Source organism: Gossypium arboreum, chromosome 7 (assembly GCF_025698485.1).
Source record: "Gossypium arboreum isolate Shixiya-1 chromosome 7, ASM2569848v2, whole genome shotgun sequence".
In the NCBI taxonomy this organism is placed as follows: domain Eukaryota; kingdom Viridiplantae; phylum Streptophyta; class Magnoliopsida; order Malvales; family Malvaceae; genus Gossypium; species Gossypium arboreum.
The window spans coordinates 50601396-50673484 of NC_069076.1; the positions used below are offsets into that span (position 1 = coordinate 50601396).

The following is a 72089-nucleotide window of genomic DNA, read 5'->3' on the forward strand; positions in this document are numbered from 1 at the left end:
TTTGTTTAAAGAAGAAGATGTTGAAGAATAATTGTGAAATTGTAAGCACATTCGGCCTAGCACACATATGAGTGCTTGATGCTATATTGTAAGTTTTGAGCTACAATATGCAAAGCATTAACTAGTAAAATGCATGCTGTTTTGTGTGGTATTAAGTGCATAATTGGCCTCAACATGGACAAGTATATTCAGCCTTGGGTAGCCTATTGAAGGCCTTAGCTTTTCCTTGATGCTCGAATAAATTGTATTGAATTGCTTGATGTAGTATAAAATGTGCATGACCATTGTGTATTCAAGCTAAAGGGTGGCCATATGACCATTTAAATTCCTTGTCATATTCGCCATAAGCTAGCACAATGAGGTTTTGATAAATTGAATTTGTTTGAATTAGCTCAAGAGCTAAGAGGGCCACAATTGGACAAGGGAAGGAAAAGTAATCGAATAGCCGTAAAAGCCGTTCGACAACATCCGAGGTAAGTCCTCAAGAAGTGACCTTACTTGAATTATGTGGAATGAAATATGGATGTATTGATTATTGATTTATGTGTGTATGAGTATTCGAATGATACCGGGCTAAGTCCGAAGGCGATTATGTTAGTGATTATAATTGTGTTTGAGCCTTTGTAACGAAAATAAATATGTATGTCCAATGATTATTGATGTATGTGTGCATGAGAAATTGAATGATATCCGGGCTAAGCCCAAGACAATTATGCTGGAAATTATAACCGGTTAAGACCGAAGGCAATTGTGCTAGTGGCTACATCCGGCTAAGACCCGAAGGCATTCGTGCAAGTCATTCTATCCGGGCTAAGACCCGAAGGCATTTGTGCAAATCGTGATATCCGGGTTAAGTCCCGTAGGCCTTGGTGCGGGTTACCATAACCGGGCTATGTCCCGAAGGCGATTGATCGAGTAGCGACATCCGGTTAAACTCCGAAGGTATGTGATTTGAAAATTATAAGCTTGCTGGAAAATTTCAGCTAATGCACTTGTGAAATTTCCCAATGACAAGGTAAGTGCGGTGTGTGCTTTATGGCGCTAGGAGTAAGAGCGTGTGAATATCCGCTCCTATGATGGAACGAGTTATCGGCCTTAATGAAGCCGTTATTTGTGTATGAACATAAGAGTTGGGATGGTGAAGTAAGTATGATTATGTGAATGTGCATTAATGAAATGATGCATTTAACTATGTGAATGTATTGCTGTAATTAGAGTTGATTATATTCCTTGAGACTTACTAAGCATAAAAATGCTTACTCATTGCTTTGGCTCTCGGTTTTCTAGATTTCGCTCGATAGCAATCGGATTCGGGATCGTTGAAGTCGAAGTCATCCACACTATCAAGCCCCCATTTTGGTATAAATTCTTGGTTGAACTTGAAATGGCATGTATAGGACTACCCTTGTTGGTTTAAATATGTTATGATGTATATGTGTACGGCCATGCGAAAATGGCTCGTAATAGTGAAGTATCAACTTAAACTATTTGCGGTTTGTATATATATATATGGTGTCATGATGTGACTATGAATTGGAAATGGGAATGTTGGTCACATGATCAGCCATTGGCATGGTTAAAATGATCATATGTGGACCTATGTAAGGCAAGACTAGTTGGTTCATGGAGACTACAAAATAGGTAAGACCTACCTTAAAACAGATGCTGCCAGCTGCAGTAACGTGAATGTGAAAAATCACCAAAATTTGTAGGAATGGTATTAAATAGTTAATCAGCTATGTAAATGAACATTGATGAGTCTATTTTCATATGGAAGAAACGAAATGGTCATAGGAGTTACATGTTAAGAGATATTAAAGCTATTGTGAGACAGGGCCAGAACGGTTTCTGGGTTCCTGTCGCAACTTTAAAATTTACTATAAATTATCCAGAAATAATTAGGAGACATACCTTATATGTAAAGATTCCATTTTGAGTCTATTTTCATTAGAAAGAAACGGCACCAGCATTAAAGCCCTGTACAGAGAGATATTCAAGTTATACCGCACGAAGGTCAGAGCAGTCGATCCCTGTAACATGGGTGACTTTAACTAATAAACTGTACCAATTGGCCCGACCAAAAATTCTAGAAATAAATCCATGGATGGATATATGAGTATAAATTCAGGGAAAATTTACGAAACCAGTTTCTGAGTTTTGAAACTCGAGATATGATTTTTAAGGCGACAGTGACGCAGTTTTTCCAGCCTGACTGGAAATGTCCAATGGATGGGCAAAACAAGTGAACTTGGCTTGCTAACCCCTCGTGTCCGACACCGGCGATGGTCTCGGGTTCGGGGTGTTACATGAACCTTCAAAAAGATTGGATGATACAGATAGTATGTAGCTAGGTCATATGTATGGTGCTGAGTGCACATCATGTGTACAAGAGAGCTACAAGACATTATGATGTAGCTAGGTCGTATGGGTGATACTATGTGTACACCATATAGACAAGAGAGCTACAAGATATATGTAGCTGGGTCGCATGCGTGGTTCCAGTGAAGGACAGCATGTAGACAAGAAAGCTATGAGATAAATTGGCTAGGTCACATGGGTGGTACTGAGTGTTCACCATGTGTACAAGAGAGCCGAACTATATGATGGGTGGAGCTATGTGCTGAAACCACCAAGTATCGAGGATTGATCCGAAGTGCTCAACAGGAGACTCTCTATGTATTGCTTTGTGAGTTTTGTGATGAATAAGTGCAGGAACTTGGTTATGTGAATGATGTGTTCATTAAGTGACCCGGATGTGGTAAGGTTATAAACAAGTAAGTTATACATGAGGATAATTTTATAGTGACCTTGTGATCATGGGCCTATACTTGTGATGTATGAAATATGGTGAAAATGATTTGTGATATGTATGTTAAAATGAGGTTAATATAAAGAAAGTGTGAAAGAGTGAATTAGCAATAAAACTGTTCTGGACAGTAGCAGTGACGTGATTTTGAAAAATCCCCAAAAATAGTAGAAAATGAATCAGAGACTGAATAACATATAAAATTAAAGCTTAATGAGTCTATCTTCATATAAAAGAAACAGAGAAAGAAACGGAGTTCTATATTTTGAGATATTTATGTTTTTCTGAGACTAGTTCAGAATGATTACGTGATACCCTATTCTAACTTTGGAAAATCACAAAAATTTGGATAAAAATAGTTAGAGGCTTAAACTTAAATTTTTAAAATCCCTAATGAGTCTATTTTCAAGATAAATCAACAAGAACATTATCCGAGTTCTGTACTGTGAGATAATTAATATTTAGTGAAGAGAGGTCAGAACTGTCAGAAAGTGAAATAGGGGAAATTTTAATGAATAAACTGTGCTAATTGGCTAAACCAAAAATTATGAAAATTTTATGGTGGAAAGATATGTGAGTCTAGTTTCAGGATAAATTTACGGATCTTAATTTGGATCTCTTTAGCTCGAATTATAAATAAGTAAGTGACTATGACTTGTGTAGACAGTTTGATGTGAGCATTTATTAGTAAATTGTGAAATCGTACTTACAAGAATGCTATATACATTAAGGATGTGGAATGGAGAGGAGGAGGAGGAAAATAAATATATGCGGAATACATGGAAACTATGGTGTATGAAATATTGATATAATGAAATAAATGATATGTGCTTATAAGAAAATAGAAAGAGAACGATATGTATCATGACATGTATATATATATATATGACTAGTCTCAATGTAATGCTTGTTGGGTATGGAGTTGACTTGAAATGTTTCAGGAAAACATGTTATTTTGCGCATTTGAATTGTGATATTTTATAAAGATATGATCTAATTTTAAATATGAATGCTTGATGATTAACCTGAAGATATTTGGTAAGATGATAATCTTGGTATAAATGTAAAAGTGGTACTATAATAAACAAGGTAAAATGAGTATGAGAGACACATGTATGATGACATACAAATGCTATGTTTGTGGTTTAATTGAGAATATTTAATCATTAAATGAATACCATGTTATATGCTTTTGATTTTGTATAAGTGTGTAAGAGATTAAGGTTGACCAAAGCTTGGAAAATAGCCTAGGTATATTCCACACAGGCAGAGACATGACCATGTGTCTCAGCTGTATATGGAACACGACTTTGCGACACAGGCGTGTGGAGCCTTAAAGCATGAAATTTCCAAGATTTTCGTAAGTTCTCAGTTTAGTCCCGAACCCTTTTGTAAAGTATGTTTTGGGCTTCGTAGACTCAAATAAGGGACTATGTGTAAGTGAATGAACGTTTTGAAATATGAATGAAATTTTATGGCTTGTATTTTAGTTTAATGTTTGTATGTTTGTCCGGTAACGCCTCGTACCTTATCCCGGCCTCGGGTACGGGTAAGGGGTGTTATAGCAGTTCTTTAAATGGTAATTAGACCATTGGTTAATTTGTTGGACAAAAATGGACATGAAATGATGAAATAGAATATTTTTAAGTTAGGGGCATTTTGGTTATTTAGTAATTAAAATGAATTAAAAACAAAATTAAAAGCCAATTTTTGTCCAACTTCAATCGCTTGGCTGAAACTTGCATGGAGAAACCATGGCTAGGGTTTTTCAAGCTTCCAAGCTCGATTGTAAGTCCATTCTAGCTACATTTTTAATCATTTTTACGTTTTTGAAATCCTCGTAACAAGATTTATCTATTTCTACCACTAATTTGAGATATGGTTAAAGTATAAGGTTTTGACCCATGATGAATATGTGTGTATTTGGATGTTTAATGGTAGATTATGCATGTTTACGGTTGAAGAAATGACTTTTACTAGGTAGTTTTCGGTGAAAATGCTAAAAAGGACTAGTTTGTAAAAGTTATAAAATTTGTCATAAAAGTGCGATTTAGTTGAAATTGTGGGCTGCTATAGTTATTAAAATGATTCGACTAGACTTGTATGTTGAAGAAATTGAATAAAAATCATTTTATGAGCCTAAGGGAAAAAGTGTAAATATGACAAAGTTTAGGGGAAAAAAGTAATTTTTCCATAATATGATTTTTGGATCACAATGAATAATTTGACTAATAAATAAGCTAAATGTGATATTTTAGTTCAAAGAAAACAAGATTCGGGCCTAGAACGAGGGAAAATGAGTAATTGACGGTTAGGTCCTTCTTTGCCATTTTGGTGTCGAGGTAAGTTCATGTGTAATAATGCAAAATTGTATCATGTTTTAATGCTTTATTAATGTATGGATTTCTATGTTTGATTTTTATAATGAGCGTATGAACGATATTATGGTCAATGAGAATGACATTATGAACGAGTTCGACGAACATGTGATATCGAGAAAAATCCCGTTTGAACCTTAGGAATAATTTAGGATACAATGTGACATGTCACTAGGAACTATGTGATTATGAGCTCATGAGATTATGCGTATATGTGACAATGTGAATCCGGGTGCTAGTCATGTTCGTCCTATTGGTGGCTGGGTAGCCCGGCATGTGTTGCGGGTACCTGTCAGCTTGTGTGAGTAGGCCCATAATTAGCTCGAGAGTGAGAAATGTGTGATATGTGATATGAGGTAGCATGTGGCTACGTGTGAAGCACCATGTGCAAGCTTTCCATGTATCCGATAGTATTTCACGTGGTTCAACGGGTAAATCAAAGATGAGTATGAGAATGAAATTACTACGGGTGAACAGGCATGTACGTAAGCCTATAGTTGTAAATTCATGATTATTGTGGAAATAATTGTTTATTATCCATTGTGATTGATAGTGTACATACTTGTGATGTTGGATATATGATCAATATAAATGATGATTACGTGTTTAGCTTTTGGGCCGAATTGAAATGTGATCTAATATGTTTATATGCTTAAATTATATTTCAACGGGTATGTTAAGAACGAGAAAGTATGCGACTATATTGCGAGCGGTACAAGTATGTACACAAAACTCATGTGAAGTGAATTTTGTAAATGATGAATATGTTGTAAGAATGCATTCGAGAAAGTTATGCTGTGAAATATTGATAACCTTGTGGCTAAAGATCTAAATTTATGATGAATGGATGTATGATAAGAATTGAAAAATAATCATGTGTTGGGCTTATGAGCCTAATTTAATTGTGATATTGTAACACCCCAAACCCGTGACCGTCACCGGATTTGAACACGTGGTGTTACCGGGCTTACTTCCCTTATTTCTCTCTTTGTAATATCTGATTGCTGTTTCAGGCAGGCTAGCTAACTGCGTCACTGTCGCCTTAAAAATCATATCTCGAGTTTCAAAACTCAGAAACTGATTCCGTAAATTTTCCATGAATTTAGACTCATATATATATCCATGGATTTATTTCTAGAATTTTTGGTCAGGTCAATTGGTACAGCTTATTAGTTAAAGTCACCCATGTTACAGGAGTTGACTACACTGACCTTCGCATGTTACAACTTGAATATCTCTCTGTACAGAGCTTTAATACTGGTTCCGTTTGTTTCTAATGAAACTAGACTCAAAATGGAATCTGAAAATATAAGGCATGACTTCTAATTCTTTCTGGATAATTTATAGTAAATTTTCAAAGTCGCGATAGGGGACCCAGAAACCGTTCTGGCCCTGTCTCACGAGAACTTTAATACCTCTCAGTATACTGCTCATATGGTCGTTTCGTTTCGTCCATATTAAAATAGATTCATCAAGGTTCAATTTCATAATTTATTCACTATTTAATTCTACTTCTAATATTTTTAGTGAATTTTTCAATCTCATCTCACTGCTGCTGTCCGCAATAGTTATTCTGCAGAGACTATGCCAATTTCATGAATCTTTCCTTGGCCTTACTAATCATCCATCATACATGACACAAATTATGGCCACCTTATCAAAATAAAAGTTTCTAAGACTCGTGGCTATAGGTTCTAGCATCCCACTCGACGACCACATAGGCCATTTTCACATGGCTTAAAGTTTACAACCCACAATTCAACAAAACATAATAGCCTATACATGCCAAATGTTCTCCTAGTTCAACTACGAAGACAATACCAAAAGGTTTCCAGCCGGTGTGATGACTTCAACGACGGTTCCGAGCACGCAACAATACGAGTCCAAGAGACCTAAAATGGGTGACAAGAAAACACCGGGTGAGTTTATAACTCAGAAGTCATAAGCATTCATCAACCATCCATTAGTAAAATTTTCACAACATGAAACGAAGAACGAGGCTAGGTACTTCATCCATATCGGAACTATACCATAATTCCTCGGACCTTTCGGTTCAATCTCATTCCAAGTCATACATCCAAATTTCATATTCTATACAATAAGATAATTGAGGCATTTTTACACACCAACTCATTCACACCACAATCATACAATTGCAATCATCACATAGATTTAAAGCTTACCACGCTCAAACCCGAGCAAGAACGTATTGCCTATTCGTCATGAGCTCAAGGTACTTACCCGATCCGCTGTCCATACTCAACTCGATGGAGACACACCCTCCATATAATTGTTCGATCGGAGATATATATATATATAGAGTACGCACACACAGTGCTTAATACTCGATTTCGCACACTTAGTGCCATGCGATTTAAGCAAGCACACACAGTGCCATACCCTTCGAGCTCGCACACTTAGTGCCATATATTTCCAGCATGCACAATCAGTGCCATATTTTTCCAGCATGCACACTTAGTGCCATATATTTCCAGCATGCACACTTAGTGCCAATCTCGTCACCGTACACTCGTATTGCCCGCACACTTAGTGCCGAAAGCAACTTTCTACACATTTCACTATTTCTTTTACATTCAACAAATGTCATCATTCCATACACATACATTTTCATTTGTAAATATATATATCATCCCATTAAACACAATTGCATAAATTTTACAATCATTTAAGCAATATCAAATACGTGCTTAATGACTTACCTTGTTTGGGGTAGAACGGTTCCAAATCGGCTACTCGTTTGCTTTCTCCTTTCCTTTGTCCAATTTAGTTCCCTTTGCTCTTGAGCTAAATCAAACAATTTACCTCTCCATCAAACACAAACATACGGCATTCACATGCATTATTATGATTATTGCGAATACTTAACACAACTAAGCTGAAAATTTACTCAATCTCATCTTAATTTATTGCTACTTATTTATCAAAATTTCCAATACAAGGTATTTAACACCTATGCCCATTTATACCCCATATGGTCGAATGCTTCATTCATTACCCAATTAACCATTCAACAATTTTCAACCTCATTACCACCCTTTTTATGTCTAATTGTTTAAATACCCTCAAGCTCATTCACAAGTACTATTATACATCTCATTAAGCATTAATCATTTTGCAACATAAATTCTATAGCATGGCGAATACTCATGCACACACACACATAACAACAAGAACTCAATGGAACAAAATTTCCTTTTGTTAAACATTCGAACTCACTCATCTCCATGCTTTCATCACAACAACATCAAAACACTCACCAAGGGAGACAACATTCATGGCGAAATTTAACTCACCTAACAACCTAGTTTCGATTCAAGATTCAAGGAAAATTTTGAACCAATCCTCCAAATCATGCATGCATTTTCAAGAGTGGCATAAAACATACCTTCTCGTATCAAAACACCTTAGTCTAGTAAGCTCCCATGGCTGATTTTCTCAAGCTTTTCTCCCTTTCTTCTTAGTATATTCGCCAAGCAAGAAAAAGATGAGAGGATGGACACTTTTTTTCTCTTTTGTTTTCATCATATCCCTTTTTTTTCAATTTCATTTCTTTATTCTTTCAAGCATAATCCATTAACTAAACATGTTTGAAACATGTTTTCCCTTGCCCATCACTCTTGACATGGCCGGCCACTAACCTTAGGAATGGGCTATTTGACATGCAAGTCCATTTATTTTACTTCATCCTTTTATTAATCTCTTAAAATTAGCCACATATATTTAAATTCTTTCACATGAGTCCTTTTTCCTTCAATTCACAATCAAATTAACTAAATCAAAGAATTCAAAATTCACACATGCATTTTCACATATTCTAGACAATAAATATTACGTTTGAACATGTCGGTGACTCGGTTTAGCGGTCCCGAAACCACTTCCCGACTATGGTCAATTTTGGGATGTCACAGATATAGTACGATGTATATACTTAAGCTGTGATTCAATAGATATGTGAAAGATTGTTAAGCTATATGTGAAAATTATGATTACTCGTAAATGATGTGCATGTTGTTAAGTGAGTTGAAATAACTTGCTAATAATGTGAGATGCTATAATGGGGAGATTATGGTTGCTAGTCTAATGCCATGACATACAATTAGTGTTTGTAAGATAAAAGAGTAAGCATTATGATTGAGTAAGTGATAATCATGGAATTTAATGCAAATTGTAATAATAGTATCCTTATGGATGGATAAAGTAAATGAATGTTAATAGTTGTATATTATTTGCATATAAACTTACTAAGCTATATTATATAGCTTACCCCCTTTCTTTTCCACCTCTTGTAGGTTTATTCAGCTAGCTCGGGTTGGAGATCGTCAGAGATTTTATAACACTATCAAGCTATCATTTGGTTATAAGTGAATGTAAGTATGTTTAGTCTATGGCATGTATAGGGACTTAGTCATTTTGTGTATGTGTCATTATGATATGGCCAAATGTATTGGCTTGTAATGAATAAGAATTTGATTTGGTATGTAGCCATATAAATTGGCTTATATTGGCTAATGGGTTGCAAATATATTAATTACTCATATGCCTAATTTCATTGTGTGATGTGGTTTATAATGGTATGTTAATGAAAGTTAGTACAAGGGAATCATGAAAGAGTAAAATTAGCATTAAAACAGTTTTGGACAACAGCAGTAGTACAACATTGAAAAATCAACAAAAATTGTGGAAATCAAATTAGAGGTTGAATAAATATGAAATTAAATCCTATTGAGGGCCAGTTCTGCATTGCTTTTCAAAAGCACTTCTGGCTCCAAAAGCACTTCTGGAAGAAAAGCTATGCAGAACAAGCTGCTTTTGACTAAAAGTTTTAGCTTTTCCTCTCCCGAAAGCAGTTTTAGTGCTTAATTACTTTTTCGCCCTTCCAATAACATAGTACTTTCTCTCTTTTTTCTTGATACTTAATTACAAATGTGTTAAAATCATTAATTAAAAATAAAAATATTTTTAAAATACTAATTACAAATATTTAATAGTTATATTTAAATATTTAAAACATAGTTTATATATTCTAATTAAATTTTATAAATAATTAATATTTATTGCTTAAAATATTTAAAATTTATATTTTATATATTAAAATATTAACAAGAATTTATAATAATTTTTTATATTCTTACTAAAATATAATAATATTAACTAATTTAAATATTATTTAAATGCATATTTGTTACTTGATAATAACATATCTAAAATGAATATTTTATTTCTCGAAAGCACTTTTTGACAGCAATGCTAAACACTCAAATTTTAAACTAAACTTTTCAAAAGACTTTTTCACAGCACTTTTCAAAAGCACTTTTCAAAAGCATTTCCAAACTAGCCCTGAGTCTAGTTTTACATAGAAGAAACGGTGTAAACAAAAGAATTTCATTTTATGAGATATTTTAATTTTTGAGAGACAAGGTCAGAAGGATTTCGGGTTCCCCTGTTCTGACTTTGGAAAATCATTAAAAATTGTATAAAATAATTGGAGGCTTTAATTTATATTTTTAATTTTTTAATGAGTCTAATTTCAATAGAAACAAATGGGAACATCATCCGAATCCCGTATTAAGAGATAACTAATTTTTAGTGAACGAAGGTCGAAACTGTCAAATAGCAGAACAGGGTGAACTTGAAGAATTAACTGTACTTATTAGCTGAACCATAAATTCTGAAAATTTTATGGTAGGAAGATATTTGAGTCTAGTTTCAGAAAAATCAAGTGGATCTTAATTTAGAGTTTTGTAGCTCAAGATATAAATAATTTAGTGACTATGACTCAAGTGGACAGTTTTGTTATAAACAATAAATAATTGTTTTGATATGTTTAAGCCTTGATTATGGTTGTATTGGTAGCTTAATTGTGCCATGTCAAGTTCCATTGAAAATGTATGTGAGTGTGCAAATGAGGGTGGCAAATGGCTTGGTAAATAGCCATTTTCTTGGCTACACGGGCAGAGACACAGGCGTGTGTCTCAGCCGTGTGAAGGACACGGCCTAAGCACACAGGCATTTGACTTGGCCGTGTGACTTCAAATTGATGATGACATCATAAACAGAGAGTTACACAGATTAGGGACACGGGCGTGTGAGACCACGCGACCTACCCACACGAGTGTGTCCCGAGCCACACAAGCCTGTGACCCCTGTTTTGGTAAAAAAAAATTACTAAGCATTGGGAAAGTTTCCAAAGTTCTCGATTTAGTCTCGAACCACCCAAATGTATATTTTGATCTTTGTAGGCTTGTTTAAGGGACGATATGAATGTTTATGAAAATTTTTAAAATTGAGTGGAAATTTATGTCACGATTTTGAATGTTTGATTGAGTTTAAGTCTGGTAATGCCTCATACCCTGTTTCGACGTCGGATATGGGTAAGTGGTGTTATACACACGCCCGTGTGGTGCAAGTGACACACCCGTGTGACCCTGGGACACGCTGTGCTACAGGCCATGTTCAACCTCATGTAACTCTCTGACTTATACACACAACCATGCCACACGCCTTTGTGCTAGTTTGTGTGGTTAATTAATTTAATTCAAAATTAGGTGCAGGTTTCACACAACCAAGACAAACGCTCGTATGAATATAGCATTTACTGGTAGTAATAAAATGTATAATGATCTGAAAAAGACATACTGTTGGCCAGGAATGAAACGAGACATTTTTAAGTTCGTATCTAAGTCTTTGATTTGTCAGCAAGTAAAAGCTGAACATCAGTTGCCTTCTGGACTATTACAGTCGGTTACAATACCAGAATGGAAATGGGAAAGAATTACCATGGACTTTGTAACGGGATTACCCCGTCTCCAAAGAATAAGGATGCCATTTGGGTAATCATTAATTGGTTGACAAAGTCTGCACACTTTATTCTAGTACGTATGGATTATTCCTTGGATAGATTGGCTGAATTATATGTTTCTGAGATTGTCAAATTGCATAGAGTGCTTGTCTCTATTATTTTAGATAGAGATCCTCAGTTTACTTCAAGATTCTAGAGCAAATTGTAAGAAGCTCTGGGTACTCAGTTACATTTTAGCACTGCATTTCATCCCCAGATAGATGGTCAATCAGAACGGGTAATACAGATTTTGGAAGTTTTGCTTTGGTGTTGTGTACTTGAGTTTGAAGGTATCTAGGAAAGGTATTTTCCTTTGGTTGAATTTGCTTATAATAACAGTTATCAGTCTAGTATTAAAATGGCATCGTATGAAGCCTTGTATGGACGCAAATGTAGAACTCCATTGTATTGGACAGAACTTAGTGAGAAAAAGTTACATGGAGTTGACTTGGTCCGAGAGACCGAGGAAAAAGTGAAAGTAATTCGAGACAGCTTCAAAGCAGCCTCTAATCGTCAAAAGTCCTATCTGATTTGAAGCGAAAAGAAATAGAATTTCAAGTTGGTGAAAAAGTACCGCCTTAGAAGTATCACCTTGGAAGAAAGTTCTCCTGTTAGGTCGCAAAGGAAAACTGAGTCCATGGTTCATTGGACCATATGAGATTATAGAAAGAATTGGACCGGTTGCATAACGGTTAGATTCACCACCACAACTTGATTGGATTCATAATGTTTTTTATGCGTTTATGTTACGATGGTATTGATCTGACCCTTCACATGTTATCTCTCTGAAAAAGGTGGAGATTCAGCCCGATATGACATATGGTGAAAAACCAATCAGAATCTTAGCTCGGGAAACAAAAGAGTTAAGAAATAAAAAGGTAGCTTTAGTAAAAGTTCTTTGGCAATGACATGGCATTGAAGAAGCCACTTGGGAGTCAGGGGATACTATGAGGAAACAATACCTGAATCTTTTTACTAGTGAGATTTTTAAGGACAAAAATCCCTAAAGGGGGGAGTGTTGTAACAACCCATTTTTTAGTGAAATAGGAACAGTGGTTTCGAGACCACAATTTTGATCCGAAAATAGGTTTATTTTTATTTCATTATATGGTTCATATTATAATAGGCATGTCGTGTGAAAATATTGATACAAAAATTTTATCGATTAAGTGTTTAATTACGAGAAGGACTAAATCGCATAAAATGCAAAAGTTGAATTCTAGTAGATATAAGGATTAAATAGCTATGGAATTCAAAACTATGGGTCCTTATATGGTAATTAGACCATTAATAAAAGTACGTAGATTTTTCTTAGTGACTTATCCATGGAATTATAGAAAAAGGGCAAGGACTAAATTGGAAATAGCAAAATACCTAATTAATTAAAAGATGAAAAGAAAATATATCATCTTATTTTCATCATCTTCAACCTAAAAACACATGTAAACCCTAAGTGAGAGAAAAGAAACTTTCAAGGCCTAATCGGGTAAGTTTTCTTGTCCCATTTTTAGTAATTTTGGATTTTTGAAACTGGGATAGCTTAATCTCTCTATTTGAGGTATTAATTTGAAAAGTTATCAAGGTATGAAAAATGGGTCATGGATGTATATGCTAGAAATTAGAAATTCATGGTAGAAAATGAAAGATTATTGATAGATAAATAACTTTTACAAAGTGATTTTTGATGAAAACATGATTTAGGGACTAAAATGAAAAGTTGTAAAATTTGATGAAAAATTCTAAAATTTTATGAATACATGTGATGGGAAATTTGTAATGGGGCTTTGGTTAGGCTTGGAATAGGGAGTAATTTGCACAGTTTCATTTTCTGAGCCTAGGGATAAAATAGGAATTTATAGAAAAGTTAGGGGCAAAATGGTAATTTTGCCTAAGACGTAAATTGAGTCCGTTTAAATATGAAATGTGTGAAAATGATGGTTAAATTCATTTATATAGATCTGGAAAAACACTAATTCGAGGTTAGATCAAGGAAAATAAAAGGTTTCAGATTAGTAGATTTCTAACGAGAACAAGTGTCGAGGTAAGTTTGTGTAACTTAATCAAGCATGTAATTATGTTAATTGAATGTTTTGTTTGTATGTAATGTGATTTATATTGATGTGCTTTACTTGTATACCATGATGGAAAATTTGATACAATGCTTGAAATGGTGATAAAAGGGTTAAGTCTCGATTGAATGTTGAATTCTGATGATTATATGCGTTTTCCCGAAACTAATAAGGTCATGCATTTGTTGCGGACGGGATTTAGCTCGGATGAGTGATCCAATTGACCTTGTTATAGAAACGATTTATCCCAGACAGGTAATCTCGATATAATACCTCTCGAGCATACGTTACAATATGGGTTTACCTGGACTGGTAATCCTAATTAAGCTTTTGAGCATATGTTATATAAGGATTTAGCCTGGACTGGTAATCCTACTATACGACATGTGACTCGAGAGCGTGTTCCTTGGTTAAGTGCCCTAAGATGTATCCTTGAATAAGAATTGATAGATTATTGAATCGTACACCCCGAGTGTGCTACTTGAGCATCCATCAGAATTCAATGATTCAACGGACATAAAACTCTTGACATGGCATGAAAATCTTGAGATGAAATGATAATGACTTGAAAGAATATTGCTTGATGAGCTCATCTATGTTATTTGATTGATATGAAGATATTGGTGACTCATATGTTTGATTGAATGTATGTGTTTAGGTAATTTAGCCAAATGGATGGAAACATGACATTGTATGCTTAGATTTAATAAACAGGATTCGTAAGTTTAGTTTCCGTTATACAAACTTAATAAGCATGTAATGCTTACTCCATTTATTTTTCCCCTCTTTTATAGTGCTTGGAAGCTTGTGGAGGTTGGAGATCATTGGAACATCGTCACACTACCAACTAGTCATTTTGGTTACACTTAGTAAAAAAAAATCATTTTGGTATAATGGCATGTATAGGACAACTTGGCCAATAGTGGCTTGAAATGTTATTTTGTAACCTAGCCATTGGAATGGGTAGTAATGGTTCATTTTGGTATTTCTAAGTAGATTATTTTGATACATATATATACATGTGTTATGTTTAGAATATGTGATCAATGTTGTGAATGCCTAAGTTAAACTAAGGTAAGGTTGTGGTCATGTATGCTTGTAGTGATATGTCTTAAGAATGGTATTGGATGTGTGTTTCAAGTGCAAGTCTTGGGTGAAATTTTGGGTGAGAAATGAAGCTAGAAATGACTTCATTTTGTCCACACGGGTAGACACACGGGTGTGTGTCTAGACCGTGTGTGACACACGGCCTGGTAACATGGGCAAGTGGTTAGGCCATGTGTCACACCTAAATTTTTAGAAACAGAATGCTCAGAATTGGGCACACGGGTAGAGACACGGGCGTGTGTCTCAGCTGTGTGTGCCATACGGCCTAGAACACGAGCATGTGTCTTGGCCGTGTGAATCTTGTACCTATTTTCGAATTGAATTAATTAACCTAATAGCGTAGAACACGAGCGTGTGGCATGGCCATATGTGCAAGTTAGAGAGTTACACGGGGTCGAACACGGCCTCTAGCACGGGCGTGTCCCAAGGTCACATGGGTGTTTCCATTGGACAACACGGGCATGTGAGCCCTGCACCTTGGAAAAATTTTGTAATATCGCAAAAAATTCTTAATGTTCCTGATTAAGTCTCGACTCGATTTTAATGTTTGTATTGGACCTCGAGAGCCCAATCAAGGGATGTTATGATTGATCTCGGTAAATGAATAATAATTTATATTAGTTATTTGTAAATGTCTCTGAATGTTCTGGTAACGCTTTGAAACCTTGTTCCGGTGACAAATATGGGTTAGAGGTGTTACATTTTTAAAGTCGATTCTCAGATTTGACATTGCAAACACGAGTTTAGCTATACACGCCATTATATAAATTGTAATAGTGTGATGACTCCTGTTCATTTTAAATGTGTTTTTCTTATAATACTGTCATCCAATTGAGCTAGAGCTGAATCCGAGGAAGCTGAGAGCAATGCTTTAGCTTCAGTAAAAAGAGTTGCGTCTGAGTCTAGTAGTGAAAGGCCCATGTCTGAGGGCTAAAGTGATTAGGCAAAACAAGCCTTTTTTCAAATGATGAATGAATGGTTTACATAGTACCTAAGAGCAAACCCTGTTGTACTACAATCTCCCCCACCTGCTCCCCAATTGATTCCTGAAGTACCACAGGGTGCCAAACCTATTTGAATTGGTAAGCCTCTAATAGATAAAATCTACAGACATGGGGCGGAAGAATTTAAAGCTACTGTAGATGATGATCCAGAAAGGGCTGAGTTTTGGCTAGAGAATACTATCCAGGTTTTTGATGAATTGTCTTGTATGCCTGCTGAATGTTTAAAATGTGTAGTATCTCTACTGAAGGATATAGCTTATCATTGGTGGAATACCATAACTTTAGTGGCACCAAGAGAGAATGTTACATGGGAATTCTTCCAGGCTAAATTTAGGAAGAAGTATGTTAGTCAGAGGTTCATGGATCAGAAAAAGAAAGAATTTCTAGAGCTCAAACAAGGAAATATGACTGTGTCTGAATATGAACGAGAATTTGTTCGACTGAGTAAATATGTCAGAGAATGGGTTCTGATCGAGGCTGAAATGTGTAAACACTTTGAAGAGGGTTTAAATGAGGATATCAAGATGTTGATTGGAATTCTCGAGATAAGGGAATTTGCAGTGTTAGCTGATCGAGCCCACAAAGCTTAGGAATTGAGTAAAGGAAGAGAAAAGCTGAAAGAGAGGCTCTAGTTTCTAGAAAAAGAGCTATGAGTAAATCACAATCATTTGCTTCTAAGAAATTAAAGAAGTATTATGATCGTGTTACCACCTCTACGGGAAGAGAGCAAGGCTCTCAATGTTCTAACCCGAAGTCTTCATCTCCATCTTGACCGGTGTGGGTAGTGTTGGTAACCCCAAATCAAAATGTAAACATTGTAACAAATTTCACCATAGGGAATACTGATCTAGAAGTGGAGCTTGTTTTGGATGTGGTTCACTTGAGTATTTTCTCAGAGATTGTCTAGAAAGAGTTTAAAAGTAGATAGAACCAACTCCAAAGCCGAGTAATCTTGTCTCGAGGGGTAGACCACCTCGCCATCCTGGCAATGTTGGTGGTAGTCGAGGTACTAAATGTAACACTCCATACCTGGCCCAGACGTTATGGTCTAATTTGGCATGTCACATTACATTGCTTTTCGAAAATATGAACTTTGTTGGTAAAGGCTTGTTTGAAAAGTTAAAATCTCTTTGTGGTTTGATTTAAACTTTAGTATGTTAAATTCTTTGTCATTATCCATTCAGCTAGTCAAAACATTAGTCATATTAAATTGCCATTATTTTATTGCATTGATTTACACGAGGAAGCTCTTCAAAACATTAAAGGTTAAATCGTGTGTCTTTACAAATAATCAATATTTTGAAAACTCGTCTTCACCTAGACTAGTAGTTTTAATTAGAAAACAAATACCCAATTAAAATTTAAATCTATAGAAGGCCTTATTATAGAATTAAAAACCCAAAATGGAAGTAAAATCATGCTTAGCATAATTGCGGTCATGTGGCCACCTCTGAGTCCCTCACAGCACCAAATCCTCTAAAGCTGGAGATTACCTGCACAGTTAAAAAGAAAGGTGAGTTTACAAGAAACTCAGTGTGTAATACCTTATCCAACAGTCAAAATACGGTACGCAGTAACAGTCCGGGCCTGAGCCCATTTCAGTGATTGTAATAGTGTCAGACAGTAATGCAACAGTAAAACCCGCCCCAGTCCAGCCAGACACACCACTCCGTACCACCAATCACACCACGTGGGGACAAAGTCGAGCCATCCAACCAGACACACCATTATCAGTATTGCAGGAAAGCTGCCAGTAATCAGTATAAAGGCTAAAAGCCAATAATATAGTATACTTCTCCATAACAATATCCCAACCCCATGCAATATATCATGTCATAATCTCATACGTGAATGCAAAATGTCATGCTCAGAGAGAACAGTCAAATCATAGCACAGATTAGTCTTTTACCCTCGAGGGGTAAAATAGTCATTTTACCTTATAGGGGTATTTTGGTCTACCTTGTGGTCTAGGTACTCCTATCGGCCCATTAGAAGGTCTACAGTCACCTCGAGTGACTCGTGAAACCTCAACGGTCCTAACAGTGTAAATGGGCCTAAGGCCTATTATGCGGCCCAAGTAGGCCTACATGCCCTTGTGGCCCATCAAGCTCAGAAGTTACCACGGCCATGCGAACTACATAGCCCAGTGCAGTAATTACCATATATTGTTGAATTTATCCGTGTAGAGCCCACAAGCCCATTAGGCCCACACGGCCTATTTTGGCTCATCGTGGCCCAAAATGGCCCAAACCCATGAGAACGCTCATGGCTGCCTCTACAGTCTAACACTCATGTTTCGTGGGTTTGGTTCACCATACGAGCAATCGTACCCCCATGTGGCCTTAATCGTCCTATCTTTCGACTTCTCGACTTTTGCCGATTTACAGTATAGGTGGTGTGATTACACACCTAATTGCGAAATTGAGTGAACTGCCCACCACGCCAAAGTCTTGAACGAATGAAAATAGTTTTTTGCCCTTAGATCGCTGATTAGGAATTGATCCCACGTCCTTACCAATTATCTGCTTTAGCATTGAAACTTATTAGACAGGATTGATTACCTAAGAAGAAGAAAAACAATAAGACTTAAAACCCCTAACAAGTAACAGAATAGATTGAACTTAGTTGGACAATCACTTACCGTGACTTAATGCCCACACTTAGAGGAAGAGTATTCGGCTTGCACCCACCAAAGCAGAATGTGCTCAATCACAGAGGCAAACAGGAACACTAGCACCTTCCAAAAAACAGTAGTGTAATGAGATATTAGATGTAAGCGTAACAGAAGGAAGAGAAGGTATTGAAAGAGGATTATTGTAGTAATGAGAACAACAATAGAAACTCATGAACCCTGACCGTTTGTCAATGATTCCTTACTGCTCTGACAACAGAACAAAGGTAAAATAGCAGAGGGTGGAATATACGGTCGAGCTTCTAGATTGATAGATGTGCTAGCTAAGGTGAACCAAAAGAGAAAAGAAGAATGGCCAATCACAGAAGAATCAAAATTAAGGGATGAGGGTAAGTGGTAGATGTTCGGTTCTTAACAATGCAACAAGGAACAGTTGAAGACAACCGACAATTTGGAGATGAGGAGGGAAGAAGTGTACGGCTAAGGTTCAGAGAAGTAGAAGAAAAGAAAAGAAAATACCAAAAGGTCACCTCAGTTTTAACAAAAAAACATAAGAGCTCACAAGAATGTAAGGCTATCAAAAAGGAGAGCAAACAACAATACAATTTCGGCACTAGAGAAGAGAAAAGTTTTATGACCGATTTTACCAAAAATGTTTTTTTTCCCACAAACGACACTCCCTACTTCCTCCACATTCGGCTCCCCCACTAACTCCAACCGAACACTACCTAATCCCTTCAAAAACTCCTCACTTTTCTCCCCCCAGCACTCCTAAAATCTCTCCATAATCCTCTCCTTGATTTTCTTTACATGACACTCCCTGACCAAGTCAAACATCACTCAGCAGAGTTTCAAACAACATCGACTTCTTGCACAGCAAGAGTAGCAAAATAAATACTCTTTTACATTGCCATGACTTGAGCCTCATACCCCCAACAACTACCCCACGCCACTTACCACGGGAACACAAGCTCATTCGTGTCTCATTTCAATTACAATTATTTATAAGGTCTACATGCTAATATCCAGATTCATTCAAGGTAAAAACCAAAAATTTTACAAAAGCTAAGACTTGAACCCAAGCTTCTCTAATACCCCCAAACACGCCCCAAACACTTTTAGCTATTAAAGCAAACATGCAACTTGTGTCATAACATGCATAATTACAAGATATATATTTTTGGTGCGTTACAACTCTACTTGTAACATCTTGATTTTTGGGTTTTTTCGCGATTCTCGATATTTTGGTAAAGTTTTTAAAATTTTGTATTTGGGTGTGAAATTCATAATTTGAGTATGTAAATGGGCTTATGGAAGGCCCATGTGTTGGCCAAAACCCGGTAGAATTTTTGAATTTTGAACTTAAGAAGTTAGGGGCCTTGAATAGGTGGTTTTATTAAAATTTGTGGGTAAAATGTATCACAGAAGAGCCTCTAGTAAAGTGGCTAAGTGACGCCATTAAGGGGCTAGAAAAGTGGCTGTAAGTGGTTGGGGGAAGACCTGAGTTCGATTCCCTGTGATGGCAAAGGTAATGTTATTTTTATGCTTGTGCATGCTAGAGTTTAAAGCTGGATGGAACTCTGTGGGAAAGAGTTTGAATCAGTCAAATGCATGGATTAAGGAGGGATAAGGGGAGAGATTTTAGGGATTTGAAAGGGGGATAGGGTTAGTCGATTTGAGGGGATTAGAGAGGGGATTTTGGCAGAGGGGTTTCAGTTAGGGATTTTCGGCACTTGGGTACTTGTGTGCCGTTTTCTTCCTTTTGTTTGGTCTTTTCTCTCTTTTTCCTTTTGTAGCCGAATCTATCATCTCTCCTCTCATCTTTTCTTCCTTTTCCTTCTTCCAAACCAGCCCACTACTCCCCTCCATTCATCTATTTTTTCTTTCCCTTACCCCTACTTTTGCCGAAATATCGCAAAAGCCGAAATCGGTGAAGCTAGGTGGTGCCTATTCTTTGTTGACCAGCAACCCTCTTTTTCTTTTCACTTTTTAGTGGTCAATTCTCTTATCTTCTAGGCATAGATGGATTTAAGAAGAGAGACTGTGGTAAGTGCTCGAACTCTAAACGATTCCTATAGTAACTATTGACAAAAGCCGAAACCCCTATAGTTTAGGGAGGTGGCCGAATGTGGGTATAGGCCTTATTGGGTTCTTCTTTTAATCTTTTTTATGGTTTGTATAGTGGAGGAGCAGCAAGGCATAGTGTCGACTTGTATTAGCTCGAATCATCGGAGTGACTAGATCTAGTCATCAACTTCGGCAAAGGTATGGATTCTAAGGCCATTATGGATGGTGGCCGAATGTGTAAGTGTGGATAATAGATGGTTCTCGTTTTGGTTTAATTATTATAAACTGATCTTTAAGCGGTTGGTTATAGGAGAAATCGTGTAGGAGATCTCATCGAGGAATATCGCAAATCAGGTGTGTAACGAACCTTCTTTCGTAGCTTAAATCGATAAATGTTGAAAAGCCGAAATGCCGAAATTCTGGCATTTCGAGGACATGTGAGCAAGCGAACTCTCATTGGTTAGTTAGATTCTCTAAGTTGACGACCGGGAACGTTGGAAAAGGTAAGAGCACGACTTTTGGCATCGCGGTAAGTTGGGCCTCGAGGGGCTGAAATTGGGCCCAATGGGCTTACGGGCCCATTTGGGTAAATTTGGTAGGAAATGAAATCCTGTTAAATTGCACGTTAAGACTGTTAAAACCACTATGGAATATAGACTAAATGGGCCTAGATGACTAAATCGGCTATGTAGGGCATATTAGGGGTTTTTGGCCCAATAACTCGGTTTCGCTGAAAATGGGCCAGAATCGCTGTTTAAACACATGAATTGTTAGTAACTGATAATGAACATGGAAAATCCCTAATATTTGGTAAAATTATGAAATTTCCATTATATTATGAAAATGACTGTTTTGCCCCTAGGTATAAATGACCATTCTACCCCTAGGGTTTAATTATGAATTTGGTACATGGGTTTTAATATACATGATTGATATGATGTGCACATGATATGTATGATATGCACATGATGTATTCATAATGCATTGGATTGCGTTTATATGGATGGAGGAAGTGCAAAAAGGGTTATGCCCCAGTTTACCGAAAAGGGCTTTTGCCCCAGTTTATTAAAAGGGCTTTTGCCCCAGTTTATCAAAAGGGCTTTGCCCCAGTTATTAAAAGAGGCTAAGCCTCCAGTTATATGATAAAGCAGCTATACTGCTAGTAGAGAGTTTTGGTTGGGTGGGTTGAGTTTTTCCTCACATGGAGAGCTTGGTTGGTATGGGTGGAGAGTAGCGGATGGTGGGTCGAGTAGTCTCCCCAAATAGGCTTGCATTCTTTCATTGACATTACATGTGATATCGAAATGGGCCTATGGGCCATACCATTATAGTAAAGGCTTCAGCCCAGTAATATGAAATATGAAAAGGCTTCGGCCCAGTATACACTGAGTTTGAATTTGGGCTTAGGCCCAGCAGGCTGATATTGTTTTGGGATCTGAAAGGTGCTTGTTGCACACTGAGTTTCCAAACTCACCCCTTTTCCTTAACCTTGCAGGTGAGCCTTGATTTGGGGACTTGGAGCGGAGGGATTGAGTGGCCACAGTGATCATTTTGGGCTTTGAAACAAGTGGTGGTTTTCTTTAATTATCTTAATTACTATTTATTTTTGGGTTGTAATAAGGCCATTCTAACTTTATTTTGTTTTCCTTTCTGGTATTATTTTATTTTTAATAACTTTAAACTGGTTGTTAATAATTCAAATGGGCTAGACTTAGGACGCGTTTTTCAAAACGATACTTGTTTCAAAATAACTCAACGATACAAATAATTGGTTTATCAACAATATTGACTTAAATGAATTACAACGTGTTTTTTTTCCAAAATTTAAACTCGTTAGAACCAAGTGTGGCAATGGTTGTGGGCATGTCTAGGATTGGGTCCAATCGAAGAGCTTGGTACTTAAGCAGCCTTCATGGCTCACCTCCTCATCACGGATTCCTACCGGTGCCCGACACTGCTCACTTTGTTAGCTTAACACAAGTTAGTTTTTAAACACTAAAACGAATCATGGGTTTTTAGACTTCTATGTGGCACGTCAGATTCGGCCATAACGTCTGGGTCGGGTTTGGGGTGTTACACTACTCCTTAAAAGAAATTTCGACCTCGAAATTTACCTAATCAAAATAGGTGAGGGTACTGTTGTTGCATCGCCTTCTCAGGTTCCCACGTGGCCTCTTCTAAATTATGATTGCATCAAAGCACTTTAACCAGTGGAACAAACTTCCTCTTCAATACCTTAACGTCACGATCCAGTATTTGCACCGGTTTCTCTTTGAAGGTTAAATCAGGCCTAACTTCGATCTCCTCAACTGGCACTATATGCATGGGATCCGAGCGGTAACACCTCAGCATGGAGACATAGAATACATTATGGATCTGGTACAACTTTAAAGGCAACTTAAGCTGATAAGAAATCGGTTCCACACGCTTTAGTATGCGGTAAGGCCCAATGAACCTAGGGCTCAGCTTGCCCTTCTGCCCAAATCTCAGTATCTTCTTCCATGGGAGACTTTGAGAAACACGATGTCCCCCATGAAAAACTCAATCTCTTAGCGTTTAAGATCTGCATAAGACTTTTGCCTATCAGATGCTTCTTTCAACCAGTCTCGAATTAGTTTTACCTTATCCTTAGTATCAGATACTAACTCTGTCCCCAGAACTCGCCGCTCACCCAACTCAGTCCAACACGTAGGAGTACGACACCTACGACCATATAGTGCCTCATATGGTGCCATCTGAATGTTGGACTGGTAGCTATTGTTATGCGCAAACTCTGCTAGCGGCAAATAATCTTCTTAATTGCCTTGGAAGTCTATTACACAACTCCTTAACATGTCCTCCAATATCTGAATCACCCTTTCTGACTAACTATCTATCTGAAGGTGGAATATAGTACTGAAGTCCAACCTTGTACCCAGTTCCTCGTGTAATTTCTTCTAAAACTAATACGTGAAACGAGGATCTTGATCAGATATTATGGAAATCGGCACACCATGAAGTCTTGCAATCTCAGCCACGTATAACTTAGCCAGTTTTTGCAATGAGTAGTCAGTACAGACCAGTATGAAATGGGCAGACTTGGTCAATCGATCTACTATGACCCATACTAAATCTTTCTTAGTAGGCGTTAGGGGCAGTCCACTAACAAAAGTCCACAGTTACCCTTTCCTATTTCCAGAGAGGAATCTTAATTGGCTGTAATAACCTAGAAGGCAGCTGATGCTCAGCCTTTACTTGTTGGCATGTCAGACACTTACTTACTAAATTCGTAACCTTGTGCTTAAGTCCTGGCCACCAATATAGTTCACAAAGGTCTCAGTACATTTTTTTCTGCCAGGATGCATAGCATAAGGACTACTATGCGCTTCTTACAGTATAAACTGCCTCAAATCAAAATCCCTCAGAACACAAACTCTCCCATAGAAACACAATACCCCTTTGCTATTCATCCCAAAACCAGAAGTTTCCCTATTCTTAATCTGCTGAAAAAGTGGAATGAGTGACTCATCCAACAACTTATTATCCTTAATCTGTTCAGTCTACGTTGGTTTAACTTGAAGCTTGGCCAACAAGACACCATCATCAAACAAACTTAGGCGTGCAAACATCGCCCTTAGATCAAACGTAACCCTACTGCTCAGCGCGTCGGCTACCACATTCACCTTACCAGGATGGTATTCGATTGAGCAATCATAATCCTTAAGCAATTCAGTCCATCTTCGCTACCTAAGATTTAACTGCTTCTAAGTAAGGAGGTACTTGAGGCTCTTGTGATCCGTGTAAATAATACACTTCTCACCATATAAATAATGCCTCCAAATCTTCAGTGCTAATACCACCACGACCAATTCCAAGTCATGTGTAGGGTAATTCACCTTATGGGTCTTAAGTTGGCGAGATGTGTATGCCACCAACTTACCCTCTTGCATCAACACACATCCCAAACTGATGTGTGATGCATCATTGTAGATAGCGAATTCCTTCCTAGATTCTAGCTGTATCAAGATGGCGGCCTCAGTTAGAACCTTTTTAAGTTTCTCAAAACTCTCCTGCTGCTTATCAGTCTAGTTAAACGGTACCCCTTTACACAGTAACTTAGTCAAAGGTGCAGCAATCAAGGAAAACCGTTCAATAAAACGTTTGTAATACCCTGCCAGACCTAGAAAACTTCTAATCTCAGATACAGTCTTTGGTGGTTTCCAATCTAAAACAACTTCAATTTTTCGAGGATCAAATTTGATTCCCTTGGCAGACACCACGTGACCCAGAAATGTCACCTCTCGCAGTTAGAACTCACACTTGCTGAACTTGGCATATATCTGCTTCTCCCTTAGAATCTGCAGAACGACTCGGAGATGTGCATCATGTTCATATTCGGTTCTTGAATACACCAGGATATCATCTATAAATACCACTACGAACATATCCAGATAGGACTGGAACACTCGATTCATCAGATCTATGAAGGCAGTTGGTGCATTCGTTAGCCCAAACGGCATCACTAGGAACTCGTAGTGACCATAACGAGTATTAAATGCTGTCTTGAAGACATCAGCCTCTTTAAATCTTAGTTGATGATACCCAAAATAGAGATCAATCTTGGAGAACATCGCAGCTTCTCAAAACTGATCGAATAGATCATCTATCCTCGGCAAAGGGTACTTGTTGTTGGTAAAAGGTTATTGCTTTTCGACTAACTTGATGTTATTTCCATTTGATGAATTTGATCTGATCTTGGGAATGGATTGGTTAACCTAATATGATACAGCGGTGAATTGTAAGCAGAAATATATTGTATTGAAATGTGACAATGGTGAATTACTTCATTGTAACAGCCCGATTTTAGTTAAATCAGAATAGTGGTTTTGGAACCACAAATCTGAAGTGTAAAATCATTTTAATATTATTTTTGGTGTTTATTATTTGAATTAATATGTGTGAAAGTTTTGTGTGAAAATTTTATTGTTTGTGTGCTCAATTTGATAAAAGGACTTAATCGCGTAAAATGCAAAAGTGACTTGCTATTTGTTAAAGTGCTTGTAACGCCCTGAATTTTGGGCCTAGAAGTATTAGCTTTTAAGCATGGGAACAATTAGGAGGCTGCACATAAATGTTTAGTTGTGCAAGACAGTGACACAACTGTGTATCTTCTTCAGTTGTTAAGTGTTCTGGGAAGTGTCTGAGAAGTCTTGGGTTCAAGCCTGGGTAGGTGCAAAAAGTGTTGTTTTTAAAGGAATAAGCACTGTTTTTGGGCAATAGGCTTTTAAATAAATATGGTTAAAATAGGATATAAAGGCCTATTGGTCTAGGGTTAAATGGTGTGTGGAGTGTTCCAAGGGGTCTGAGGTTCAAGTCCTGTTGAACGCAAGGGAGTGTTTATTTTGCTGCTGATGCTGTGGAGGTATTGTGGTTTGACCGAAACACTGAGGTGGTGGAGTGGAATTTAAACGGAGTATTTGAGGGAGGAGTGATTAATTGAGGGATTTGAAGAGAGATTTGATGGAGATTTTAGGAGAAAATCATAGGGATTTGTGATAGAAGAAGAGTTGGTGCTGAATGGGAAATGTTGATGTTCAGTGTATTCAGTTTTTGGGGTTTTGGCATTTTTACTCTTAATTTTGTGATAACTTCTAACTTTTTTTTTATTTTCTTTTCTAGAGAAACCAAATTTTTCTAGTAAGTATATCGATATCCTTCGTTTTTATCTTTTCGGGTTTTCATTTTGGGTTTTTGCTCTTCTTGGCCGAATACTTCCTTATTCTCTCTCAAAGTCTTTCAGCTTTTTACTTTGGGGTCTTGACCGATTTCTTCTTTTCTCCCTCCCCTTCAACTATTCCCTTTTTTTCAGAAAACTCTTTTATTTCCCTTTCTCAAATTTTCAGGGTTTTGACTCTTGTTCTTTTAACTTTCAATTACCTTTTCTTTCCTTGTCGAACTCATGCTCTTTCCTCCTCTCAATCGGTTTTCCTAGGTCGATTGCTTCTCATTCTCTTTCCTCACTCAATCGAATTTCAATAGTTCCTCTTCCTTTTGTACTGTTACCGAATACCTTTCCCTTTCCCTCTCCTGCTTGCGATTATTCTCTACAAAGAGGAACGATTGGCGTTGGCTGCTTCTGTTCTTAGAGGACTACTTTCGGTTGGTAAGTCCTTTGGTAAGGGGGAAAAAGGTGTACCTCAATTGGTTGGTTTATGCCTATGATTAAAGTATGTTAAGGTTCTAACCCTTTGTCAAGTCAAATGTTATTTTGACAGTACCAAATCATGTTGAACTTGGTTTACCTAAGGAGTGATAGGCTACATCGGTTGAAGCAATGGTAGGTAAGTAATATTAAATGCTATTGTTTGGGGATTGTTTTTGGTATGGTTAGTTCTAAGCATGTCTAACATTGGTCATGGATTTGTTATTTGATTAGGTGCGGTTCATCTCAAGAAAGAGTTGCGTACCTAGTATCCGTTGCGTACCTAGTATCCTAGCAGGTGTGTAAACACTACCCCTTATCGTTGATCAAAAAAAGCCGAAACAAGTGATCGTCGATGCTACACAAGCGTACGCTCGCTCGTGTGGTAACCCGTATGCATTAACATGGGCGTGTGGGCCCTAGGGCTTATAGGCCCCACACGAGTAAACCACATGGATGTGTGGAGAATATTGGGCCAAGTCGTGTATTTTACACGGCCAAGGCCATTTTTGGGCTTTGTAGGCCACACAGGTTTGTGGGCCCACAAGGGCCCGTATAACGGGCCTTAGGCCCATTTACTCTGTTTGACCGTTAAGGTTGCATAGGTCGCCCGAGACGACTGTGGACCTGCTGATGGGTCGGTAAGTTTACCTAGAGCCCTTATGTGATAAAATGACTATATTACCCTTATGTTGAAAAATGACTGTTTTGCCTTTATATGGTCAAATGACTGTTTTACCCTTATATGGTAAAATGACTGTTTTGCCTTTATGTGGTGAAATGATTGTTTTGCCCTTATATGGTAAGATTACTGTTTTGTCCTATGTGATGTAAATATGTTTATACGTACATGTATGACCGTATTTTAGCATGCTATCTAAACTGTAATGGAAACATGTATGATTCTATGAGATGACACGACATGCTTGTATGATGCATTGCATGGGGATGGGTTTAATATGATTGGAGGAAGTGTTTTATACTAGCAGCTCTGCTACAAATCACTGATGGCTCTAAGCCTATTATACTGGCAACTCTACTGCAAATCACTGATGGCTCTAAGCCTATTATACTGGCAGCTCTGCTGCAAATACTGTTTAGTGCTGCAACTGGTGCTTATTCTGGAGTGTAGGGATGGGTGGGTTGATTATATCCCTACATGGAGTTTAAGGTTAGATGGAAATAGAGTGCAAAGGCTGGATGGGTAGGACTTGCATACTGTTTACTGTTACTGCACTGTTTATTGTTATTACAATGGGCCAAGGCCCAAACACATGACTATTTCTGTATTGAAATGGGTTAAAGCCCAAACTGATATTGTCAATGTTACCAAAAACGGCTTAGGCCCAGACTGTGTTTGTTTTCTGACTGTTTGCTTATATGGGATTACACACTGAGTTTTCGTATACTCACCCTTCTGTTTATTTGCGCAGGTAATCCTTGGGCGGATAGGTGTTGCGAGGGACTCGAAGGTGGCCATACAACCGCTCATGCTTCCGTGTTCGACTTTTAATTTATAAGTAATTTTAATTTTGGTTTTTTACTGTAATAAGTCCTCTATAGATTTTGACTTTGAATTGGGTTTTATTTACTTTGGTTTATAATTGCTAGTAGTAGGAAAAGATGCGTGTTTTCAAGAAGATAAATTTTTTTCCCAAGACACCACGTTTACGTATCATGTTTTAAAAGTTTCCGCAATAAATAATGTTTTCAAATAACTGGAGTTTTAGTAAAATTAATTCTTTTCTAAAAAACTTACGTTTTGGAAACAAACGACACATCCTAAAACCTTTGTCAAGATCAATAAGAGATTAATTATAAAATAGGTTTTTCAACGATATCGCATTTTACAAAAAACACTCCAATGTGACATCACCAGATTCAGCCATAACGTTTAGGCCAGGTTTAGGGTGTTATAGTGCTATATTGCTATGGCTTTTATAATGTGGGGTTCTTATGTTGATAGTTGACCATGGAATATTAGCATGGACGGTTATGGACATGAGTTATAATGTTTTCAAATTATTTTATAAAGGTTAAAATAGTAATTTGCGTGTTATAATGTAATTAAATAAAATAAAACATAAAAACCATGCATGTTGTTCATCTTTTGGCTGAAACTTGAGAAAGAAAAAGAGTTCTTGAGCTTTTGTGTATTCGACACTCATTTTGCTTGATTGAGGTATGTAATGTAACGCCCCAAAAATGTAAATCTTGTAATTATGCATGTTATGACACAAATTGTATGTTTGTTTTAATGGCTAGAAGTGTTTTTGGTGTGTTTGGGAGTATGAGAGAAGCCTGGGTCCAAGTCTTGACTTTAGCAAAAAATTTTGGTTTTTCCCTGGAATGAATCTGGACATTAGCATGTAGACCTTATAAATAATTATAATTGAAATGGGACACAAATGAGCTTGTGGTCCTGTGGTGAGTTGCATGCTACTGTTACCTGAGGTTTGAGGTTCAAGTCATGACAATGTAATAGAGTATTTATTTTCTTACTATTGCTGTGTAAGAAGCAAATGTTGTTTGAGACTCTATTGAGTGGAGTTTGACTTGGTTAGGGAGTGTTATGTGGAGGAAATCAAGGAAAGGATGGGGGAGAAAATCAAGGAGAGGATTATGGAGGGATTTTAGGAGGAAAAAGGGGAGTTTGAGGGTGTGTGGGTTTTGTGCTGAATTTGCTTGGGGAAAACTCATGATTTTGACTTTGGGAGGAGTGTGTTTTCATTTTGGCAATTGAGAGCATTTTGGGGGCCTTTTAGGTTTTGTTTTGTTCTTCTTTTCTTTCTGTTTTCTCTAGTTTTTGTGCTACTTTGGGTCCATTTTTGGTTAATAATTGTTGGACGACTTCTTGTGCAACTTATTCTTTCTTTTTCTCTTTTTTCAATTGTAGCTGAATTCACTTGAGTCTATTTGGGCAGTTTTGTGTTGGCTCTTTACTTTTCTGCTTCTTTTCAAGTGCCTTCTCTTGAAGCGATTTCTTTTTCCTTCTGGTTCTCGATATTATTTCTTCCTGGCATTTTGTTTCTTGTTTGGCCGAATCTCTACTTCCCACTCTTTTTTAGTTCTGGCTGATTGCTATAGGCCTCTCAGGTACCATGTCGAATACTGCATCCCTTAACTACTCTCTCATAACTGGCTAACTGTTCCATCTTCCTTCCATATCTATCGATTGATTTTGGAGTGGAGGGTTCTCAAGTGATTCAGGAGCCACCTTTCAGCATTCAATCTAATATTTAGGGGTAAGTTGGCTTGTTTGGCCGAATGTTTCTCTGGTTTTTAAGTGTTGGGGGTTTTAAGTCTTATTTTTGGTAAACAATCCTGTCTAATAAGTTTCATTGCTAAAGTAGATAATCAGTAAGGACGTGAGATCGATTCTTAATCAGTGATTAGGACAATAAGCTATTTTCGTTCGTTCAAGGTGAGTAGTGAGTAACAATTTGGGTTTTAGTATTAAGAAATCTAACGATTGGAAAACTGATGGCAAATCTTGAATCGATGTAGGTTTTGGCGTGGTGGGCTATTCATTCGATTTCGCAATCAGGTGTGTAATCACACCACCTATATTGTAAATCGACAAAAGTCGAAAAGCCAAAAGATACAGTGATTGAGGCCACATGGGCGTGCGATCGCTCATGTGGTGAACCAAACCCATGAGACATGGGTGTTAGACTGTAGAGGCAACCATGAGCATTCTCATGGGTTTAGGCCGTTCTGGGCCACGATAGGCTGAAATGGGTCGTGTGGGCCCAATGGGCTTGTGGGCTCCACATGGATAAATTCTTCAATATATGGTCATACTAGACTGGGCTATGTAGTTCGTATGGCCGTGGCAACTTCTGAGCTTGATGGGCCACACGGGCGTGTGGGCCTGCTTAGGCTGTATAATAAGCCTTGGGCCCATTTACACTGTTAGGACTATTGAGGTTACACGAGTCACTTCAGGCGACTGTAGACCTTCTGATGGGTCGATAAGAGTACCTAGACCCCAAGGCAGGTAAAATGACCAAAATACCCTTATACGGTAAAATGACTATTTTACCCTCGAGGGTAAAAGACTGATTTGTGTTATGATTTGATTATTCTCTCTAAGCATGACATTTTGCATTCACGTATGAGATTATGACATGACATATTGCATAGGGTTGGGATATTGTTATGAAGGAAGCATACTGTACTGTTGGCTTTTAGCCTTTATACTGATTACTGGCAGCTTTGCTACGATACTGATATTGGTGGGTCTGGCTGGGTGGGTCGACTTTGTCCCCACGTGGTGTGATTGGTGGTATAGAGTGGTGTGTCTGGCTGGATTGGGGTGGGTTTCACTGTTGCATTACTGCACTGACACTGTTACTGTCATTGAAATGGGCTCAGGCCCAGACTATTACTGCATATTGTATTCTGACTGTTAGATAAGGGATTACACACTGAGTTTCTTGTAAATTCACCCTTCTTTTTAATTGTACAGGTAATCCCCAGCTTTAGAGGATTTGGTGCTGTGAGGGACTTGGAGGTGGCCACATGACCGTAATTATGCTATGCATGATGCTACTTTTATCTGGATTTTTGTTTTGGGTTTTTAATTCTGTAATAAGGCCTTTTATGGATTTAAATTTTAATTAGGTATTTGCTTGCTTACTTAAAACTGCTAGTCTAGGGGAAGACGAGTTTTCAAATTATCGATTATTTGTAAAGACACGATTTAACCTTCAAAGTTTTGAAAAGCTTCCGCGTTTAAATCAGTGCAATAAAATAATGGCAATTTAATATGACTAATGATTTGACTAGCTGAATGTATAATGACAATGTATTTAACATACTAAAGTTTTTATCAAACCACAAAAATATTTTAACTATTCAAACAAGTCTTTACCAGCAAAGTTCATACTTTCGAAAAGTAGTGTAATGTGACACGCCAGATTTGACTATAACGTCTGGGCCGGGTATGGGGTGTTACATGTAATTTGCTTAGTTTTTGATAATTTTTACGTTTTTTAGATCGTTGCTTCGAAGCTTCAATTTTTGAATTGGTTGTGGATTTTGTGATTTTCCATTGTTGGTAGCCTGAGATTTTTTTGGTTTGATGATGAAAAATAAATCTTTGTTGATAGATTATTATGTTTAACTAAGTGATTTTTGATAAAAATGTGTATTAAGGATTAAATTGTGAAATTTATAAATTGAGAGGTCAAAATGTAAAATAAATGAAAGATATGGGCTTATATGGACTAAGGGAATATTCGACCAAGCATGTGTATAAGGAAATTATGTATATTTTGTGTTTTGTGAAATAAGGACTAAAATGTTAAAGTGTAAAAATATAAGGGCCAAATTACAAAAAGGCTTAATTATGTATTTGTGGATTGAATTGATTAAATGTGTGATTAAATTAGTGAAATCTGAAATTTATTTAGATTAGGAGAGAAAGAAAACAGAATTGGATCGGGGTAAATAGAAAGTAGTCAAATAGTCATTCTGATTCGTTCATGTCCGTACGAGGTAAGTTCAAAAGTAAATAAATGTCCTTTAATGCAAATGCTTTTTTGATTATTTATTTTCTTATGGCTTACTAAGCTTTCCAAGCTTACTTTGTATGTTCATTCGGTGTTTTGTAGGTTTTGGAAGCTAGTTAGGAACTTAGGGATTGTATGGATCATCGTCACACTATCGACTATCATTCGATACTTTTGAAGTTTGAAACTTTGAACAATACTTTTGGTTTTGAATTTGTATATTTATGTAGCCATGCGAAAATGGCATGATTATAATATTATGGCTTGTGTGTATGTGGTTATGACTTATACATATTTTGGAGGTATGTTTAATGGTTTATAAGCTTAAAGTGTTTGGTTTTTATGATTCGGAAATGAGTATAAAATGTATGATGAACAATTGGCCATGAAATTAGCTAATTTGGAAATGTGTTTTATGGTATAATTTGTGTGGTAGATGGATGTGTCTTTGAATTGTGATGCATGTATCTATAAGCTATGTGATGAATTTGCTATAAATTGTGAAATTGGTATTTTGTGTGGCTTATTATTGACTTATTTTGGATGTACAATTTGTCTAGTGAATTGGCTTGAAGGTGGCAAATCATGTGTATGCATTTTCGGTCTTATAGGTAGTATATTTTGGAAGTATGATATGTGGTTATTTTGTGTATTATATGATGACATGTTTCGGCATGAATAAATAGGTAAAAAGATAGAAAGATAAGTATATCATTGATGGTGTATTGGTTATTTGTGTACAATTGAAATGGTAATTAATGTACATGTTTTAAAATGGTTTGGTTTGATCTTTTGAGGCTAAATTTAATGACCGAATATAGGGATAATTGATTTGTTGTGTTTAAGTGTTTTGGGGCATGATATTTAGCATGCGAATTGGTGTACTTAAAATTGTTGTTTATGTTCAAAAATTGTTTAACGTGGCTATGGTGTAATGCACATAGGTTAGTAATGTTTACAAATGTATTTGGTCTTATAACGAAGCTTGATTATGTTTTATATTTGTATGCCTAATAAGGTGTGTGAAAAGCTTAACCTAAGTAAATGTGCACATATGCATAACATACGAATTGCTATTTTTATAAATTAGTTAATGAATTGGGTTAACCATGATTTGGTATTTATATTTAGAAATGTCTTTTATTTTAGAGTGTTATGCGCTTGTATATATCTTATAAAATGATATGTTTGATATTTAGTTAAAGATATGGATTGATATACTTACTATGCATATGTGCATAGTATATAAAATAGTATGGCTAAAAGTTTGTTAATGAAATATATATATGCATTGGATGATTTGACATAAGCTTAGTATATATGATGTATTGTTATAAGCTTGAATATATTATAAATATTGAATGGTATGAATATGATAGTAAATTGGTTTGAACAATGGGTTTGTAAAACATGCAATATTTTATTAATGTATGATAGTTTGGTTCTAACTTTTAAATAGGTTAGAGTATTGATTGATTGCATTTCAAAGTATGATTTGTAATGTGATCCTTGGTATATTAAAAGTGATAAATGACTGTGCTAAACTGTGTTTTGTTCGGTAATGCCTCGTAACCTTAATCCAATGACGGATACGGGTTAAAGATGTTACATTTGATTAGTATCAGAGCTATGATTTACTCGAATCTATGACTAACGTAGAATGTGTGAGTCTAGCTATACATGCCATATTTGTAAACTACGATAGTGTGATGATTCCTGACAATTGAAATGTGTCTTGTATAATAATAGATCCCGATCGAGCGTAGCCGAAAATGTGGAAAGTAATGCACCCGCTCCCACTCAAGGGGCAGTGCAATCTGATTCTAGAGTTGTTATGAGTAGCCACGAGGGAGAGGCTAAACAAGACTTCTTCCAAATGATGAATGAGTGGTTCACTCGGTATATTATAACTAATCCTCCTGCTCCACAACCTCCACCCCCATCTAATCCTCCGCAAGTCCCTGTCATGCCACAAGCTGTGAATCCGAATCAATTTAGTAAGCCTCCAGTTGATAAAATTAGAAAATATAGGGCTGAAGAGTTTCGTGCTACTACTGATGATGATACTGAGAGAGCTGAATTCTAGCTCGAGAATACGATAAGAGTGTTTGATGAAATATCATGTACTCCTGATGAATGTCTTAAATGTGTTGTTTCACTCTTGAGGGATACGGCGTATCATTGGTGGAAAATGTAACACCCCAAACCTGGTCCAGACGTTATGGCCGAATCTGACGTGCCACATTGGAGTTGAAAACCCACGTTCCGTTTTAGTGTTTTAAAACCATACATTTTATTGAGTTAACAAAGTGTATGGAAGCTGGGCACCGTAGGTATCCGAGACAGAGGAGGTGAGCCATGAAGGTCGCTAAGTACCAAGCTCTTTAATTGGATCCAATCCTAGACATGCCCATAACCATAGCCACACTTTGTTATATCGAGTTTAAATTTGTTTAAGTGGACGTCTTTGATAAATCGATTAATCGTGGTGTTGAGATATTTTGAAAACAAGTATCATTTTGAAAACACGTCCTAAGTCTAGCCCATTTGAATAATTATTAACCAATTTTAAAGTTATTAAAATTAAAATAATTAGAAAAGAAATAAAAGGAAAGTTAAAATTGGCCTTATTACAACCCAAAATAAATAATAATTAAAGGAAATTAAATGAAAACCAACACTTATTTAAAAGCCCAAAGATGATCACCGTGGCCACTCTGAATCCTCTCCGGCCCAAGTCCCCACATCAAGGCTCACCTGCAAGGTTAAGGAAAGGGGGGTGAGTTTGGAAACTCGGTGTGCAACAAGCCCTTTCGAGCCCAAAACAATAACGACTGTTGGGTCTAAGCCCAAATCCAATCTCAATCATGCCTTTGGTCAGTAGCCCTTTTCATATTTCATATTTCATAATCTTGGGCGAAGCCTTTTCATATTTCATATTACTGGGCCGAAGCCTTTTCATATTTCATATTACTGGGCCGAAGCCTTTACTGTAAACGGTATGGCCCTTAGGCCCATTTCAATGTCACATATAATTTCAATGAAAGAATGCAACCCATTTGGGAGACTACTCAACCCACCATCCGCTACTCTCCACCCGTACCAACCAACACACCATGTGGGATTAACTCGACCCACCCCGCCAAACTCTCCTTTGGCAAAGATATTTGCTTTATCATATAATGGAGGCCTAGCCTCTTTTAATAAGCGGGCAAAAGCCCTTTCAATAATCGGGCATAAGCCCTTTTATAAGCGGGGCATAAGCCCTTTTGATAAGCGGGGCATAAGCCCTTTTGATAACTGGGGCATAAGCCCTTTTTCACTTCCTCCATCCATATAAAAACCCAACCCAATGCATTTATGATTACCTCATGTGCATATCATACATATCATGTGCATAGCATACATTTCATGTGCATATCATACATACCATATTTATCAAAATCCCATGTATTAAAATCATACATAAACCCTAGGGGTATAATGGTCATTTTACCAAGGGCAAAACGATCATTTTCATATTATAAGGGTAATCTCGTAATTTTACCAAAATTAGGGTTTCCATGTTCATTAACGATTACTAACAATCCATGGGTGCAAACAAGTGATTCGGCCCATTTTAGCGAAATCGAGTTATTGGGCCTAAAACCCTAATGGGCCCTACTTAGCCAATTACGTCGTCAGGCCCACTTAGCCTATATTCCATAACGGTTTTAACGGTCTTATCATGCAATTTAACAGATTTCGTTTTCTACCAATTTTACCCAAATGGGCCCGAAAGCCCAATGGGCCCCACTTGACCCCTCGAGGCCCAACTTACCAAGAATGCCAAAATCACATTCTTACCGTTTCCATCGTTCTCGATCACCGTCTCATCGATTCTAACTAACTAGTGAGCGTTAAACTTGCTCACAAGTCCTCGAAATGCCGTAATTTTGGCATTTGACTTTTCAACATTTTATCGCTTTAAGTTATGAAAGGGTTCGTTACACACCTGATTTGCGATATTCCTTGACGAGATCTCCTATGCGATTTCTCCTATAATCAACCACTTATAGATTAGACCATGTTAATATTAAACCTGTGACAGCCCAAAATTGACCCTAGTCGGGAAGTGGTTTCGGGACCGCTAAACCGAGTCACCGAAATGTTCTAACGTAATATTTATTGTCTAGAATATGTGAATATGAATGTGTGAAAAATTGAATGTTTGGATTTTCTTAATTGTAAGTGAATTTTATCAAATAGGACTTATGTGAGAAAATTTAAAAATGTGCTAGGCAAATGTAAGGTGGCCTATTAATACATGTGGGAAAATGGTTGTCCTTGCATGTCAAATAACCCCTTTCCTAAGGTGAGTGGCCGGCCATGACAAGATTATGGGCAAAGGAAACATGTTTCCAACATGTTTTGCTAGTGGTGTATGTAGGAAGCCATAAAATAAAAACTAGCATTAAAGAAATGAAAAAAAAAAATGAGCATGGATGCCCCCATTGTGTCAGTAGCTAGAGAGAAAGAAAAGAAAAGAAAAAGGTTTTGTTCATTCATTGTTCATTCTTTTGGTTGTTCTTGAGAAAAAAAATGAAAGGAAGGAAGATTACCTAGGTCAATTCGGCAAGCATCTTGGCTACTAGGAGGTAAGCATTGAATTTGTTGATTTGGTTTTGTAATATGCTAAGTTGAATGGTGGATGCACTCTTGGTAAGGTCAAGGAAGTTGAGATTTCTTGTGTGTGTCTAGGCAAAATGCCAAATGATTAAGTGTTGGAGATAGGAGCTTACTTAGAATGATAAATTCTTCTCCTATGATTATTTTTTTCTTGCATGTTAAATGGCTTCTACTTAGCCATGCAAAAATTTGTAATTTGTATGGATGATTGGAGCATTCGGCTAGGGTATAAAGGAAGGGATTTTGGTTGTTTCATCTAAGTATGGATGATGAATGTGCTATGGAAAGAAATTGGTCTTCCTATGAATATGATTCGTGAATGTTTATATTAGTAAAATAATTTATGTTCAAACACTTGAGGATTCGGCATTGTCCATGACTATTGTGTTTAAGATGTGATTTTGAATATTTCGAATATTGAAAAGTAAGAATAGGTGTGATCGGTCATGGGAATTTGAGATGTTGTACATTAGAATTGAAAATACTTGAGACTAGATTACCTTAATAGTGATAATACATTCGGCCTTGATGCATTAATTGAATGTTGGCTAAGGTTTTGATATTTTGAACAAGGATAGTTGTGAATGGAGTGAAAACCATTAAATTATACACATAAGTATCCAGCAAGAATTTTAACTACTAAATGTATTTATACTAGGAAATCAAGACATCAAAAGGGGAGAATCAAACAAAGGCAAAACAAAGATAATCGAGTAGTCGATTGGAAATCGTTCATCCAATATAAGGTAAGTCATTAAGCATATATTTGATATTGCTTAAATGATTGTAAAAATCTATGCAATTGTGCTTAATGGGATGATATATATATATATATATAAATGAAATGTATGTGTATGGAGTGATGACATTTGTTGAATGTAAAAGAAATAGTGAAATGTGTAGAAAGTTGCTTTCGGCACTAAGTGTCTTGGGCAATACGTGTGTACGGTGACGAGATTGGCACTAAGTGTGCATGCTGGAAATATATGGCACTAAGTGTGCATGCTGGAAATATCTGACCTTGGGTGTGCGAGCTCGAAGGTATGGCACTAAGTGTGCGGGTTTAAAATTGTACAGCACTAAGTGTGCGAGTTTGATTATATAGCACTAAGTGTGCGAGTTGAATACATATAGCACTAAGTGTGCGGATTCACTATATGCTCTTGCATTACAATTGGCACTGAGTGTGCGACATCATCGAGCTAATCCGGACAGCGGATCGGGTAAGTACCTTGAGCTCAAGGCGAATAGAAAATACGTTCATGCTCGGGGTTGAACTTGGTAAGCCTTAAATCTATGTGATGATTGAAATTGTATGATTATGGTGGAAATGAGTTAGTGTGTGAAAATGCCTCAAATATCTTGTTGTATAGAATATGAAATGTGGATGTATGACTTGGTATGAGATTGAACCGAAAGGTCCGAGGATTTATGGTATAGCTTCAATATGGATGAGTACCTAGCCTCGTCTATTGTTCATGTTGTGATAACTTTATCAATGGATGATTGTTGAATGCTTATGACTTACTGAGTTATAAACTCACTCGGTGTTTTTCTTGTCACCCATTTTAGGTCTCTTGGACTCGTCTTTGCTGCGTGCTCGGAACCGTCGTTGAAGTCATCACACCGGCTGGAAATCTTGTGGTATTGTCTTCGTTGTTGAAGAACATTTGGCATGTATAGGCTATTATGTTTTGTTGATGTGGGTTGTAAACTTTAAGCCATGTGAAAATGGCCTATGTGGTCGTCGAGTGGGATGCTTGAACCTATAGCCACGAGTCTTAGAAACTTTAATTTTGATAAGGTGGCCATAATTTGTGTCATGTATGATGGAGGATTAAGGCCAAGGAAAGATTCATGAAATTGGCATAGTCTCTGCAGTAACTGTTGCGGACAGCAGCAGTGAGACGAGATTGAAAAATCACTAAAAATAGAAGAAGTAGAATTAAATAGTGAATAAATTATGTAAATGAACCTTGATGAGTCTATTTTCATATGGAAGAAACGAAATGGTCATAGGAGTTACTTGTTAAGAGATATTAAAGCTATTGTGAGACAGGGCCAGAATGGTTTCTGGGTCCCCTATCGCAACTTTAAAAATTTACTATAAATTATCCAGAAAGAATTAGGAGTCATGCCTTATATGGGAAGATTCCATTTTGAGTCTAGTTTCATTAGAAACAAACGGCACCAGTATTAAATCCTGTACAGAGAGATATTCAAGTTGTAACGCGCGAAGGTCAGAGCAGTCGATCCCTGTAACATGGGTGACTTTAACTAATAAACTGTACCAATTGGCCCGACAAAAAATTCTAGAAATAAATGCATGGATGGATATATGAGTCTAAATTCAGGAAAATTTACGAAACCAGTTTCGAGTTTTGAAACTCGAGATATGATTTTAAGGTGACAGTGACGCAGTTTTCCAGCCCGACTGGAAATGTCAAATTGGTGGGCAAAATATGTGGACTTGGCTTGTTAACCCCTCGTGTCCGACACCGGTGATGGTCTCGGGATCGGGGTGTTACAATTTTATTGGTATCAGAGCTATGGTTTAGTCGGTTCTAGGACTACCATAGAGCGTGTGAGTCTAGCTATACATGCCAAATTGTTAGTGCTTAAAAATGTGATGACTTCTGACGGTTGAAATTTTTGTTGTGATTAGCAAATGGAACCCGAGGTAGAGAGACCCTTGGCGGATGACGTTGAAGGTGTAGCGGCTGCTCCGCGAAGGGACACCGCTGTTGACCTCGATCATCCGCGAATAATCAAAATGAAGGGGCGAAACAAGCCTTCTTCACCATGATGAATGAGTGGGTCGCGCAATATGCCCGAACCAATCCGGCTGTCCAACCATTCCCGAATTTAAATAATCCACCCCAAGAGCCCGTAATGCCATCAGTTACTGATCCTGTGAGGCTGAGTAAACCACCTGTGGACTTGATTAGGAAGCGTGGGGCCAAGGAGTTTAAGGCCATAGTTACCGATGATGCCGAAAGGGCCGAGTTCTGGCTTGATAACACCATTAGAGTGTTTGATGAACTGTCATGCACACCCGATGAATGTCTTAAGTGTGCTATTTCTTTGTTCTGAGACTCACCTACTATTGGTGGAGGACCTTGATTTCCATAGTCCCAAAGGAACAAGTTACTTGGGATTTCTTTCAAACGGAATTTCGGAAGAAATATATTAGTCAACGGTTCATCGATCAGAAGCGTAAGGAATTTGTAGAGCTCAAGCAAGGCGGATGATCAGATCGAATCTGAACATGAGTTCGTAAGACTTAGTCGGTATGCTCTGGAGTGTGTGGCTGATGAGGTTGCTATGTGCAAAAGATTTGAAGAAGGATTGAATGAAGAGTTAAAGTTACTAGTGGGAATTTTGGAGATAAAGGAGTTCGTGACACTAGTCGAACGAGCACGCAAGGCGGAAGAACTTGGGAAGGAGAAGAAGAAGGCTGAATTTGAAGCAAGAGATTACCGTAAAAGATCAACGAGTAAAGCTCCGTTCTCGACCGTAAAGAAATTCGGGAGGACACTAGTAAATCAAGGGCGATCAGGAATTTCCATCGAGCCGACCATCGACGGACCCCGAGCTACGCCGGTAGTAGTGTGGGCAATAATCGTCAAGAGAAACCTGAATGCCCCCAATGTGGAAGACGACACCTAGGTGAATGTTGGGGTAAGTCTGTTAATAGGGCCTGTTACGGATGTGGTTCGAAGGACCACTTCATTAGAGATTGCACGGAGCTAGATGAGGAGAATAAGATGCAAGGTGCAAGATATAGTGGGGCGACGGCTAGAGGTAGACCCCCGAGGATTTCAGGAGGTAGGGGTGGTAATCAGAGAGGAGCCACTGATACGGCTGTTCGATCCGAGACCCGTGCTCCTGCTAGAGCATATGCCATCCGCGCACGAGAGGAGGCATCCTCCCCTGACGTTATCACTGGTACTTTTACCCTCTTTGATACTAGTGTGATTACATTGATTGACCCCGGCTCTACTCATTCATATGTATGTGAAACTTTAGCATCCAGTAAGACTCTACCTGTTGAGTCTCTTGAGTTCGTAATTCAGTGTCAAACCCTTTGGGTCAATACGTACTCGTTGATAAAATGTGCAAGAGATGCCCCTAATAATTCGAGAATCTGTTTTTTACCGATCGATGCTTCTACCATTTGATGAATTCGATGTTATTCTTGGTATGGATTGGTGACCGTACATGATGCGGTGGTGGACGCAAAGGAAGACCATTGATTTGAGGAGTGCGAATAATGAGGTAGTCCGAGTCGAGTCTACTGATTTAAAAGGAGTGCCAGCGATAGTATCTTCTATGACCGCTCGGAGGTACATGAAAAAGGGGTGTGAAACATACCTTGCGTATGTGTTTGAAAGTAAAGAGACGGAAAGGAAACTCGAATCGGTACAAGTGGTTTGTGAGTATTCAGATGTTTTTCCTGAGGAGTTACCGAGATTGCCACCGGTTCGAGAAGTGGAATTCGGCATCGAAGCTGTACCGGGTACTACGCCGATCTCAATAGCCCCGTATCGTATGGCATTAATGAAATTAAAGGAATTGAAAGTTCAATTGCAAGAGTTGACGGATAGAGGTTTCGCTCGATCGAGTTTTTCTCCATAGGGCGCACCAGTATTGTTTGTGAAAAAGAAGGACGGAACCATGAGGTTGTGAATCGACTATTGTCAACTCAATAAAGTGACGATAAAGAATAAATATCTGTTGCCACGAATTGACGATTTGTTTGATCAATTAAAGGGAGCCTCAGTGTTCTCAAAAAATAGATTTGAGGTCGGGTACTATCGGTTGAGGTCCGAGAATCGGCGTACCAAAACCGCTTTTGAGCGAGGTACGGTCACTACGAATTCTTGGTGATGCCGTTTGGGCTCACTAATGCCCTACGGTATTTATGGATTTAATGAATAGAATTTTCAGGCCATACTTGGATCGGTTCGTAGTTGTATTTATCAATGACATTTTGGTCTATTCGAGAGATGGCCCGAACATCTTTGAACACCGAGGCTAGTGTTGCAAATTTTATGAGATAAGCGATTATCATAAAGTTCAATAAATGTGAATTTTGGTTGAGAGAGGTTAGCTTTTAGGGCACGTGGTGTCCGCGATCGGTGTCGGTGGACCCAAACAAAATTCCGGCCATAGTCGATTGGAAACCTCCAAGGAATGTTACCGAAGTTAGGAGCTTTTTGGGGCTTGCGGATACTATCGACGATTTGTGAAGGGTTTTTCGATGATAGCTGTACCGATGTGAAACTACTCCAAAAGATGTTAAGTTCGAGTGGTGAACGTGTCAAGAAAGTTTCGATCGACTAAAAACCTGCTTAACCGAGGCCCGGTACTAATACAATTTGAGTCGGTAAAGAGTTCCTCATATCTGATGGCGCATCCTTGCTTGGGTTAGGTTGTGTGTTGATGCAAGAAGGTCGAGTTGTGGCTTACGCGTCGAGACAACTAAAGCCGCATGAGAGAAACTATCCGACCCATGACCTTGAACTAGCAGCCATAGTGTTCGCCTTGAAAATATGACGGCATTGCTTGTTTGGAGAAAGGTGTCATATTTATTCGGACCACAAGAGTTTCAAATATTTGATGACTCAAGGAGATTTAAACCACGACAAAGGCGTTGGCTTGAGTTGTTGAAAGACTATGAACTCATCATTGAGTATCACTGGAAAGGCCAGCGTGGTGGCCGATGCTTTAAGTCGCAAGGCACCTTTATGCGCCTTGAGAGCGATGGATGCTCATTTATCCGTTTCACCCGAGGAGGTGCTAGTAGTCGAATTAGGGGCCAAATCGTTATTGATTCATCAAATACTTGAATCTCGGAAGGTCGACGCTGAATTGGTCGCTAAGTGAGCGAATGTGTTTTGGATGAAGAATCGAATTTCAGATTGACGACAATGACCGCTTGAAGTTCAAGGGTCGATTATGTATTCCAAGGAATTCGAACTTGTTTCGATGATTTTGAGCGAGGCTCACGATGAGTCGAATGTCAATCCACCCGGGTAGTACTAGAATGTACAATAACACAAACGCCAATTTTGGTGGCCCAAGATGAAACGAGACATTTCGAATTTGTTTCAAGGTGTGCGATATGTCAACAAGTGAAAGCGGAACATTAAGTGCCATCGGAATACTTGACCAATCATGATACCGAATGGAAATGGGATCGAGTGACAATGGATTTTATATCTGGATTACCGGTGTCGGCAAGTAAGAAAGATGCGATTTGGGTCATTGTTGATAGGTGACCAAATCGCTCATTTTATCCTTGTCCGCACGAATTTTTCGCTCGATAAATTGGCGAATTATCGTCTCCCAAATTGTTCAATTGCATGGGGTACTGTTTCTATCGTATTTGATAGAGACCCAAGATTTACATCGCGATTTTGGAAGAAATTGCAAGAGGCTTTGGGTACCAAGCGCATTTTAGCTTCTTTTCATCCCCAAACCGATGGTCAATCCGAACGGATAATTCAAATCCTTGAGGATATGTTGAGATGTTGCATCCTTGAGTTTAGTGGTTCATGGGAAGGATATTTGCCTTTGATTGAATTCGCACAACAATAGCTTTCAATCAAGTATTAAGATGGCGCCTTATGAGGCTTTATACGATCGTAAATGCCGTACCCCATTATTCGGGTGAACTTATGAAGGTAAAATCTTGAGGTTGATTTGATTAAGGATGCCGAAGCGAAAGTTCGAGTAATTCGTGAAAGTTTGAAAGCGCTTGGATCGCCAAAAGTCATATGCGGACTTGAGAAGAAAAGACATTGAATATCGGGTTGGAGACAAGGTATTTCTCAAAGTCTCACCACGGAAGAAGGTGCTTAGATTTGGCCGTAAGGGCAAATTGAGTCCGAGGTTCATCGGTCCGTATGAAGTATCCGAACGAGTTGGGCGAGAGCGTCTTGATTAATGTTACCCCGAGCTTGAAAAGATTCAGCGTTTTCCATGTCTCGATGCTTGACGATATAGGTCGACGCACACACGTAATTACTCCATCCGAGGTCGAGGTTCACCTAATTTGAGTTATGAAGAAGAGCCGGTTCGCATTCGATGCGCCAAGTAAAAGAGTTGCATAATAAGAAAATCCCATTAGTGAAGGTGTGTGGCATAAACACGGAATTGAAGAAGCCACTTGGGAACTTGAGGACTCTATGAGAGAGCGACACCGATCCTATTTACGGTAAGATTTTCGGACGAAAATTTCTTAAGTGGGGAGAGTTGTGACACCCAAAATTGACCCTAGTCGGAAGTGGTTTCGGGACCGCTAAACCGAGTCACCGAAATGTTCTAACGTAATATTTATTGTCTAGAATATGTGAATATGAATGTGTGAAAAATTGAATGTTTGGATTTTCTTAATTGTAAGTGAATTTTATCAAATAGGACTTATGTGAGAAAATTTAAAAATGTGCTAGGCAAATGTAAGGTGGCCTATTAATACATGTGGGAAAATGGTTGTCCTTGCATGTCAAATAACCCCCTTTCCTAAGGTGAGTGGCCGGCCATGACAAGATTATGGGCAAAGGAAACATGTTTCCAACATGTTTTGCTAGTGGTGTATGTAGGAAGCCATAAAATAAAAACTAGCATTAAAGAAATGAAAAAAAAAAATGAGCATGGATGCCCCCCATTGTGCCGTAGCTAGAGAGAAAGAAAAGAAAAAAAAAAGGTTTTGTTCATTCATTGTTCATTCTTTTGGTTGTTCTTGAGAAAAAAAAAATGAAAGGAAGGAAGATTACCTAGGTCAATTCGGCAAGCATCTTCGGCTACTAGGAGGTAAGCATTGAATTTGTTGATTTGGTTTTGTAATATGCTAAGTTGAATGGTGGATGCACTCTTGGTAAGGTCAAGGAAGTTGAGATTTCTTGTGTGTGTCTAGGCAAAATGCCAAATGATTAAGTGTTGGAGATAGGAGCTTACTTAGAATGATAAATTCTTCTCCTATGATTATTTTTTTCTTGCATGTTAAATGGCTTCTACTTAGCCATGCAAAAATTTGTAATTTGTATGGATGATTGGAGCATTCGGCTAGGGTATAAAGGAAGGGATTTTGGTTGTTTCATCTAAGTATGGATGATGAATGTGCTATGGAAAGAAATTGGTCTTCCTATGAATATGATTCGTGAATGTTTATATTAGTAAAATAATTTATGTTCAAACACTTGAGGATTCGGCATTGTCCATGACTATTGTGTTTAAGATGTGATTTTGAATATTTGAATATTGAAAAGTAAGAATAGGTGTGATCGGTCATGGGAATTTGAGATGTTGTACATTAGAATTGAAAATACTTGAGACTAGATTACCTTAATAGTGATAATACATTCGCCTTGATGCATTAATTGAATGTTGGCTAAGGTTTTGATATTTTGAACAAGGATAGTTGTGAATGGAGTGAAAACCATTAAATTATACACATAAGTATCCAGCAAGAATTTTAACTACTAAATGTATTTATACTAGGAAATCAAGACATCAAAAGGGAGAATCAAACAAAGGCAAAACAAAGATAATCGAGTAGTCGATTGGAAATCGTTTCATCCAATATAAGGTAAGTCATTAAGCATATATTTGATATTGCTTAAATGATTGTAAAAATCTATGCAATTGTGCTTAATGGGATGATATATATATATATATATAAATGAAATGTATGTGTATGGAGTGATGACATTTGTTGAATGTAAAAGAAATAGTGAAATGTGTAGAAAGTTGCTTTCGGCACTAAGTGTGCGGGCAATACGTGTGTACGGTGACGAGATTGGCACTAAGTGTGCATGCTGGAAATATACGGCACTGGGTGTGCGAGCTCGAAGGGTATGGCACTAAGTGTGCGGGTTTAAAATTGTACAGCACTAAGTGTGCGAGTTTGATTATATAGCACTAAGTGTGCGAGTTGAATACATATAGCACTAAGTGTGCGGATTCACTATATGCTCTTGCATTACAATTGGCACTGAGTGTGCGACATCATCGAGCTAATCCCGGACAGCGGATCGGGTAAGTACCTTGAGCTCAAGACGAATAGAAAATACGTTCATGCTCGGGGTTGAACTTGGTAAGCCTTAAATCTATGTGATGATTGAAATTGTATGATTATGGTGGAAATGAGTTAGTGTGTGAAAATGCCTCAAATATCTTGTTGTATAGAATATGAAATGTGGATGTATGACTTGGTATGAGATTGAACCGAAAGGTCCGAGGATTTATGGTATAGCTTCAATATGGATGAGTACCTAGCCTCGTCTATTGTTCATGTTGTGATAACTTTATCAATGGATGATTGTTGAATGCTTATGACTTACTGAGTTATAAACTCACTCGGTGTTTTCTTGTCACCCATTTTAGGTCTCTTGGACTCGTCTTGCTGCGTGCTCGGAACCGTCGTTGAAGTCATCACACCGGCTGGAAATCTTGTGGTATTGTCTTCGTTGTTGAAGAACATTTGGCATGTATAGGCTATTATGTTTTGTTGATGTGGGTTGTAAACTTTAAGCCATGTGAAAATGGCCTATGTGGTCGTCGAGTGGGATGCTTGAACCTATAGCCACGAGTCTTAGAAACTTTAATTTTGATAAGGTGGCCATAATTTGTGTCATGTATGATGGAGGATTAAGGCCAAGGAAAGATTCATGAAATTGGCATAGTCTACTGCAGTAACTGTTGCGGACAGCAGCAGTGAGACGAGATTGAAAAATCACTAAAAATAGAAGAAGTAGAATTAAATAGTGAATAAATTATGTAAATGAACCTTGATGAGTCTATTTTCATATGGAAGAAACGAAATGGTCATAGGAGTTACTTGTTAAGAGATATTAAAGCTATTGTGAGACAGGGCCAGAATGGTTTCTGGGTCCCCTATCGCAACTTTAAAATTTACTATAAATTATCCAGAAAGAATTAGGAGTCATGCCTTATATGGGAAGATTCCATTTTGAGTCTAGTTTCATTAGAAACAAACGGCACCAGTATTAAATCCCTGTACAGAGAGATATTCAAGTTGTAACGCGCGAAGGTCAGAGCAGTCGATCCCTGTAACATGGGTGACTTTAACTAATAAACTGTACCAATTGGCCCGACAAAAAAATTCTAGAAATAAATGCATGGATGGATATATGAGTCTAAATTCAGGGAAAATTTACGAAACCAGTTTCCGAGTTTTGAAACTCGAGATATGATTTTTAAGGTGACAGTGACGCAGTTTTCCAGCCCGACTGGAAATGTCAAATTGGTGGGCAAAATATGTGGACTTGGCTTGTTAACCCCTCGTGTCCGACACCGGTGATGGTCTCGGGATCGGGGTGTTACAAAACCAAATCGAAAACTACCTATTATCATCACTTACACATTCGGCCACCATCCACAATGGCCCTTGGGTTCATACCTTTGCCGAAGTTGATGACTAGATTTAGTCACTCCGATGATCCAAGCTTTTCACACACTCCTCGATCGGTAGCCTTTAATCCTCACTAGCACCAACAAACCAAATAACACCAAAAACCCTTTTAGCCTTAGTCGACAGAGGGGTTTTCAGCTTTTCTTAAACCACAAGATACAAATGGAAAGAAGGTTCGAATACTTACCAAAAGATCTACTCATTGAAGAACGTTCCAAATACCTTCCTACCCCATATCCGTTGTGAATCCAACTTAAACGTGCGTAGAAAATAGATCTAAATATTAATTCCCGAATCACTAAAATATGAAGCTTTGACTTTTAGAAAATATTAATCTATGCTATTTAGAGGGTTAGTACACACCTGTTATGGGTTGAAGTTGAAACATTTCCAAAATCAATCGCCTACGATAACCACCACTTGTCACTCAAACTTAACTAATCCAATATCAATATATGTAAATCCTAAGCACATCAGTCATACGGAACATAAGGGCATATTCGTCATTTTACCATACTGGGTATTTTGGTAGTTTTACAAATTGAGGGTATTACGGTAATTTCACAAACCAAGGGTATTTTAGTAATTTTGTAAATCGAGGTAAAACAAAGAATTACGTAAATCAAGGGTAAAACAGTAATTCTATAAATCGAGGGTAAAATGGTAATTTCGTAAATCGAGGGTAAAAGCAGTAATTACGTAAATCGAGGTAAAACGATAATTATGTAAATCGAGGGTAAAAGCGGTAATTATGTAAATTAGGGGTAAAGCGGTAATTCTATAAATCGAGGGTAAAATAGTAATTACGAACCGAGGGTAAAAGCGGTAATTCTATAAATTGAGGGTAAAATAGTAATTCAGAACCGAGGGTAAAAGCAGTAATTCTATAAATCAAGGGTAAAAGCGGTAATTTTACAAATCGAGGGTAAAGCAGTAATTCTATAAATCGAGGGTACTTTGGTAATTTTACAAGTCGAGGGTATTTCAATAATTTTATGTGTCGAGGGTATTTGGTAATTTCACAAATTAGGGTATTTTGGTAATTTTACAAACTAGGGGTATTTTGATAATTTTACAAACTAGGGGTATTTTGGTAATTTTACAAACTAGGGTATTTTGGTAATTTTATAAACCAAGGGTATTTTAGTAATTTTACAAAGCATGGTATTTTGGTAATTTTGTAAACCAAAGTATTTTAAACATGGATAACAATACTAATGGCTCTAAAGCCCATTCTCATTAAATGGGCCCACACTCGTGTGGCCCTTTTAGCCCAAATCTAGCCACAAATATTAGATTCACCTAGCCTAGCCCAAATTTACTACACAATCAAACAACTTATCCAATTGGGCTTGTAGGCCCATTAGGCCCACATGACCCCTTTCGACCCATCATGCTCAAGTAGCCATCCTACGACTAGAGTAGTAAGAAATACACACCTGATAGGATACTGGAGTTAATCCACACTCTGAGCACTCTTAGCCGACACCCAACCCAAACGAGCACGCCATACAGCGAAAGGGATCAGCCAAGAAAGGTACATTTACTCTCTTCATGGTTCCCTCTATTTAAAGCCAGCTTCACAACCACTCTTATGTTAGCTTCCCGATGTGGGATCCCTCCAACATTAGAGTTTAAATTCAACACCAACTCTTGCCGCCCCCTGTTAGCAAAATAAATGCTCCTTGCTTGCCATGGGATTCGAACCTATGCCTCCCCTTAAATGCTCCACACGCTACTTGCCACTAAGCCACAAGGCTTTTTGTGTCATATTTTATCCCCAATTAATTATAAGGTCTAAAGGCCAAAGTCCAGGTTCCCTTTAAAAAAAAAAAAAAACAAAATAAATTGCAAGAGCCAAGGCTTGAACCCAGGCTCCCATACAACCTTAATGACGCCACAACCACTAGACTACAAGCTTCCTTGTGTCATTTATTTAACACAATAATTTAAAAACCCTCATCCAAGCATCCAGGTTTTTTTCACTTAATACCAAAATTTTTGCTAAAGCCTAAGTTTGAACCCAAGATTTCTCCAACACTTCTCAAAGCCATTAACCACTAATAGCAAACATTTAATTGTTTTATTTCATTGCACAATTAAATACCTATATACAACCTCCTTACGGACCCCCACTCAAGGCCCAATACTTCTAGGCCCAAATTCGGGGTGTTACAGAAAATGTTGATATCTGTAGTTCCGAAAGAATGAGTCACTTGGGATTTCTTTCAGTCTGAGTTTAGAAAGAAGTACATTAGTCAGAGATTCATAGATCAGAAATGCAAAGAGTTTTTTGAGTTGAATCAGGGCCGTAAGTCCGTTATAGAATACGAACGAGAATTTATGAGATTAAGTCAATATGCACAAGAATGTGTCTCGATCGAAGCAATTATGTGCAAGAGATTTGAAGGTGGCTTGAATGAAGATATCCGCTTTTTAGTCAAGATTCTGGAAATAAAAGAGTTTGTTGTGCTTGTTGAACTAGCGTGTAAAGCTGAGGAACTCAGGAAAGAGAAAAGAAAAGTCGACTTGGAAGCTCGAGAGGTACGAAAAAGATCATCGAGTAAGTCATTTCAGATGGCATCAAAGAAGTTTTGAGATGATTTTAGTCGTTCAAAGGCTACTGAGGGCTACTCTAGACAAGATTGAGACAAACCACCTGTGAGTTCGAAAGCTACCTTTGTAGCTAGTGTTGGTAATGTTAGACCAAATCAACCTGAGTACAAACATTGCGGTAAACGACATCCTGAAAATTGTAGATTGAATGATCGAGCTTGTTTCAAATGTGGATCATTAGATCATTTCATCCATGAATGTCCTAAGTTGACCAAGCAAGGTATACTACAGAATACAAGGCTGAGTAACACTGCAGCTAGAGGTAGACTACCCAGAAAGACGGGTAATGTGAGTGGTAGCCAGATAAAGACTAAATACACAGCTGTTAGATCTAAAGCCCGCGCACCTGCCAGAGCTTATGCCACCTGCGCTCATGAACAAGCTTTGTCTCCTGATGTTATTATCTGTACTTTCACTCTCTATGATACTAGTGTTGTTGGATTGATTGATCTTGGGTCAACTCATTCTTATGTATGTGAAACTTTAGTATCCAGTAAGACTTTGCTTATAGAGTCTACTGAATTTGTGATTAGAGTATTGAGCCCCTTAGGCAGATGTGTCTTGGTTGATAAAGTATGCAAAAATTGTCTGTTGATGATTCGAGATTCCTGTTTTTCGGCCGATCTGATGTTGTTGCCATTGAAATAATTTGATATAATTTTGGGTATGGATTGGTTAACACTATATGATGCGATAGTGAACTGCAAATGAAAGACGATTGGTCTAAGATGTTAGAATGATGAGATAATTCAGATTCAGTCTAATGATTTAAATGGTTTGCCGGCAGTGATTTCTTCGATGTTAGCTCAGAAATATGTGAGAAAGCATTGTGAAGCCTACTTTTCTTATGTGCTCGACTCTAAAGTGATCGAAAAGAAGATTGAATCAGTACTAGTTGTGTGTGAATAACCGGATGTGTTTCCTGAAGAGTTACTAGGTTTACCACCGATCAGGGGAGTTGAATTTGGTATTGAGTTAGTGCTGGGAACAACTCTGATATCGATAGCTCCGTATAGAATGGCACCGACCGAATTAAAAGAATTGAAAGCTCAGTTGCAAGAGCTGACAAATTGAGGTTTCGCATGACCGAGTTATTTTCCCTGGGGTACACCGATGTTGTTTGTGAAAAAGAAAGATGAAACTATGAGAATGTGAATCGATTATCGATAGCTCAATTAAGTGGCCATTAAGAACAAATATCCTCTACCATGTATAGATGATTTATTCGATCAACTGAAAGGAGCTACAGTGTTTTCTAAGATAGATTTGAGATCGGGTTACTATCAGCTGCGAGTTAAAGACTCCGATGTGCTAAAAACTGCTTTCCAAACGAGGTACGGGCATTATGCATTTTTTGTTATGCCTTTCGGACTAATGAATGCACCTGCTATTTTTATGGATCTAATGAATCGAATCTTCAAACCGTATTTGGATTGATTTGTGGTTATGTTTATAGATGACATCTTGACTTATCCCCGTAAAGAATTCGAGCATTCTGAACAACTAAGAATAGTGCTACAAACTTTGCATGATAAGTAGTTGTTTGCAAAGTTCAGTAAATGTGAATTCTGGTTGTGTGAAGTCGGTTTTTTGGGGCATGTTATGTCAGCATCGGGTATTTGAGTGGATCCGAGCAAGATTTCGGTGATATTAGATTGGAAGCCTTCGAGAAATGTATACGAAGTCCCAAGCTTTCTGGGACTTGCTGGTTATTACAGACAATTCGTAAAAGGTTTCTCTATGATTGCAACCCCGATGATGAGATTGCTACAGAAAGATGTTAAGTTCCAGTGGTCGGACAAGTATCAGAAAAGTTTTGATCATCTAAAAGCTTTTTTGACCGAAGCTTTAGTGTTAGTTTAGCCTGAATCGGGTAAAGAATTCATAATCTATAGTGACACATTGTTGAATGGTCTGGGCTGTGTTTTGATGTAGGAAGGCAAAGTCATAGCTTATGCCTCGAGACAATTAAAGCCGCATGAAAAGAATTACCCGACGAACGATTTGGAATTAGTAGCTATCGTATTCGTATTGAAGATTTGGCACCACTATCTATTCTGTAACACCCCTTACCTATACCCGAGGCTGGGATAAGGTACGAGGCATTACCGGACAAACATACAAACATTAAACTAAAATACGGGCCATAAAATTTTATTCATATTTCAAAACGTTCATTCACTTACACATAGTCCCTTATTTGAGTCTACGAAGCCCAAAACATACTTTAGAAAGGGTTCGGGACTAAATCGAGAACTTATGAAAATCTTGGAAATTTCATGCATTAAGGCTCCACACGCCCGTGTCCCAAAGTCGTGTTCCATATACGGCTGAGACACATGGTCGTGTCTCTGCCTATGTGGAATATACCTAGGCTATTTTCCAAGCTTTGGTCAACCCTAATCTCTTACACACTTATACAAAATCAAAAGCATATAACATGGTATTCATTTAATGATTAAATATTCTCAATTAAACCACAAACATAGCATTTGTATGTCATCATACATATGTCTCTCATACTCATTTTACCTTGTTTATTATAGTACCACTTATACATTTATACCAAGATTATCATCTTACAAAATATCTTCACTTAATCATCAAGCATTCATATTTAAAACTAGATCATATCTTTATAAAATACCACAATTCAGATACATAAAATAACATGTTTGCTCGAAACATTTCAATTCAACTCCATACCCAACAAGCATTACATTGAGACTAGTCATATATATATACATGTCATGATACATATCATTCTCTTTACATTTTCTTATAAACACATATCATTTATTTCATTATATCAATATTTCATATACCATAGTTTTCATGTATTCCACATATATTTATTTTCCTCCTCCTCCTCTCCATTCCACATCCTTAATGTATATAGCATTCTTGTAAGTACGATTTCACAATTTACTAATAAATGCTCATATCAAATTGTTCACACAAGTCATAGTCACTTACTTATTTATAATTCGAGCTAAAGAGCTCCAAATTAAGATCTGTAAATTTCCCCTAAAACTAGACTAACATTTCTTTCCACCATAAAATTTTCATAATTTTTGGTTTAGCCAATTAGTACAGTTTATTCAATAAAATTTCCCCTATTTCACTTTTCGACAATTCTGACCTCTCTTCACTAAAAATTAGTTATCTCACAAAGAGAACTCGGATAATGTTCTTGTTGATTTATCTTGAAAATAGACTCATTAGGAATTTTAAAATATAAGTTTAAGCCTCTAATTATTTTTATCCAAATTTTGTGATTTTCCAAAGTCGAACAGGGATCACGTAATCATTCGAACCAGTCTCACAAAAACATAAATATATCAAAATATAGAACTTCTTTTCTTTCTCTATTTCTTTTATATAAAAATATACTCATTAAGCTTTAATTTGATATCTCATTCAATCTCTGATTAAATTTCTAATATTTTTGGTGATTTTTCAAAATCACGTCCTTTATCTTATCCATAACAGTTTTATTGCTAATTCACTCTTTCACACTTTCTTTGTATTAACCTCATTTTAACATACATATCACAAATCATTTTCATCACATTTCATACATCACAAGTATAGGCCCATGATCACAAGGTCACCATAAAATCATCCACATGTATAACTTACTTGTTTATAACCTCACCACATCCTGGTCACTTAATGAACACATCATTCACATAATCAAGTTCCTGCACTTATTCATCACAAAACTCACAAAGCAATACATAGAGAGTCTCCCGTTGAACACTTCAGATCAATCCTCGATACTTGGTGGTTTTAGCACATAGCTCCACCCATCATGTAGTTCGGCTCTCTTGTACACATGGTGTCCTTCACCTGAAACCATGCATGCGACCTAGCTACATATATCCCGTAGCTCTCTTGTCTACATGGTGTACACATAGTATCACCCATGCGACCTAGCTACATCATAATGTCTTGTAGCTCTCTTGTACACATGATGTGCACTCAGCACCATACATGTGACCTAGCTACATACTATCTGTATCATCCAATCTTTCCGAAGGTTCAACTGGGATTTCTCTCTCTTTTCCAACAATTTCACCAATCAAGTAATTATCCACAAACATATTTCCAATATTATTATAAAATATCATAATACAAGTAATATTGATGTGTTACTTACATATAAACTTACATCTCATTTAATATCAAGGCAATAACATTAAATTACACATTGCCTTATTAAAAATCATATGAACTTACAATTTCCATAATATCCATAATCATTGAAATCACATTTATGTATAATAATTCAATGCACTTCATGTACCATAGATATATTTTAAATCAATTCATAAACTTGGCACCATGCTCATTTAATTTAATATAATTCAATTAATTCACTAAATTTAACTTTCAAATATAAATTACAGCATTATTGTTGTATTATTATCATACCAACTTACATACTTTCAACACCTCGGAAATCATAATGAATATATCAATTTTACATTGAAACATACTAAAACGGCCATTTTACCAACTTTCCCAATTTTTGATTTTTCTCTCATTCTAGGTTCAAATCTCATTTTTCGGGATCTAAAATATCATATTTTACTTATTTAATTAATGTACTATTCAAAACAGTCCTTAACTCAAACTTTGGAAAAATTACAATTTTGCCCCTAAATTTTTGCATATTTACACTTTTGCCCCTAGGCTCGGGAATTAAACTTCACCCCTTATTCTTATGTTTTATGACATGCTGATCACTTTTCCCTTCTATGGCAACATCAAATCCTCACTCTAACATATACTTATGACTATTAGGTATTTTTACCGATTAAGCCCTTTTACTCGTTTTCACTCAAAACCGAGTAGCACAAGTTGTCTAACATAATTTAAAACCTCATATTATATTATAAAACAGCAAAATAAACACATTTCACCTATGGTTATTTTTCCAAATATGAACCCTAGCTTAAATTATTGCTAGAATAAGCTTAATCAAATTACCGGGATTCCAAAAAAGGGGTTATAACGGACTTACTATTGAGCTTGGAAAGCTTGAAAACCCTAGCCATGGCTTCCCCCATGCTAATTTCGGCCTCCATGAGAAAATATGAGTCAATTTTGGCTTTATTTTCCCTTTTTATTTCTTTTAATTACCAAATGACCAAAATACCCTTCATTACTAAACTTTCAAAAATTTCATCTATGTCCAATTCTTTTCCATCACTTAGAAATTGGTAAAATTTCTATTTAAGACCTCCTAATTAATATTTCAAAGCAATTTCATACTAGAAACTTCTAGAATGCAAGTTTTACAACTTATTCAATTTAGTCCCTAACTTCAAATTGAGCACTTTATGCATAGATTTTCTTCACGAAAGTTTCACACAATCATGTAATCATATCATAGACCTCAAAATAATCATAAAATAATTATTTCTATATCATATTTTGTGGTCCCAAAACCTCTGTTCCAACTAAACCCAATTTTAGGCTATTACATGTTCGGTGAGAAATGTCATGTGTTTTCTGATCACAAAAGCTTAAAATATTTGATGACTCAGAAAGATTTGAATTTGTGATAGTGGAGATGGTTGGAATTGTTGAAAGATTATGAGCTAGTGATTGACTACCATCTAGGAAAGGCTAATGTTGTGGCTGATAATTTAAGTTGGAAATCTTTGTTTGCACTACGTGCGATGAATACTAAAATGGTTCTATCTGATGACGGCTCGATTGTAGCTAAGTTGAAAGTGAGACCGTTATTTATACAGTAGATTTGCGAAGCTTAGAAAGTTGATAATGAAATGTTAGCAAAACGGGCTCAATGTGATTCAAACCCTGATTCAGAATTTCGGATTAATGCTGATGATTGTTTAAGATTCAAAGGCCGAATATGTGTTCCAAGAAACTCAGGGTTATTTCCAATGATTTTGAATGAAGCACATAGTAGTTGTTTGTCTGTTCATCTGGTAAGCACAAAAATGTATAACGATCTGAAACAGCTTTACTGGTGGTCTGGCATGAAGCGTGATATCTCTGAATTTGTTTCAAAGTGTTTAATTTGTCAACAAGTCAATGCTGAGCATCAAGTACCGTCTAGGTCACTGCAACCAATTATGATTCCTAAGTGGAAATGTGATAGAATTACAATGGATTTTGTATCGAGTTTGCCTTTGTCACTGAGTAAGAAAGATGCGATCTGGGTAGTTACTGATAGATTGACTAAATCGGCTCATTTAATTCCAGTTCGCACGGATTATTCACTATATAAACTTGCTGAGTTGTACATTTCTCAGGTTGTGAGATTACACAGAGTACCTATTTCTATTGTTTCGGATACAGATCCAAGATTCACATCGCATTTTTGGAAGAAATTGCAGAATGCATTGGGTGTAAAATTGCATTTCAGTACTGCTTTTCATCCGCAAACAGATGGTCAAACCGAGTAGATTATTTAGATACTTGAGGATATGTTGAGATGTTGCATTCTTAAGCTTGAAGGTGTGTGGAAATGATACTTGCCATTGATTGAATTTGCGTATAATAATAGCTTTCAATCAAGTATAAAAATGGCACCTTACGAAGCTTTGTACGATCGCAAATGCCGAACACTGTTGTTTTGGACTGAGCTTATCAAGAATAAGATTCACGAGGTTGATTTGTTTAAAGAGACTAAACAAAAAGTGAAAGTGATTCGTGATAGTCTAAAAGCAGCGTCAGATCTTCAAAAATTGTATGTGGACTTGAAACAGAATGATATTGAGTTTCAGATTAGGGATAAAGTGTTTTTAAAAGTCTCTCCTTGGAAGAAAATGCTTAGATTTGGCAGAAAAGGCAAACTGAGTTTGAGATTCATCGGGCCGTATGAAATTATTGAGCATATTGGGCTAGTTGCTTATAGATTGTTGTTGCCATAGGAATTAGAAAAGATTCATAATGTATTTCATGTATCGATGCTTCGATGATATCGATCTGATCCTTTGCATGTGATTTCCTCGTTTGAGATTGAGATTCAATTCGATATGACATATGAAGAAGAACCAATCCGGATTTTGGATCGCGAGGATAAAGAATTGAGAAATAAGAAAATTTCATTAGTAAAGGTCTTATGGCATAGACACGAGATTGAAGAAGCTATGTGGGAGCCTGAGGATGCTATGAGAGAACAATACCTGAACCTTTTCACTTGTAAGATTTTCGGGACGAAAATCCCTAAGGGGGAGAGTTGTAACAGCCCGGTTTTAGTGAAATTAGAATAGTGGTTTCGAATCCACAAATCTAAAGTCATAAAATTATTTTAATATTATTTTTGGTGTTTATAGTATGTGAATTAATATGTATGAAAGTTTTGTGTGAAAATTTTATTGTTTGTGTGCTCAATTTGATAAAAAGACTTAATTGTGTAAAATACAAAAGTGACTTACTATTTGTTAAAGTGCTATATTGCTATTTGACCATGGAATATTAGCATGGACGGTTATGAACATGAGTTATAATGTTTTCATATTATTTTATAAAGGTTAAAATAGTAATTTATGTGTTATAATGTAATTAAATAAAATAAAACATAAAAACCATGCATGTTGTTCATCTTTTGGCCGAAACTTGAGAAAGAAAAAGAGTTCTTGAGTTTTTTTGTATTCGACACTAATTTTGCTTGATTGAGGTATGTAATTTGCTCGGTTTTTTATAATTTTTATGTTTTTGAAATCGTTGCTTCGAATACTAGCTAGCCCATGCTTTAATTTTTGAATTGGTTGTGGATTTTGTGATTTGCCATTGTTGGTAGCTTGAGAATTTTGTGGTTTGATGATGAAAAATAAATCTTTGTTAATAGATTACTATGTTTAATTAAGTGATTTTTGAAAAAAATGTGAATTAAGGATTAAATTGTGAAAATTTTAAATTCAGGGGTCAAAATGTAAAATAAATGAAAGATATGGAATTTGTGTGTAAAATAAATGTAAAATGTAAAATAAATGTAAAATATTCGGCCAAGAATGTGTATAAGCAAATTATGTATATTTTGTGTTTTGTGAAATAAGGACTAAAATGTTAAAGTGTGAAAATATAAGGGCCAAAGTACTAAAAGGCTTAATTATGTATTTGTGGATTGAATTGATTAAATGTGTGATTAAATTAGTGAAATCTGAAACTTATTTAGATCAGGAATGAAAGAAAACGAAATTGGATCGGGAGAAATCGAAAGTAGTAAATAGTCGTTCCGGTCCGTTTGTGACCGTACAAGGTAAGTTCAAATGTAAATAAATGTCCTTTAATGTAAATGCTCTTTTGATGATTTATATGCTTATGGCTGACTAAGCTTTCCAAGCTTACTTTGTGTGTTCATTCGATGTTTTATAGATTTTGGAAGCTAGTTAGGAGCTTAGGGATTGTCAAGGATCATCGTTACACTATCGACTATCATTCGGTACTTTTGAAGTTTGAAACTTTGAACATATGACATGTATAGGCTTGATGTGAACAAATCGTGATAAGTGCAATTAGTTTTCTAATTTATGATTGTCTGTTCTTGAAAACGAACTATTATCACGACAAAGGCAAGCGCACCTTATCGAACAGTACTATAGCTTATGGCAAGACCGAGATGTCGAACCCAAAGGAACTAAAAGTACTAGTATTAACTTTCTCTTTTTTTATCTAGCCTAAAAATAGAGGGGTTTGTTTTTATCTAGACTAATTACTAAACTAAGAATGCATAGAATGTAAATTGGGGAAATAACTTTTGGGAAAACTAAATGATTTGGACAATACCTAAGGGAAAATCCACCTAGACTTCACTTGTTATTTAACTCTGAATCAGACGATTTACTCATTTGAGTTGATCCATAGAAATCCCTAATTTATATTATTATCTCTCTCGAGACTAACAACATCTAACCCCAGGTTGATTAATTGAAATCTCTTTCTACTTAACTCCCTAGTGTTGCATTAACTCAATCTATGGATTCCCTTATTAGGTTTCACCCTAATCCGGCAAAATCTTGTCACCCTATCTCTAGGCGTGCAATCAACTCCGCTCAATTATGCTAGATATACTCTTACACAGGGACTTTTGCTCCTATGAATAAGCACATCAATACTTGAATCAATATCCTAGAATATTAAAGCAAGAATTAAGAACACATAATTAAGAACAAGTCAAATATTTATCATACAATTCAGAAAATAATAACAAGATCCGTCTTAGGTTTCATTCCCCTTAGGTATTTAGGGGGTTTTGTTCATATTTATGAAAGAAAACATCTCAAAAGAATAATGATAACAAAACATAAAGAAAACCCAAGAACTCTTGAAGGGAATTGAAGGGAGATCTTCACTCTTGAAGGTGAATTCGGCTTCTGAGACGGATCAATCGGCTTTTTTCGAGTAATTTCTTGCCTCCTACTCCGTGTGTGTCCTCTCATCCTCCTCTAGTGTGTTTAAATAGGCTTTAGAATGCCTAAAAGCCCTCAAGAGTGGCCTTTTCTGAATGGGACTAAACTTGGGCTTGACAGAGACACGCCAATTCGTGTTTAAGGCTGTTAAATAGACACGGGCGTGTGGTCTACCTGTGTGAGGAAGTCCAAGCCGTGTTGATTTCCCATGTTGGCCCATTTTCTATGTTTTTGGCCTGTTTCTCGCTCTTTTTATTCTCCTATGCTCATCTAAGTATAAAACATGAAATTAAAGGATTAGGAGCATCGAATTCACCAAATCTAAGGATAAATCATCCAAAAATGTGCTACGCATAGGGTAAAAATATGTATAAATTATGTTTTATCAAATACCCCCAGGCTTAAGCATTTTCTTGTCCTCAAGCAAAATCCTCAACTCACAATTCAAAATAAATTCTTCTCAACTTATAATTCTCATCAATAATATCTCAAATTAATCCATAAGCAATCATACATTGAAAATTCAACTTGAAGAACATAAAAGTTTCAAACATTCCAAGTTGAGCATTTTATCATGAAAACCTAGGTCTCTTCGCTCATCTAAGTAATCACCTTTGATTCAAAACATCACAGAGTTTCACATCCTCACTAAAGATTCACTCAAATCACTCGAGGTGTTTAAGGACAAGAAATTTAGCACTCAACAGTCAATATGAAAAGTTATTACCATAGACTTGCATGAAAATCAAATCTCCACCACTATATACTGAGATGATACATCAATCTAAAGGTCTTTAGAGGGTTGTAACGTGGCTTTGGTTAGGGGGTGTGGTTACAAGCTGAAAAAGAAGGTTAGAATCGAGATTGAATTGAAAAATTACCTAACAAGAAAAATACTACAACTTGATAAATTACATTTCTAATTAAAAAATCCTAGAATTGAGCTTTTCTTCATGGGATAAGGAATTTAAATACTTAAGCTCAAAAACAAAGAATTACTACTAATATGTATGTATGTTTTTTTTAAGAACTAGTCAAATAACATAGAACTTTGCTAATTATTACAAAAAATAAAACATAGCTAAGCAACTAATTCAAATCAAATCTCGACAAAAATAGGGATCAAATTAGGGGATTTCAACAATAATGGGTTATGGGTTAATATTGAGGGTAAATCAATGAATGGCTTATTAGGCTCAAAAGGGTTCACTAAGGGTTAATTATGAGGGTAGGCTTTGATGGAGTAAGTGGGTTACACCTAAGTGCATTTATCATCTTGACATATCAAATCAATGGTGTGGTCTTGACATGCATAATCAAGCAAGTTCTAGAATAACAATTTGATATTGATGCACTCAAGGCAACAATAAAAGTGACATGAAAGAAATAATATATGTTCTAAAGGCTCAAGATCTCACAAAAATCATGGCTTTTTAATGTTTAACCTATGAATTTCAACTTAAGATAATACCTAAACTTGGGGAAACAACCTAAAAATTTTTAATTCTCAAAAATCAACTTATCATGCTTGATTCTTCAATTCCTTAAAGTGTAAACAATCAATGCATAAATGACTATGTATTAATTCAAGACATATCAATAAATGCCTATGTTTTAATTCAAGACATATCAATAAAAATCATAAATTAATCAAAATTCATTCTAATAATGATATGAGAAGATTATTTGAGAACAAGACAAAATTCAAGAATTTTTCTGATAATGATATAAATATCTCCCCCCCCCCCACACACTTAAGATGTACATTGTCCTCAATGTACAAAGTTAGCTTTACTGAAAAATATAGATATAAGATCATAAGATATAGAGAGAAGTGAAACTTCCTGAATGATGAATGGAATCCTTGACTTAGAGTCATGGAAAGTAATCGGCAAAGGCAATGGTGAGATTGGAGGAGGATACTCCGGTGGTGGTAGAGGTTGGGTCCACAACCACAGTGTCCAGCGAAGAGGTTATCGTGGTAGTCGGGTAGGACATGGCAGTCATGGAGAACCTTTTCCAATGGAGTTTCAAGTTCCTAAGTAATAGTGAGCTTTGAAGCTCTTTATAAGTACAATAGCAGCAATAACTCTTTAGGAAATATAAAGAAGCATGATTACTAGTAAAGAAATAGCCGAAAACATAAATTATCTAATAAAAATTATAAAACCTAATAATGAAGTAGTATTAAAGGAAAAAAATAAAAAGTACTTTAAAGATATAAATAAAGATAAAAGTAAAAATAGAAATAATAAATAGAAAGTCTTTAAACATCGTTGTCGCTGGATGGTTCACAAGGTGGTGGCGGCGATGAGATGTGAAGGTGCTGACAAATCTGATGTAGGGTAGCATCAATGTGATCAAAGCGCTGAAAACACTGTTGCTCAAATCGAGTAAGGTGCTCAGAGATGTCAGAGTTTGAAACCGCCTATGAACTGGACGATGGGATGGGTGGTGGCTGAGACGGTGGGTCCTCATGACGTGGAGGGACATCATCAGTAATGTCCTCTGGGTCCTCCTCCTTGGTGGACTGGATCAGGCAGTACTGGGGAGGGTTAACTCCACGTCGTCACTCGATCATCCTCATATGTAGCATACTCGAGATGCCCTATGGGGACATCTGACCAATGAGGGTGAGGGAAGATGCTTGCACTGTCATGTTGAGGAGGTTAAAATACCGCACTGGATGAGTCACATGAAGGCCAATGGATATGACTCCCTTCCTATGCCGCTCTGTCTGATAGCGAATGGCAAGGGCAATGAAATAAGCAAGGTCGAAGACGTACCCGTTCGCCATACTCCACAAAAAGTAAGCATCGTGAGTGTTGACGACGCTAGTGCTCTCTCGCCGCCCTGTCAGAGTGTGGGCCAATATGGCGTGTAAGTACCTCAGGGATGGGGCGAGAGCCAATGCCTTGGAAAGACTAGAGTTAGAGGTGGCCAAAGCAGGAATGAGGGCTCTCCAGCAGTCAGAAGGAGACAAGTGGATGTGGCGATGGGGGGTGTCAAAACCATCGTCATCCATGAACTCCTCCGTATAGAGCCCTAAAGCGATGCCGAACTCAGGTACGCTCAACTGGCAGACTAAACTGCCGAGACGAAACTGGACCGTTCCGGGATCATCAAACTGTGTCATGACGACTTGAAGGTGGAAGGTCGAGCAGAGTTCAAGTGTGAGCTCAAGGTACGTCGGCTCGATGATCTCGAAAAAGAGGCCCCATGGGTCAATCGTCAGAAGTGCTGCCTAATCAATGCAACAGCCCACACTTAGGGGTCGGGCCCGTAGTATTTGAAAAAGTTCCTCCTGTGGTCCCGAGGGGAACTGGAGGAATGGATGCATGAATTTTGCAGTACGACCCGACGATGATGCTGCTCCTTTCCTCTTCTTCGAGGCGGGGAAGGCAGTTTTCTTGCCACGTGGATTTGACATGGTATCTAAAATGGCAAGATGAAGTTATATAAATACCCCCCAAAAATAGCATGGAAGGGTATGTAAGCATGTTAAAATAAAAGAAGAATACTTCATGGGCATTATAGGTAAAAGGGAAGATGTACTGAAAAGTAACTAAATCCTAATGTTAAGATATATCAAGTCATTAGTAACAATAAGAACATGAGAATGGTGCTAAATGGAATACTTAGTGAATGAATGCATGTGGGATTGATAATATGTAATATGGTGTGGGTAAGCATGAAATCTATGGAAACAAGAGAAAAAATGGATGAATGTAGCATAATGTATCGACTAAAATGGAAAATAATAACAAGCATAAGCATGACTATAGTTAGAACTATGAATATTAATAAAAAAACAGCCAAATAAATAAAGAAAAAACATAAAATTAGGGAAAGAAATAAAGGTAATAAGGAGAAAAGAATAGGAAAACGCAATAGTTCTTGGTGGAGGGAGGAGTTAGTCGTCCGAGGAGTGCTGTCAGCCGGCCACGGGAGTTGGGGTGAGGGCGTGTGAAGAGGTTACGGTGGCTAGGGTAGGGTTTTTGGGGAAGGGAATGATGATTAGTAAGAGGTTTATATAGATATTGGGGCACACGGTCGTGGGGCACGCTCGTGTGCCCTTATTTCAGCCCGTGCGTTTCATGATTTTCAAATTTGGGAGTGTCTAAAATTTAGCCCATGCCCGTGTTGGTGCACATGGCCTTGTCGCACGGCCATGTCCTGCTTCGTTCACTTCTCCCACACTCGTGTATGGGTGCACATGCCCGTGTTAATTTCACAGTCTCGAGCACGGGTGGTGGGCACGGGCGTGTTGCACGCCCGTGTTAATTTCTCAGTTTCAACCATGGCCTCTAGACACGGGCGTGTCGCACGCCCGTGTTGTTTTGACAAATTCACCCATGGCCATGTCACACGGTCGTGGCAACTTATCAACTCTCGTGTTGGGGAAAAATTTTACCCTGTTTTCACACGACTGTATCGCACGACCGTGTTACCTTCCGTGGTATGGGTACGGCCTAAGGCACGCCCGTGCGCCTAGCCGTGTGGTTCTGGAAAACCTGTGTTTAGTGACTCAGTTAGTGAATTAAATGTTAAAAACTAAAATTTAAAGAAGTTAACACCTAGTGCTCGGGTTGCCTCCCGAGAAGCGCTTATTTATAGTCTAACTCGACTTACCTCTCTGTTGCGTAGTCATGGTGGTGCGAGGAGTTTACATTCCTCATTCCTGCTATAAATTTTATCAAAATAAAGTTTAAGACGAGTACTATTTACCCTGAACGTACCGAATTTGGGATAAATTACCTTGACTGTGCCGTATGGGAAAATTCTAAGTACCGTAAGAGGGGTTTCTCCATTAGGTTCAAAGGTGGCAATCCGGGGGTCTGCTACATCTAATAGTACTTTATCTCCAACCTTAAGTTGATTTGGTGAAATATTTAGCTCGTCATGGCGTGGTTTTCGTTTATCGTGTAATCTCGATTTCTGTGTCTGTCATTCATCTAATTCCTCAACTTGTAGCCTTCGTTATTCATAGATGGGTCCTTTTTCGTTGCTCGAACATGGCTCAGGTGTGTTCTTTGAATGTGTTTTCTGCAAAGAAGGTTTCACCACATGATTAGTATTAGTAGTACGATTTATACAATCACCCTCGATATTTGATGTGTGACTTGAATTACGAGCTTGAAGAGTGATTGTTTCCTCACCCACACGAAGTGTGAGTTCACCTGTACCAACATCAATTATAGTTCTAGCAATTGCTAAAAAGGGCCTTCCTAAAATTAAAGGCACGTCACTATCCTTTTCTATGTCTAGAACAACAAAATCAATTGGGAATATGAATTTGTCAATTTTAACGAGTACATCTTCAATAATACCCCTAGGAAATCTGATTGGTTTTTCTGCTAACTGAATGCTCATCCTAGTTTGTTTGGGTTTCCTAAGACCTAGTTGTTCAAATATTTTGTAAGGCATGACATTGATGCTAGCCCCTAAATCAGCCAAAGCATTATTAACATCTAAGCTACCAAATAAACAAGGAATCGTAAAACTCCTGGATCTTTTAATTTGTTGGCCGGCTTATTCTGTAGTATGGCTGAGTAGACTGCATTTAACTCCACATGCGACGCCTCATCCAACTTCCGCTTATTTGCTAAAAGCTCCTTTAAAAAATTTACTACGTTTGGCATCTACGAAAGAGCTTCGATAAAAGGTAAGTTAATATGCAATTTCTTTAATAGTTTAAGGAATTTACCAAATTGTTCATCTGTGCGGTCTTTCCTTGTCGCATTGGGGTATGGCACCCATGGTTTGTACTCTTTACTTATCGGTTGTTGCTCACTGTGGGCTACCTCATCTTTACCTTTACTTACCACCATTCCTTGCCTTGGTTCTAGTTCTGGTTCAACTAACCCTTCCTCGCCTTGAGTGGTAATCGTGTTGAGTTGTTCCCTTGGGTTAGATTCAGTATTACATGGCAAGCTACCTTTTGGTCATTCAGAAATTAGTTTGCAAGCTGTCCTATCTGAGTTTCGAGCCCTTGGATCGATCCTTGTTGATTCTTAAGTGCTGTTTCGGTGTTATGAAAGCGAGTTTCTGACACCGAGATAAACTTTGTTAGCATCTTCTCAAGGTTCGGCTTATTTTCCTGTTGGTAAGGTGGTTTTTGAAAACTCAGAGCATGTTGTGACCTTTGATTCCCTTGACCACCCCACGAGAAGTTGGGATGGTTCCTCCAACCTGCATTATATGTGTGACTATATGGGTTATTTTGAGGTCTAGAGTTATTGTTACCCGTATATTGGACTTGTTCCTCCTTGATGCTAGGGTTGAAGGGTTGATATTTTGTGTATGCTCCTCCTCCATTTGAATCGCACCTCATCACTGGATGTACCTGAGTAGAACTACATAAATCGTCAATCTTTTTATTTAAGAGTTCTACCTGGTTAGATAACATAGTAACCGCATCGAGGTTGAAAACACCGGCTGCTTTTGTCGGCTTTGCTCTCATGACTTGTCACTAATAGTTATTCAGTGATATCTCTTCAATGAATTCGTAAGCCACTTTCGGTGTTTTGTTATTGATAGTCCCACCAGTAGCTGCATCGATAAGTTGCCTTATTGAGGGGTTCACGCCGTTGTAAAATGCTTGAACCTACAACCATAGTGGTAACCCATGGTGAGGGGACCTTCTCAATAGATCCTTGTATCTCTCCCATGCGTCATATAGTGTTTCTAGATCCATCTGTACAAAAGAAGAGATATCATTCCTCAACTTAGCCATTTTAGTTGGCGAAAAATATTTAAGTAAAAACTTTTTGGTCATTTGTTCCTAAGTAGTGATTGACCCTCGTGGTAACGAGTTCAACCACTTTTAAGCTTTGTTCCTTAATGAAAAGGGAAACAACTGAAGGCGAATGGCATAATTAGAAATGCCATTGATTTTAAAAGTGTCACAAAACTCTAGAAAATTCGTCAAGTGATTGTTTGGATCCTTATTCTGCAAACCATCAAACTGAACAAACTGTTGTATCATTTGAATTGTGTTAGGTTTCAGTTCAAAATTATTTGCAGCAATAGTAGGTCTAACTATACTTGACTTAGTTCCTGTTAAAGTAGGTTTAGCATAATCATACAAAGTGTGCGGAATAGGATTCTGATTTACTAGATCAGCAGCAATCACAGAAGGTAGCAGATTTTCTTGATTTTCAGCCATCTCCTCGGTTGTGGTGTAAATGTCGTCCTCTTACTCTTCTTCGTGTATCTTAGGCTTTGCCTTATTTCTCTTCAGTTTCTGCGAGCTGTGTGATCGATCTCACTATCAAAAAGTAATGGTCCCGACGGGTTTCTTCTAGTCATACACTATAAAAACCTGCCATAAGCGAATAAACATAAAATTAGAAAAGAAAATAAAAATTTAAATTGCAATAAAAGTAAAATGGCTAAAGTAAAAAAAATTGAGTGTTCCTAATATCTTAGTTCCCCGGCAACGGCGCCAAAAACTTGATGTGAACAAATCATGATAAGTCCAATAAGTTTTATAATTTATGAATGTTCATTCTTGAAAACTAACTATTATCACGACAAAGGCAAGCGCACCTTATCGAACAGTAGTACAGCTTATGGAAAGACCAGGATGTCGAACCCAAAGGAACTAAAAGTACTAGTATTAACTTTTTTTTATTATCTAACCTAAAAAAAGAGGGGTTTGTTTTTATCTAGACTAATTACTAAACTAAGAATGCATAGAAAGTAAATTGGGGAAATAACTTTTCGGAAAACTGAATGATTTGGACAATACCTAAGGGAAAAATCCACCTAGACTTCAGTTGTTATTTAACTCTGAATCAGATGATTTATTTATTTGACTTGATCTATAGAAATCCCTAATTTATATTATTATCTCTCTCAAGACTAACAACGTCTAACGCCAGGTTGATTAATTGAAATCTCTTTCTAATTAACTCTCTAGTGTTGCATTAACTCGATCTATGGATTCCCTTATTAGGTTTCACTGTAATCCGAAAAAATCTGGTGACCCTATCTCTAAGCGCGCAATCAACTCCGCTCAATTATGCTAGATCTACTCTTAGATAGGGAATTTTGTTCCTCTGAATAAGCACATCAATACTTGAATCAATATCATGGAATATTAAAGAAAGAATTAAGAGCACATAATTAAGAACAAGTCAAATATTTATCATAGAATTCAAAAAACAATAACAAGATCCATCTTAGGTTTCTTTCACCTTAGGTATTTAGGGAGTTTGGTTCATATTTATGAAAGAAAACATCTCAAAAGAATAATGATAACAAAACATAAAGAAAACCCAAGAACTCTTGAAAGGAATTGAAGGGAGATCTTCAGTATTGAAGGTGAATCTGGCTTCTAAGATGGATCAATCGGCTTTCTTTGAGTAATTATTTGCCTCCTACTCCATGTGTGTCCTCTCATCCTCCTCTAGTGTGTTTAAATAGACTTTAGAATGCCTAAAAGCCCTCAAGAGTGGCCTTTTCCGAATGGTACTAAACTTGGGCTCGATAGGGACATGCCCGTGTGTGATTTCTCCAATCCGTGTTCAAGATTGTTAAATAGACACGAGCGTGTGGTCTACCCGTGTGAGGAAGTCCAGGCCGTATTGATTTCCCACGTTGGCCCATTTTCTCCTTTTTCAGCCTGTTTCTCGCTCTTTTTATTCTCTTATGCTCATCTAAGTATAAAACATGAAATTAAAGGATTAGGAGCATCAAATTCACCAAATCTAAGGATAAATCATCCAAAAATGTGCTACGCATAGGGTAAAAATATGTATAAATTATGGTTTATCAAGGCTAGTTTAAATATTTTTGGTTTTGAATTTGCATATTTATGTAGCCATGCGAATATGGCTTGAATACAATATTATGGCTTGTCTGTATGTGGTTATGACTTATATATGTTTTGAAGGTATGTTTAAAGGTTTATATGCTTGAAGTGTTTGGTTTTGATGATTCGGTAATGAGTAAAAAAAAGTATGATGAACAATCGGCCATGAAATTAGCTAATTTGGAAATGTGTTTTATGGTATAATTTGTGTGGTAGATGGATGTGTCTTTGAATTGTGGTGCATGTATCTATAAGCTATGTGATGAATTTGCTATAAATTGTGAAATTGGTATTTGGTGTGCTTATTATTGACTTAGTTTGGATGTACAATTTGTCTAGTGAATTGGCTTAAAGGTGGTAAATGATGTGTATGCATTTTCGGTCTTATAGGTAGTATAGTTTGGAAGTATGATATGTGGTTATTTTGTGTATTATATGATGATATGTTTCGGCATGAATAAACAGGTAAAAAGATAGAAAGATGAGAATATCATTGATGGTGTATTGGTTATTTGAGTACAATTTGAAATGGTAATTAAAGTACATGTTTTAAAATGATTTGGTTTGATCTTTTGAGGCTAAATTTAATGACCAAATATAGGGATAATTGATTTGTTGTGTTTAAGTGTTTTGGGGCATGATATTTAGCATGCGAATTGGTGTACTTAAAATTGTTGTTTATGTTCAAAAATTATTTAAAGTGGCTATGGTGTAATGCACATAGGTTAGTAATGTTTACAAATGTATTTGGTCTTATAACGAAGCTTGATTATGTTTTATATTTGTATGCCTAATAAGGTGTGTGAAAAGCTTAACCTAAGTAAATGTGCACATATGCATAACATACTAATTGCTATTTTATAAATTAGTTAATGAATTGGGTTAACGAGATTTGGTATTTGTATTTAGAAATGTCTTTTGTTTTAGAGTGTTATGCGCATGTATATATCTTATAAAATGATATGTTTGATATTTAGTTAAAGATAAGGATTGATATGACTTACTATGCATATGTGCATAGTTTATAAAATAGTATGGCTAAAAGTTTGTTAATGAAATAAATATATGCAATGGATGATTTGACATAAGCTTAGTGTATATGATGTATTGTTATAAGCTTTAATATATTATAAATATTGAATGGTATGAATATGATAGTAAATAGTTTCAAACAATGGGTTTGTAAAGCATGCAATATTTTATTGATATATGATAGTTTGGTTCTAACTTTTAAATTTGTTAAGAGTATTGATTGATTTAATTTCAAAGTATGATTTGTAACATGAATCTTGATACATGAAAAGTGATAAATGACTATGCTAAACTGTGTATTATTCGGTAATGCCTCGTAACTCTAATCCGGTGATGGATATGGGTTAGGGGTGTTACATTCATGCTGAATCTGATAAACTGGATGGATTATCTAAGGTGATTTCAGCAATATCAGCACAGAAATTTGTTAAAAAGAGGTATAATGCTTATCTTGTGTATGTGTTGGATACTAAAGTGTTTGAGTCAAAGATTCAATCAGTGCCGCTTGTATGTTAATTTCCTGATGTATTCCTAGAAGAATTACCTAGTTTACCATTGGAAAGAGAGGTGGAATTCTCTATAGATCTTGTCCCGGAAACAACACCAATATCTATAACACCTTAAAGAATGGCTCCTACTGAATTGGAATAGCTAAAAGTACAGTTGCAAGAATTGATTGACAGAGGTTTTGCTCGACCTAGTTTCTCACCTTGGGCTGCATTGGTTTTGTTCATAAAGAAGAAGGATGGAACGTTGAGGCTGTGCATTGATTATAGACAGCTCAACAAAGTTACAATAAAGAACAAGTATCTATTGCCTAGAATTGATGACTTGTTTGACCAGTTAAAATGTGTGACTGTATTATCAAAGATTGATCTCCTTTCTGGTTACTATCAACTATGGGTAACAGAATCGGATATACCAAAGACAGCTTTTAGAACAAAGTATAGACACTATGAGTTTCTTGTGATGCTATTCGTCTTGACAAAAGCACTTGCAGTGTTTATGGATTTGATTAACAGAATTTTGAGCCCGTATTTTGACAAGTTTGTGGTGGTATTTATAGATGATATTTTGGTTTACTCCTGAGATGAAAATGAACATACTGAGCACTTGAGAATAGTGTTGCAAACTTTACGAGAGAAACAACTGTATGCCAAATTCAGTAAATATGAATTTTGGCTACGGGAAGTTAGTTTTCCTGGGCATATAGTATCTGCTGAAGGTGTCAGAGTAGACCCAAATAAAATTTCAGCCATTATTAATTGGAAGCCATCGAAGAATGTGTCTGAAGTCTGAAGGGTTTTGGGACTAGCTGGTTATTATTGGAGATTTGTAAAAAGTTTTTCAATGATAGTTTCTCCAATGACTCGTTTACTACAGAAAGATGTGAAATTTGATGGACCGACAAAATGCCAGTAGAAAGACTTTATTGACAGAAGCACCTGTGTTAGTCCAGTCTGAATCGGGTAAGGAATTTACTATTTACATTGATGCATCATTGAATGGTTTAGGTTGTGTTTTAATGCAAGATGGTAAAGTAGTAGCCTATGCTTCACGACATCTAAAGCCACATGAAAAGAACTACCTGACACACGATCTTGAATTGGGGGCTATAGTGTTTGCATTGAAAATCTGACGGCATTACTTGTTTGGTGAAAAATGTCACATATTCATCGATCAAAAAAGTCTGAAATACTTGACGTCACAGAAAGATTTGAATGAAATACTTAACGTAACAGAAAGATTTGAATTTGAGATAGTGCAAATGGCTTGAGTTATTGAAAGATTATGATCTTGTTATTGGCTATCATCCGGGAAAAGCCAATGTGGTTGCTGATGCTCTGAGCAAAAAATCCCTATTTTCCTTACGGGCTATGAATACTTGATTTTCATTGTCTAATGATGGTTCAATCATAGCTGAGTTAAAAGCTAGACCAACGTTTTTGCAATAGATCTCTAAAGCTTAGAAAAAAGATAGCAAGTTACAAGCAAGATCAGAATTTCAGGTTAGGGCTGGCTTGTTTGTTATTTAAAGGTAGAGTATGTGTATCGAAAAACTCAGAATTGATACAGAAGATTTTGAATGAAGCTCACAATGGTAACATGTCTGTACGTCTTGGTAGTAATAAAATGTATAATGATCTAAAAGAGACATATTGGTGGCCAAGAATGAAACTAGATATTTCTGAGTTTGTATCTAAGTGTTTGATATGTTAACAAGCAAAAGCTGAACATCAATTTCCTTCTGGACTATTATAGTCGGTTACGATACCAGAATGGAAATAGGAAGGAATTATTATGGACTTTGTAACGAGATTACCCCTGTCTCCAAAGAAGAAGGATGCCATTTGGGTAACCGTTGATCGATTGAAAAAATCTGCACACTTTATTCCAGTATGTATGGATTATTCCTTGGATAGATTGGCTAAATTATATGTTTCTGAGATTGTCAGATTGCATGGAGTGCTTATTTCCATTATTTCAGATAGAGATCCTCGGTTTA

The 72089-nt window shown here is 37.0% G+C and overlaps 1 long non-coding RNA gene and 1 other non-coding gene across 2 annotated transcripts; one reads left to right on the top strand and one right to left on the bottom strand.

Moving 5' to 3' along the window:
* Nucleotides 1–35234: 35234 nt before the first annotated feature.
* LOC128295302 (uncharacterized) lies at nucleotides 35235–47794 on the bottom strand. The gene is made up of 3 exons (XR_008285662.1): nucleotides 47714–47794; nucleotides 36614–36657; nucleotides 35235–35376 (listed from the first exon to the last, which is right to left on the bottom strand). It is a non-coding gene; the product is annotated as an uncharacterized LOC128295302 (long non-coding RNA).
* An 18562-nt stretch (nucleotides 47795–66356) lies between these two features.
* On the top strand, nucleotides 66357–66463 carry LOC128295854 (small nucleolar RNA R71). Its single transcript, XR_008286403.1, has one exon. It is a non-coding gene; the product is annotated as a small nucleolar RNA R71 (small nucleolar RNA).
* The last annotated feature ends 5626 nt before the right edge of the window (nucleotides 66464–72089 follow it).